The 59,631-nt window shown below is 41.4% G+C and overlaps 1 protein-coding gene across 4 annotated transcripts; it reads left to right on the top strand.

Moving 5' to 3' along the window:
- The first annotated feature begins 3,822 nt into the window (after positions 1–3,822).
- On the top strand, positions 3,823–55,753 carry LOC118834210 (acyl-coenzyme A synthetase ACSM1, mitochondrial-like). 4 transcript variants are annotated; one of them, XM_036741668.1, is made up of 14 exons: positions 3,823–3,979; positions 11,517–11,785; positions 13,598–13,808; positions 16,433–16,640; positions 18,559–18,699; positions 22,061–22,220; positions 33,202–33,281; positions 34,750–34,873; positions 38,042–38,122; positions 40,954–41,055; positions 46,320–46,447; positions 47,213–47,312; positions 50,886–51,005; positions 55,524–55,753. In XM_036741668.1, the coding sequence occupies exons 2-14, from the start codon at positions 11,585–11,587 to the stop codon at positions 55,611–55,613; spliced, it is 1,746 nt and encodes a 581-aa protein (XP_036597563.1). In that variant the 5' UTR covers positions 3,823–3,979; positions 11,517–11,584; the 3' UTR covers positions 55,614–55,753. The 4 variants fall into 4 exon arrangements, with proteins under 4 accessions (XP_036597563.1, XP_036597564.1, XP_036597561.1 ...); XM_036741669.1 differs by having other exon boundaries at positions 3,829–3,925; XM_036741666.1 differs by lacking the exon at positions 3,823–3,979 and adding an exon at positions 4,396–4,512.
- The last annotated feature ends 3,878 nt before the right edge of the window (positions 55,754–59,631 follow it).

The following is a 59,631-nucleotide window of genomic DNA, read 5'->3' as shown; positions in this document are numbered from 1 at the left end:
TGTATTTCCTTCTTTTTTAATTTTAATTTTTTTTTAATTTTTGGAGGCAAACAGGGTTAAGTGATTTTCTGAGGCTCATATGGCTAGTAAGTGTCTGAGGCCAGATTTGAACTCAGGAAGAAGAGTCTTCCTGATTCCTTGCCCAGTGCTCTATCCACTACGCCATCTGGCTGCCCATAAAGATGATTTATTTTTCCATCCAAGTTTACAGATCCCCAGAAATCTAACCATGGAACCCTTTCTTTGTATCCCCATTTGGAGCTTTCTTGGCAAAGGTACCAGGTTTGCATTTCCTTCTCCAGCTGATTTTACAGATGAGGAAACTGAGGTAAACAGGGTTAAGCAACTTGCCCAGGATCACAGAGCTAGTAAGTGCCTGAGGTTGGATTTGAACTCAGGAAGATGAGTCTGCTCTGTCCACTAAACCATCTAGCTGTCCTGGAGTTAGAGGACTTAGGTTCAAATCTTCTCGCTTTCCTTTAGTGACTGTGTGACTCTGGAGAAGTAGCTTTACCTTGCAAACCTCATTTTCCTCGTCTATAAAATGAAGAGGAGAGGTAGTTATGCTAGACGGCCTGTCCAGCTCTAAACATATGACTCTTCATCACTCTAATATAAATTCCTTTCGGAATTCACTGTTGAGGACAGCAGGACACTAGACATCTTCAGTTCTCACGGTCACTGCTGCACAAGGTCCTATGAGGCAAAGTGCAAAGAACCTAGGGAAGGCTGGGAGTGAAGGACAGAAATTAATGCTTCAGGGTCCGGAGAAGCCCCTGTTCCTGACCCCATTCCCATATTCTGATGCTGATCTGAAGGACTTCAACTTCAGGAAATCTAATGATGGATGCTCTTCTCAGGGGTACTCAGCGTTCAGATGCTCATCTTGCCCACACTTGAAACAAAATACTGCCTAAATCAGAGGTGGGGAACCTGCAGCCTTGAGGCCACATGTGGCCCTCTAAGTCCTCAAGTGCAACCCTCTGACTGAAGCCGAACTTCACAGAACAGATCCCCTTAATAAAAGGATTTGTTCTGTAAAACTTGGATTCAGTCAAAATGCTGCACCCGAGGACCTAGAAGGCCACATGTGGCCTCGAGGCCACAGACTCCCCACCCCTGGGCCCTAGACTCTCCTGCTATGCTCTTTTTGTGAAGCTCCAGAAGTATGAAGCCTTAACCCAAACTTCTTTCTCTCTAGGACTGGGGTTCTTAATCTGGAGTCCACTGATCCCTAAAGAACCTCTGGATAGATTTCAAAGGGTCCATGAACTTGAATGGGGGGAGGGGGAATTACATCTTTATCCCAATACAGCCAGTTTCCTTTCTAATTCTATGTGCTTTTGTGAGCTAGTGAAACCTAATCTGACTAAATTGGCCCCAAAACCCAGGATGTGTGTATTTTTGTCACGTAGTCATTTCAGTTGTGTCCAACTCTTCGTGACCCCATTTGGGGTTTTCTTGGCAGAGATACTGGAGTGGTTTGGTATTTCCTTCCCTGACTCATTTTATAGATGAGGAAATTGGGGCAGAGTCAAGTGACTTGCCCAGGGTCACACAGCTCGTAAGTGTCTGAGACTGGATTTGAACCCACAAAGATGAGTCTTCCTGACCCTGGACCTGGCACTCTATCCACTGTGCCACCTAGCTTGCCCAGATATATGTATGCTAAGACTTAACTGACCCAGAGGCTTGGCATCTCCGCCCCGCCCCAGCCACTTTTATACTAAAGCACAATTAGAATTAAGTTTCTTGGCTCCCAGACTTTCATTCCTCATTCCTCAGTAGGCAATTTAGAGAATACCCTCATTCCAGTGGTCCAGACTACCTCGCTGCCCTACCTCATTAGTCTTCTAAATCAGTCTTTTATTAGCACTATGTCAGTTCTTTGTCTAAAAGTTGTGTGTAAGATTGAGCCTTGAGTAGCTTTAGACCTGAGATCAGAGTGAACACCGTGCTGCAGTCTGAGCCATCAGCCTGCCCGTAGAGCTAGGAACAATGGGCTGCACCCCCATGATGCTCCTTTTTGGCATCCATTCTCCCATAACTGCCTTCCCTGCATGGCAGTGCTGCTCATTGGAAACAACTCCCTCCTCTTTTGCCCTGAAACTTTATCTTACTGTCAGTAAGGAGGATTTTGTTATCCTTTTAGAGTTCAGTTTCTCAGGTTCCATGGCCATGGGAATGTCTAGTTTCCAGGTGTTAGATAATAACTCCCAGAATAGCCCCAAGGATCCAGATAGTAATTCTTAGAATCATGGTGACAGACAGTCCTACCGAGGCTGTGCTGTGAGATATAGGGGTGACATAATTAATATTTACTATGCTTGCGCAGAACGACAACATTGCTAAAATTAATTTGTGAGCTTAATGTTGGCAAGATGCCTTCTTTGTCTGGTGCCCTATAAAACAGGTGGGCATTGGTCAGTGAGCTGGGGAAGCCATAGGCAGTACATAGAGGAATGCATGTACCTGCCTCAACCAGCCCCCATCGAGGCTTGAGAGGATTTAGGGGAGTGCACACAAGCTGTGCCTGTCTTGATTAATCCCATCAAGACATAGGGGTAGTTACCCCCCCTTCTTGCAGGGTGATTAGGGAATGCTGTAGGAGTTTGTGCTTGTTATCAACCATACCGTGTTAGAGAAACTAGACTAGAATAAAGCTTATTGTTTCCTGTCTGACCAGATCCAGAGTGAACCTGTTAGAAGCTGGAGTCCAGAAACCTCCAGCGCCTCTTGTGCATTATCAGTTTAACACTTATGCATTTAAAAACATTCTTCAGAAAAGGGATCCACCATCTTCCCTAGGCTGCCTAAGGACTTCGTGACACAGAAACAGTAATGGAGGCCTGTTCCAGGAGGAATGATTCAGCATGGAAGTCCCATCCCCCACCCCAACCTTGGAATACTTGGGCCAACCCCTATGTGCCCTATCAGTAACACTGATGATTGCTCACTATAATAGCCTCTCCAGGCTTAGAAAAAAAGTGAAAGACTTTCTCTCCCTGCCCTTGAGGGGTAGTTAAGAACTTTATATAGCTGTTAGTGCTACAGAATCATCTATTCTGCACCCCGGAACATTCAGGTATTACAATGTCAGTGCACTGGATCTCCCAAGTGTGTAGGTAGGCTTCTCTGGGAATGAACTGGTAGTTAACGTTTATGTGGCGTTTGAAGCGTCTTGTACAATATCTCATTGTATTCTCACAACAGCCCTAACAGAGACATGCTCTTGCTGCTTCCATTTTTATGTATGAGGAAACTGAGGTTCAAGATCACATAGCCAGTAAATGTCTGAGTCAGAATTTGAATTCAGGTCTTCATGACTCTAAATCCAGCACTACAGTCAGTAGCGCGATTCAAATAAATTAGCAACTGGTTCTCCAGGGAACCGAGCTGAGGTGCCGCCACTGACGAGACATATGGATACAACCCCCTGAAAATAAGCATTCGTTGTCCAGGGTAGGCATCCTCCGGCTGTACTGCTTGAATGACCATAGCCGATGCCATGGGCCAAGGCCATGCCAGCTGCTGGCTGAAAAGGATGGTTGTATCCATATGTCTCGATACTTGGGCTGGAATGTGCCACAGATGTGATACAGGAGTGGTAGGAGACAGGCAGATTAGGTATAGCAACTACAGTCAGTGGTGGGATTCCCACCGTTTCGACAGAGCCAGTACCTAATTTGAGGTTGAGTTTGGTGAACCAATTGTTAGCAGGGGCGGGGCCTGCCCCCACCACGTCAGATTCATACCTGGCTCTTCCTGCCTCCAAGTTTATCGATCTATTGACTACCCTCTGCTGCCACTAGCATTTATACACACTTTAAGTTCAACCTTGTGAGGTCCACTGTAAAGGAGGCAGGATGGACTGCGGAATATGCAAGCCGACTGCTGAAGAATTAGACACCATCCTTTTCATGCAGTAAGTTGGGGAGACAATGGAGAAAGAGTAATCATGGCTTTGGAGCCAAAGGAGGTGGGTTCAAATCCCCCCTCTTACACATCTCACCTGGGCTAATCATTTTAGTCTCTCAGGGCCCTAATCTCCTCAAACATAACATGAGGAGGTTGGATCTGCCCTGGAGTCCTTTCCAATTTTAAGTCTATGACCTGATAGCTTCTTTGGCCTAAAAGGAAACCAGAAGGGAAGAAGAAAAAGAAAAACGTGCAAGGAAATCAGGTTGAACTGTCAGACTAAATTATGCTGTTCTACTTCATCCGTATCCTTTCCTTGTGTTGGATTATTTTTTACCTAGGTTTTCTTTGACTTTCTGTACTTTGACACTCCTTTCTATTTAATAGTTAACTAACAATATGTGATCCAATTCTCCTATCCCTTCCTCCACCTTTTCTTTCCCAAATAAAAGGTCTATTTACCAAGTATTTCCACAGAGTCTTGCCAGCTGATAACCCTTTGCAGTCCCATCTACCTCTAGGGATTTCTTGCTCTGCTGGGTTTGCTAGGAACCTCCTGGAATCTTCTGAGACATTCTCCACTACTGACCAAAGGTATTTTTTTCTTTAGGGTCTTTGCAAGTGAGACAGCCAGGTGGGCATTATCAGCAAATTGGGAGCAGAGGAGCAAACTAACACCAATATCCCCATTTCTTGTCCTATCATCAAGAAATTTGAATCAACCAAAGTTTATGATGTGTAGGCTGAAATAGATTTGTTCCTGCTTATGGGTCTGTTAACAGATTTAGAGGGATCTTAGAGAACATCTAGTCCAATCCTCCTCCTCCAATGTTACATTTGAAGAAACTGAGGCCCAAGAACATACAGCCAATAAGTGTCAGGAGTAGGATTTGAACCAGGTTTTCCCAACTCAATATTCGAGAGTTAAATCACTATGCCAGACTGCCTCCTCCAAATCATTTTCTCTTTACTATAGCCTTTTCTACCTGTTTCTTTGTGCAGAAATCTGGTGTGGACATCAGACTGGAAGGGAGTAGTAGAAAATAGGAGACCTGGATCCCTAACTTCTGAGGCATTCCATTCATATGTATCTGTAGTAGGGATTTGGACCATACTTCTGTTACCTTAGAGCTGAGTCCAATTCAACTCAACAAATATTTATTGCCTACTAGATACAGCACACTGTGTAGCCCTGAGGGCATAAGACAAAAATTAGCAGTCCCTGACCTCTAGAGCATCCATTCCACAGGAAGGATACAGCACATACAAATAAGTATAGAAAAAGGAAAATTGAGGGGGGGGGGAGTACACCAACAGTAGCAGGAGAAGGAGACATCTAATCCGAGCTTTGCAAGGAAAATAACGATTTAGAAGGGCAAAGATGAGCACAGAGGCTTTTGTGAATGCCAAAAGGAGGGGGGGGGGGTGGAGTGTTGAATTCAGGAAACAGCTAATAGTCCAGGTTGCCTGGAATGTAGAGTAAGAGAAGGAGTATAGGGGTTTCTGCTTCTGGGAGACAAGATAGCAGAGTAAGAAGTAAGACACTCTCACCCTCCCTTATTGACCTATGAAAGCCCAGAAAATATCACCCCAGGAAAAACCCCAGAATAGCTGAGCCCGCAGAAAGATGGGGTGCCGCAGTCTTATAGCCCAGAAAGTTTGGGGGATTAATGGAAAAGGCCCCTCTCACTCTGGGAGCAGGGGAGCAGTACAGGATGGGAGGCAACCCAGCACTCCAGCAGCAAGCCCCACCTCAGCAAACCAAGGGGAGATCCTGAGCTCCAGGGTGGTAGAGTAGGCAAGTGCCAACACCAGGAAACCTAAGTGCCTCAGCACAGGCAGGAGAACTGGTAGACATCAGCTCAGAAAACCACCACGTGAGCCAGCTTTCTTCAGTAGCCAGATCTCCTAGTGCTTCAGCACAACTCTAAGAAGCAAAACTCCAGGAGGCACAGCTCCAGGCTGGCAGACATCCTCCAGCAGTTAAACATTAGAGTACAAGGCCCCAGGTGAGCAGGAGCCAAACATTCAAGTGCAAGACTAGGGTGAGCAGGTGTCCCTCAAGGGGCCAGACTCCCCACCCCAACCCTGAAAGCTCCGGTGTTGCTGACCCCAGATCAGCACCAAGCAAGCTATCAGATCTCCACAGCCTCCAGCTGCCAGCACCTGAGGCCCCAGCACACAAAGCCAATGACCAGGTTCCAAGCTCCTAGCACAAGAAGTTTGGGGCAGTGTCCCCTGCACTCTAACAAGAGAGCTCAACTCTAAAAGCCAGGAATTTGGCAAACACCATGAGCAAAAAGCAGAAATGGACAATGACCATAGATACCTATTATGGGGACAGGGAAGATCAAGGCACAAATTCAGAAGAAGACAACATTGTCAATATACCCACATCCAAAACCTCAAAGGGGAATACAAACTGGTCTCAAGCCCAAAAAGCCTTCTTGGACAAGCTCAAGAAGGATTTTAAAAGTCAAATAAGAGAGGTAGAAGAAAAATTGGGAAGAGAAATGAGAGATATGCAAGAGAGAGTCAATAGCTTGGAAAAGGAAGGACAAAAATTGACTTAGGAAACAAGTCCTTAAGAAGTAGAATTGGCCATTGGCCAAATGGAAAAGGAGGCACAAAAAGTGACTGAAGGGAAGAACTCCTTAAAAAGTAAAATGGGCCAAATGTTAAAGGACATACAAAATCTAACAGGAGAAAACAGTTTGTTAAAAATTAGAATTGGGCAAGTGGAAGCTAATGACTCTATGAGATATCAAGAATCAGTCAAACAGAAACAAAAGAATGAAAAAATAGTAGAAAAGTTAAAACACTTCATTGGTAAAACAACTGACCTGGAAAACAGATCAGGAGTGACAATTTAAAAATTATTGGTCTACCTGAAAGCCATGATAACGAAAAGAGCTTGGACAGCATCTTTCAGGAAATCATCAAGGAAAATTGCCCTGAGATCTTAGAACCGGAATGTAAAATAATCATTGAACGAATCCACCAATCACCTCCTGAAAGAGATCCCAAATTGAAAACACTGAGGAATATTGTAGCCAAATTCCAAAATTACCAGGTCAAAGAGAAAATACTGCAAGCAGCCAGAAAAAAAAAACTATTTAATATCATGGAAGCGCAGTCAGGATTATGCAGGACCTCACATCTCCTACATTAAAAGATTGGAGGGCATGGAATACAATATTCTATAAGGCAAAGGAGCTTGGATCACAACCAAGGATCAACTACCCAGTGAAATAGAGCATAATCTATCAGGGGAGGAGATGGACATTCAACAAAATAGGGGACTTCCAAACCTTCCTGAGGAAAAGACTAGAGCTCAACAGAAAATTTGATCTTCAAATACAAGACTCAAGAGAGCCATAAAAAGGCAGACAAGAAAGGAAAAAAATAACGTTATTAATAAGGGCAAACTGTTTACATCCTTACAAGGGAAGATGACACTTGTAACTCTTGAGAACCTTATCATTATTATGCCATTTAAAAGGGGTATACATAGACAGAGGGCATGAGTATAAGTTAACTTTGATAGCATGATAAAAAGTCAAATTAAATGGTGAAAAGGGATTGTACTGGGAGAAGAAAAAAGGAGAAGGCAAACAAGGGTAAATTATATCACATGAAAAGGCACAAAAGCTATTACAGAAAAGGAAAAGAAGGGAGGGAGATGAGCATTATTTGAACCATCAGATTTGGCTTAAAGAGGGAATAACATCATCATTTAGGTATAGAAATATAACTTACTTTATAGGAAATAGGAGGGAAAAAGGGAAAGAAAAGACAGGGGGTAGATAAAAGGGACGGAAGAAGTAGTAAGAGTAAAGGGGAAGAAAAGGGAGGGGGCTGATAGAAGGGAGGGCAGACTGAGAGAGGCAGTGGTCCAAAGCAAAATTCTAGTGAGGAAGGAAAGGGAGAAAGGAGAGAAAAAAGCATAAATGAGAGGTGGAAGGGAAATAGGATGGAGAGAAATTCACAGATCATAATCATAACTGTGAATGTGAATGGGATGAACTCTCCCATAAAATGGAAGCAGATAGCAGAGTGAATTAAGAACCATAACACTACAGTATGTTGTTTACAAGAAACATATTTGAAGCAAAGGGATACACACAGAGTGTAGAATATATTATGCTTCAGCTGAAGTAAAAAAAAAATCTCAGACAAAGCAAAAGTGAAAATAGATCTAATTAAAAAAGATAAGGAAGGAAACTACATCTTGTTAAAAAAAATACCATAGACAATGAAGCAATATCATTACTAAACATATATGCACCAAGTGGTGAATTCTTAGGAGTTACAGGAAGAAATAGATAACAAAACTATTAGTGGAGGACCTCAACTTCCCCCTTTCAGAACTACATAAATCTAGCCACAAAAGAAACAAGAAAGAGGTTAAGTTGATAAATAGAATTTTAGAAAAGTTAGAGATGGTTGACCTCTGGAGAAAACTGAATGGGGATAGAAAGGAATATACCCTTTTCTCAGTGGTATATGGCACCTACACAAAAATTGACCATGTATTAGGGCATACTAACCTCACAATCCAATACAGAAAGGCAGAAGTTTTAAATACATCCTTTTCATATCATGATGCAATAAAAATTACATGCAATAAAGGACCATGGAAAGACAGATCAAAAATTAATAATTGGGAACAAAATAATCTAATCCTAAAGAATGAATGGGTCAAACAACAAATTGTAGAAACAATCAATAATTTCATACAAGAGAAAAATAATGAGACAACATACCAAAACCTATGGCATGCTGTGAAAGTGGTTCTTAAGGGAAGCTTTATATCTCTAAATGTTTACATGAATAAAATAGAGAAAGAAGAGATAAATGAATTGGGCATTAAATTTAAAAAGCTAGAGAAAGAGCAAATTAAAGATCCCCAATTAAATCACAGATTAGAAATTCTGAAAACCAAAGGAGAGATTAATAAAGTTGAAATTGAGAAGGGGTATAAAATAATACTGGGAAAGTAGGTGGGAATTAGATAGAGGTAGGCCTTAAATGCAATGCTCATTAATTTATATTTCATTCTATCATTAATGAGAGCCCTGTGCATCTATTACAAACATCTATAGATGAAAGTATTGACTTAATCAGGAATTCTATCTGGCAAATTAAGACTTACCTGATAAAACCGCAGCACATTTTCTCTTTATAAGAGGCACAGATGGTTGGAATGGAAGAAAAAACTCATTTCATGCAAATGATTGAAGTTGACAACAGAAGTATAAGTTACACTGTCAAAATTTTGAAATCTTTATCAGAAGGTAATACAGTCTCTATGTGTAGGAAGATACCAGAATATTGATTAAATAGCAGTATGACTGTAGTTTTATAAATTGATGTCCTTTTGAGGCCTCCTAGTTTGGACATGGGGATAAAGTGCTCATAATTATATGCAAGAAGCAGTGGGTTATACCAGATAGGAAGTTGCCCTGAAGATTCAGAAAGAAGTAGGTTCAGGTCCTGCATCTGGCATAGACTGGCCATACGACTAAAACCAAAAAATAAATGGAAGTGTATGTACTGTGTTCTCTGGTGTCATAGTACAACTACTATTTTTATTAAATGGTAGTTAACAAGAAGTCATTCTACGTGGCCTAAGCTAACAAATAATCATAATTCACAACGGAAACCGTAAATAAGATGCTCATTAATTGGGGGTATCTAGACCAGGATCAATGAAATGTAGAAAGGGTACAGACTACAAGGGATTCCTCCAGCAATCTGAGATTCCATATGCCATCCTAAGAAACCAAAGCATTGTTAACAGTGTCTGACACTGTTTTCTAGACTCAAACTCTCCCAATCTACCTTAGACAAAATTGGGAAGTTAGTGAAATTTATAATGTGTCTCTGGTGACTTCCCCTCGAACTGTCACATAAAAGCTAAGCTCAGTGAGAAGGAAAGAGCATCTTGGTACTAGGATGGGTTTCTAAAGGAACTTGTTGAACTTCCTCTAGAGGCTTTGAAAAGATGGACAACCATTATTGGTTTGTCTAAGATAGATGAAGAATAGAGTAGGTCTGTCCAAATGTCAAGAGATAGTATAAATCAATTATCTCCAAAGTAGGGACCCAGGCTTTGCATCTAGAAGAGGTGGGAAGGGGATGTCAGGGCCTCATCTGAGGGGATGTGTGAGCAACCAATTGGAAGGTGGGAATACTGGTCACATCCCACCCCCTCTAAGCCAATTGTGGAACTTGTTTCCAATACAACCACACTTATCCCTATCTCCCAACACTCCCTTACTCCTGTTCATAAAATCCTAGGGTCCCCCAGCCCCTTTCTGAGCCCAGTGCCAGCTTCTCATTTTCAGCAACCATGCAGGTGCCATTGAGAAAATTCCCCTTCCAATGAGTGTATCAGGTCATCCTGTGGCTCTGGCCCTGGCATCTCATAGAGCTGGATCTGACTCTGGGCAGTGACCAGTGAAGAGGCCCACCTCCCTCCTTTTGGCTTTAAGTGGAACAACGAAAGACATAGGATGAACAGGCATAAGTGAGCATCAAGAGATGATTATATCTTATTATGTTATCTTTCCCCTCAAACACATCCCTCTTCTGAATTTCCCTTGTTTCTGTCAAGGGCACCATCCGCCTTCTCCTGTTCACCCATGTTTGCAATCTCAGTGTCATCCTTAACTCCTTACTCTGACTCAAACCATGTACCCAGTGTTCAAACCACATATCCAATGACTTGTTCAATCTTGTCTTACCTCAGTAGCACGCTTCACAACCGTGCCCTTCTCTCCTCTCACACAGACACCCCCCAAATTCATCTCTGTCTTCTGTATGATTGCAGTGGATTCCTAATTGGTCACATTGCTTCAACTCTGCCCCTACACCCAACCCATCCTCCAAAGAGCTGCCAAAATGATTTTCCAAAATCGTAAGTCACTCCCTGTCACTCCCCTATTCCATGAACTCCCAAGGGTCCAAATTGAGTCTAGGATGAAACATCATGTCATCTCTATCTCATCCTTTTTCATTTCTATTTTGGGTATTATCAGGTAGGTGATTATCAGTATAATAGTGCACATAATTTGTAGAAAAGAAACAGACCTATGATTACATTGAGAGAAGAACCTCCCAGATGAGGAAATTGGCTCTACCAATGCATGTCAGCATAATTCCCAGCAACTTGTAGTGAGAGAGTTTCTGAGTCACATGGCCAATATGTGTGAGAGATGGGGCTTGAACTTAGGTCATGCTCATTCCAAGGGGAGCTCTCCATCCATTGCACCAAGTCAGTTCATTATAATTTATAAATAAGTAATATACACATATTGGAGGTTCATCCTTAAAAAAATTTGTTTACAGATAAAGATGTGTGACCATGAAAGTTTGGGGACCACTGATCTAAAGAGCCTATTCAAGGGCTAAGGTCTTAAAATTCAATGAGAGTGGCATATGATAATGCCCTTGTCCTACAATGGGCTCCCCATTTGGGATACATAAGTCAAGGACTTATGTTTTATGGGTAACGCAGATTCACTGATGCTAGAACTAGTATTTCTATATTTCTAAGAAATAATTAGCCTGATGGTTGTTTCCTTCTGTGGCAGATACAGTGGTCCTGTCCTCAAGGAGTGAGCACTTCCTTTGACTCCTTATCTCTGGAGCCCTCCTGGTCATGCGGTTGCTGACAAGATCCCAGGTGCTCCGAGGCCTTTGGGTTCCTTGGCCAACCTATGGTTCCCGTCACCTTCATCCTAGGAACCTCCTCGCCCAGGCTTTCTCAAGGACAGAGATACCACAATGGGGAGACTATGACGTGCCCAAAGAATTTAATTTCGCCAGTGATGTGATGGATCACTGGGCACGTATGGAGAAGGTGATGGGGAACGTCTCTGGGGGGTGAAGGGAAGAAATTGGAGCTAAAGGGAAATCAGACTGAGCTTAGTCCTTACCACCCACCTGTAGAAGGATACACCCTAGCTTCTGGCCTAGGAAGACTGTGTCCAGTTTGGTGGTAAATGGGAGTTTTTTGCCTGGAAATGCCCTGCCCATGGTCTTGTGTCCTAAGACTAATGTAGGCCTCCTAGCCTATCCACAGACAGGTGGGTTGAACCAAGACAGGTCTCTAGAGATGCAGTTGGGACCAAAGTTTTCACATGCCCACTGTGTTCTTGAACAGAGAGTCTAGTTGGCATTCATTGTGTAACTTTTTCCATCCATTCCATTAAGCATCTCCTAGGTACTGATTGTAGTACTGGATGTACCTGAACAACAACACCACCAGGTACTGATTGTATTGAACAAATAGGACAGGAGTGGTAGGTAGCAGCCCACCCAGGTCCACCAGCCTAATGCAAAAAAGGCAGAGGACAGAAGTGGGCAATTTTTCACAGATGGAAAACCAATTCTCTAACATTTTTCCTGGTCTACAAAATATCTTATTATTAAAGGCCGATAAACTTAATAAATTGATTGTTCTTTCAATCAATCAAAAATCATTTGTTAAGCATTTACTATGTGCTAAGTATTCCTGGCACAATGAACGGAGAGCTGAGTCTAAAGTCAGGAAGACTCGTCTCCCTGAGCTCAGAACTGGCCTTAGCTACGTGACCCTGTTTGCCTCAGTTTTCTCAACTGTAAAATGAGCTGGAGAAGGAAATGGCCCACCATTGCAGTATCTCTGCCAAGAAAATCATCAATGGGCTCACGAAGAGTCAGACACGACCAAAGGAACTGAACACCAACAAAGCATGGCACTCGAGACTGGAAACACAGAGAAAAAGGTGAAAGCAGTCTCAGCCTTTGAGGAATTCGTATTCTTAAGTCAACAACAAGGAACATTCCAGAAATATAAAGAGTAGATAACAACAGTTGTATGGTACTAGTAACAGCTGGCATTTCTATGGTGCCCACTATATGCCAGGCATTGTGATAAGCACTTTCCAATTATTGCCTCATTTAATCGTCACAACAACCATGGGAGGTAGATGCTATTATGATTCCCGTTTTACAGACAAGGAAACTGAGGCAGACTGACCTTAAGCCCAGGGTCACACAGCTAGTAAGTGTCTGAGACCAAATTTTAACTTAGGTCTTCCTGACTCCAGGCCCAGTGTTCTATCCACTGTGCTACCTAGTTAAATTTACTGGAGCATTCTATAAAACTTTTAAAAAATAATTAATAACAATATTATGCAAATTATTCATAAAATTAAGAAATAAATCACTCTAGTAAAAGCCATTTGTGAGAGAAATATAGTCCTAATATCTAAACCAGGGATGGCTAAACCAAAGAAAGAAAGCTAAAGACCAATATAATTAATGACTATTGATTCAAAAATTCTAAATAAAATTCTGATAGAATAGATGAGAACTTATCTCAGAGGAGAAGGCACAAACAGCTTCAAGAGAAAAGCCTCCTACAAAAGGTGAGATTGGAGCAGGGACCAGAAGGAAGTTCTTTGAATACTAAAAGACCTAATACTTTATCTTGAAGTAATAGGGAGACACTGGCATTTTTGAGCAAGGGAGTAACACGGTCAGACCTATATATGCTTTAGGGCAGCTGAGTAGAGTCTGGATTGGAGGAAGGGAGACCAACTGGAAGGCTATTGCAATAGACCGGGTAAGCAGCAATGGGCATCTGGGTCTGTAAATGCCTATTTTAACCACTTGGGTTTGACCATAGGAGGGCAAAAGAGACCCAGTCCCTGCCCTGTGGTGGGTGAATGACAAAGGGGATGAAGTAAAATGGAACTTCCAGGAACTGGGTCACTTGACCCGTCAGGCAGCCAACGTTTTAACAGAGATCTGCGGCCTGCAGCGGGGAGACCGACTGGTTCTGATCCTGCCCCGGATTCCTGACTTGTGGCTGGTGAAAGTGGCCTGTATGCGGGCAGGTCAGTGACCAAGCTTAGTCCCCAGGAAACAAATCTTACCAGTTATTGGCAAGGGTTTCATGATGCTCTTTGGAGCGATTTGAACTCAGGTCTTCTTGACTCTCAGACTGGCACTCTATCCACTGCACCATCTAGGTGTCTGTACTAGTACAGACTTCAAAATAACTTAGAGAATTCAATCAATAAACTATATTGAAACCATATTTTCATAATCACTGAGATATAACATTAATACATAGAAATTTAAGTGCTACGTTTTGATAGATTATCATCATCGCAAATACTCATAATCAATCTACAAACTACATGGAACCAAAAGATTTTAAAGTATAGAGACCTAAGAAAATCAAAACATGCGGGAACAGGGTGAGATATGTATCATCCCCATCATTCTATGTGCTGCCAGAGGTGTACCAGGGATACTTTCAGTGTGCCTACAGAAGGGGAGCTCACATCCTAACACTTTTATTTAACTGTGAAAAGCAGTGATTTTGCCACCTGTGCAGCAGTCTGTGGAATATCAAATATAAGGGAATAAGAGCCAGATAGCAATTGTCAGAGACTTACTAGCTGCGTTATCTTGGGCAAGTCACTTAACCCTGTTTGCCACTCCAATATCTTGACCCCAAATTGGGTTATGAAGAGATAGATACAACTGAACAAGTTTACACAGGGCAGCTGGGTGGCACAGTGCATAGAGTGCTAGGCCTGGAGTCAGGAAGACTCCTCTTCCTGAGTTCCAATCTATATAATAGCTGGCATTTATTCAACACTTACTATGCACCAGGCAATGGTATTAAAAACCTTTCCAATTATTACCTCATTTCATCCTTACAACAATCCTGGGAGGTAGATGCCTTTATTACTTCCATTTACAGAAACTAAGGCAAACAGAGGTTAAGTGACTTGCCCAGGGTTACCCAGTTAAGTGTCTAAGGCCTTATTTGAACTCAGGTCTTCCTGACTCCGGGCCTGGCACTCTATCCACTGTGCCACCATCATCTATAAGGCAGGAAGAATGATACTTGGCATGGGATTGTTATAGGGATCAAATGAGAGAATAATTGGAAAATGCTTGACACTGTCACCTGGTACATAGTGTCATAGAAATGTTAGCTATTATTAATAGGGCATCTAGGTAGTGCAGTGGAGAGAGCGCTGGGCCTAAAATCTGGAAGACTCATCTTCCGAGTTCAAATCCAGCCTCAGACACTTACTAGCTGTGTGACCCTGGGCAAGTCACTTTAATCCTGCTTACCTCAGTTTCTTCATCTGTAATATGAGCTGGAGAAGGAAATGGCAAACTACTCCAGTATCTTTGCCAAGAAAACCCCAAATAGGGTCATGAAGAGTCAGATACAACCAAACACCAACAAATAAGTAATTATGAAGACACTGGAGCAGAGAAAAGAGAATGATTTGACCAAGTTCCCACAGTATGTGAACAATCAGGATTTGAACCAGGCCTCTGGCTCCAAATCCAGCAGTCTTTTCACCATACCTCAAACTCTTTGGCCTGGTATTCAAGGCTCCTCATGATTTATCTCAATCTACCTTTCCAAATTTATCTCTTACAATCTCCCGCACAATCTTTTTCTCCAAACAGACTGAGCTCCTCAGTATCCCTTAAACAAGTCCAGTTCACTCCCTTCTCTGCTAATCAGAATCCCATTCGTGCTTCAATGCCCGCTCATGGCTTCCCTCCTCTGAGAAGGTCTCCTTGGCTGCTCCGCATCACTGTGATTTCTCTCTCTCTTCCGAGTCTTATAGCCCTTCTTGCCTATAGCATTCGGTGGATATTTTGGGTCATTGAATCATAGGCTTTAGGGCTGGAAGGGACTGTTAAATTAAACTCCCTCCTTCAAAAGAAGAGGAAACAGATCTAGTGATGTGAGGTGACTTGTCCGAGGATATACAGGAAGTAAGGGGTACAGCCAAGATTCGAACCCAGGTCTTCAGACTCCAAATCCAGTATTTTTTTCATCATGCCTCCCTACGTCTCATGGATTATATCTTTTGATTTTGTTTTCAAAATGTTCCTGTTTTATAAAACAGGGCACAATCAAGCGCTCAATTAACAAACATTTTATTAAGCACCTGCTGTATGCCAAGCACTGTTCTGCATGCTCTGAAAATTAGTCCAGAAGACCCCAAAGTCTGGGAACCTTGCTAGCTAGTGAGCTATGACTTTTATCTACGAGCTTTCAGCCAAGAAGCACGGTCTGAGGGAAGCAGGATGTGAAAAATGTAGGAGAAAGTGTGCTGGCTAGACTGAATAGACCCAGGTTAATACCACCTGACCTGTCTATGGTACTTTACATACATCATCTCATTGGAAGCTCACAAAGAATCTCGTGAGGTAGGTGCCGCAAGCATTATCATCCCCATTTTGCTGTTGAGAAAAATAAGGCTTAGAGAGGTTAAGAAGTCACATGTTTCCACAAGTGTCAGAGATGATCCTGAAGCCGAGTCCAACGTTTCATCTACTATATTCTAATCTCTCCTCTTTTCACCGGGTGAAATTGAGTTTTTGCCATTTTTCTCCTCTGGGTCTACTAGAAAATGAGAGGGTTAGTGAAGGGCCTTTCCAGATCTAAAAATCCTATGACATTTATTTTGCTCAGGACTTGTCTTCATTCCTGGAACAACCCAGTTGACAGCCAGAGACATCCTCTACCGGTTGCAGTTATCAAAGGCCAAAGGCATCATGACCAATGAAACCTTGGCCCCAGCCGTGGACTCTGTGGCATCTGACTGCCCTCAGCTGAAAACCAAGCTTCTGGTATCCGAGAATAGCCGCGATGGATGGCTAGACTTTAGGACACTGCTGAAGTGAGTATGTGACCCTTCTAACCATGATCGTGGGAGGTCCCTTCCCAAGTACTAAGAAAAACAGTATGGTGTCATTGAAAAATCCTGGGCTGAGAGTCAAAAGGCCTGAATTAAAGTACCAAATTTTCTATGACTAACTGTGTGACACTAGGCACATCACTTCTTCTCTCAGAAACAGTTTCCTCATTTGTAGAATGAGGTCCAAGGTCCCTTTAAACTCTAACTTTCCTAACCCTCTAAACCACAGTGTCTAACAGTGCAGTTGTACCTAGGGCAGGGTCACTGGGGCTTTGCCTCTGGGCATGAAAATTTAAAGTGTGCCTGCAACACTTAGAGGATGCCTACAGTAGGTTGAAAAAACTGGGCTCAGCACCTAGTTAGCAAGAACACTTCTTCAGCACACAAAGCTGCCAGTTGGCAGGTTTTCCACCACCCCTCCAATGGGCGAGTAGAAGGTGGGCTCCAACCTGGACTGACCCCGCCCTTCCCTCTCTCCCTGCTTAAGGCCCCTCAGAAGCAGACTGTGTCCCAAGGATTCTATCTCCCAAACAGAAGGCAATGTGCCAGGGTCTCTCACTCCAGGGCCCCTTCCAAAGATCTGATGTTATTCTCTGTGGTCTCCCCCCACCAACTGAATTGTCTTAAGAAGTTTATTTGGGAGCCCTTTTTTGTTGCTTGCCCAGGCTGCCCTAGAATTGCTAATTACTGCATTGAACATTTTGGAGATTCTTAGCAAAAGAAGAAGAAAATGGTTGACTGAATTCACTAGCACTCACCAACTTGTAAGCTATTAGGACATGACCCCTGACCTGCATGACTTGCACATTGTGTGAGTGACTGTTACCAGGCATCATCTTAGAAGGTTTTCATTCGTCAGTCATTATAATTGAAGGTAAATGTAAGGAGGGGCAGCTAGGGGATGCAATGGCCTGGAGTCAGGGAGACTCATCTGCCTGAGTTCAAATCTGGTCTCAGACATTTACTCTCTGTGTGACCCTGAGCAATTTCCTCATCTATAAAGCGACTTGGAGTAGGAAATGTCAAACTACTGCAGTCTCTTTGCTAAGCAACCTCAAATGGGGTCACAAAGTTGTACATGACTAAAATGACTGCACAATGACAAAAATCGTAATGACTAAGCTGTGCAATTAAATTCACAGAGCCTGCATGCCTAGGAATTTCTATTCATGGGGCCTACCTTGGAAAAATGTGGTATCCATCCTCTAAATCACAGACTCAGAACTGAAAAATAGGTAGCAAAATCAAGATTTGAAACCAGGTCCTCTAACTGTAACCACAGCCTTCTTTCCACAATACCACGCTTCCCCTCCATCTTTTGGGATTTTTCCATTCACTCACTTGGTCAGGTACAGGACTCCCTAGCACAAGGGCCAGTTGACATTAAAAAAAAACATTTTGATAAGTATTTAATCATAATCAAACTCCTCTGTAATCCTATGTATTTTATTCCACGTATTTAAAAACATTATTTTTGAGAATTCTATTCAATAAACATTTATTAAGCACCTACTATGTTCCAGTAACTATGTTAAGCACACTGAGGATTTTGTTGGTGTTCCATCTTTTTCAGTCACGTCTCACTCTTTGGGACCCCATTGGGGTTTTCTTGGCAGAGACACTGGAATGGTTTGCCATGTCCTTCTCCAGCTCATTTTACAGATGAGGAAACTGAGGTAAACAGGGTTAAGTGACTTGCCCAGGGTCACACAGCTAGTGAGAGTCTGAGGCTCCATTTGAACTCAGGAAGATGAGTCTTCCTGACTCTAGGCTCAGGGCTCTGTGCTCTACGGCGCCACCTAGCGGCCCACATCCACGCCCTAGCGTCCATTTTATTCCCCTCAAGACGATGCAGAACAATGGAGCGAATGACTGTTGTCTCATCTCAAATGTCTTGCAGAGCTGCGTCTGTGGACCACGCTTGTGTAAAGACAGAATTACAAGAGCCCATGACTATCTTTTTCACCAGTGGAACTACAGGCCTACCCAAGATGGTCATGCACGACGGCGGGCTTGCGCTGAGATCATGTCTCCCATCCACGTAAGTGGAGGTTGGGGGACAGTGATGGGGAGAGCAAGGGGACCCTCTTAGAGCCTGGGCCACAGACCTTAGGCTAAAACTCAGGCAGGCCTGATGAAGATCAAATCTAAAGGAGCATGAACTAGTTACACTTCTCCCCAGTTCCCTTTGGCTGCACTTTTCCTAGTGTTTTTGAGCCTAGAATTGAATATTTAATGTTTGCTGAAGCTAGAACCTATAAGACTGAGACCATTTGGAGCCCAAGGTTAGGGCGAAAGGCCAGGAGGATAAAGTTGAGGCGTAGCAACATGGGTGAGGTTGGAAAGGATTTTGCAAACTAGATACAGTGTTTCAAATTGGATGATATTGATTAAAACAGTCTGTAAAACTTCATCTGTCCCCTGGCTAAAGGCCATTCCCTAGTATTTCGATGTATCATACGAGAAGTTCCAACGTCTGGCTTGGGATACTAACCACAGTCAGTATTTTTAAAGCCCTTTAAGGTTTGCCAAGCACCTTATATGTTACCTCATCATGCCCGTTTCATGGGTGAGGAAAGGGAAACTCTCTGAGAGAGACAAAGTCACTTGCCCAGAATCACACAGCTAGAAAGTATCTAAGATGGGATTTGAACTCAGATCTTCCTGACTCCAGGCCCAGCACGCTCGCTATCCACTGCACTACCTACAGCACCAACTGAACAAGAGGTTATTACTTCAATTGCCGTAGCGTCAGGTTGGACTCTGACTCACGCCTCTCAACCAAGGATTTAAACTGATCCAGCCTCCTCCTCTCCCAACCCAGAACCAAAACAAATAGTACAGAACCTGTTTGCTGAAACCTTTTTTTTTTGGTTGAATCATGAACCAGATAATTTTGATCCTGAGAGACCAGTTGAAAACAGAGCCAGACATGGTAGCCAGAGGAAAGAGCATTAGCCCTGAAATCAGATAGACCTAGGTTCAAATCTCAGTTCATCTGGCCTTGGGAAAATGACTTCCCACCCTGGCCCTCTATGACCTTATCTTTAAAAGGACGGGGTTAAGAGTACATAGGCAGCTAGGTGGTGCAGTGGTTGGAGCACTGGGCCTGGAGTCAGGGAGACTCATCTTCTGAGTTCAAATCTGGCCTTGGACACTTACTAGCTGTGTGACCCTGGGCAAGTCACTTAACCCTGTTTGTCTCAGTTTCCTGACCTGGAGATGCAAATGGCAAACTTTCCTAGTTTCTTTGCCCAAAAAAACCCAAAATGGGGTCATGAAGAGTTGGACACAACTGAAATGACTGGAAAGCAGCAGAGCACATAACTTGTGAAATCCTTTGAAGCTCTATTGTTCTATACTATTCTCTATGACTCTGAAAGGCACAGTCATATAATAAACAGAGAACCAGTTTCAGATCTACAAAGACCTGAATTCAAATCCTACCTGTGGACCATACAGAAAGCAAGACTGAGTGAAATAGTTGACCTTTCAATGTTCTAGGCAACTTTCTAAAACTATGATTTACAGAGCAGGTACAGACTTTCATTTGAAGGGGGATTTTCCTCATCTCAGAGTTCCCTAAATCACTGAAAATCATGGGTCCAATATCTACTAGTTTCTATGATTCAATAAAATTATTTTGATTTTCCAGAGATTGAACCAAAGCCTCAAAAAAAGTGTCAGAGCCGAATTTCCATTTCCTTCAAGTTCCTGCCCCACCTTGCACAGGCATTCCATAATTCCCACATTGTTTCACAAGAGGAACCAAAGAAAGACTTTTGACTATACCTCACAACTCCTATTATTGGGGCGAAAGCCTCATGTTCATGAGTCAAAGTCCACCCATTAGTGTAGAGCCAGATCCTCAGAACTGGTTTGACGATGGTACAGGTAAGGTAGGGAGAAGGTGAAAGTCTCGTTCTGGTTCTTCAACGCCCCCACCACTCCCCGCCCCACCCCCCTCAGCAATCTCTCTGTGTTCCTTGTCACTACTTTGGACAAACTCATCATACAGCACCATCTGCCCTGTCACCCAGGATCAGAATATCTGCCATCTTTGTCTCTTGCCTCTACCTACCATCCCCACATCCAGTCACCGTGTCCTAGTTGAGTTAGCCGCTGCAGTATCACTACCTCTTATTTCACCTTCTAGTATAATTTACCGTAATATTTCTGTGATACTTTGAGGTTTACGAAGCACTTCTACATATGTTACCACATTGATTCTCTCAACCACCCTAGGGGTTAGCACTAACTATCATTATCCCCAAATAACAGATGAATAAATTGGGGATTAGAAAGGTGAATTGACTTGCCCATGAGTGTCAGAGGCAGGATTCAAACCCAGGTCTTTGCTTACCCCAAATCTTGACCTCTTCCCACCATAGCACCCTCCCTCTATTTTTGTGTACATCTTATCTGTATTGTAAACTCTTTGAAGGCAGAGGCCCTATCTTACTCATCTTTTTATCTCAATACAGTAAATGTCTGCTAAAGAAATAAGTAAGTACTCCCATCCTCAAGAAGACCCCTTTCCTCACCATAAATCCAGTTCTCGCCAATGGGACCACTACGCGGGGCCTCTCTAAGAGCATCTATCTGTTCTGACTCCAGTAATACTTGTTTCCTCCATTCTACAGACTACGAATTTCCCACTTATTTTTATTTTCCACTTATTCTTTAGACCATGCCTGTGATTTATTCATGGAGGGAGCTCACCCTCCCAGGGGAGTTGTGAGGATTAAAAGATAATAATTAAGTGCTTAACACAGCGACTGGCATATAGTAAGCACAACTGTAAATGTTGGTGGTTGTTGTGGTTGTTGTGGTTGTGATGGTTAGTGTTCCCCATTATTACCAAATCAGATTAGCAATTGGTCTGCAACCTACAGTCTTAGAGTTTCACCTCTGCCTGTTAGAATTCTGAGTTTCCTTCAAGATTCAACTCAGGTACCACCTTCTGCCTCAGTTATTTCCCAGTCCCCCAGTTCCAAGTGCCTTCCCCTCTAGAGTTACCATGTTATCTGCTTTATATACATTTTGTAAGTTTCAGAGGAGGTGCCAACCTTCATTGGTGATGTCATTTCCTCACCTGAGAGTTCCCTATATCAGCAAGTTCAGTCCATAAGTGCGCATGCGCGCACACACACACACACACGTGTTTTCTCCCTCACGAGAATGTAAGCTAAGGTAGACTTTTTTTATATCCCCAGCCTAGCAAATAAAAAGAAGGCACTTAATACATGCTTAATTGATTGGTCAGAGTTGCCAGGGATGAGAGGCAGAGGAAGGATTTGAACCCAGGTCCTCCAGACTCAGAAGCCAGCTTTTTACCCACTGCATAGTTCTTTCTCTCTCATTCAATTCCTCAAATACTAATACTTGTATTTCGGAGTTAGCAGGCAAGTCATGAAACTTACAAGTTCTGATATCTCATGGTGCGCGGCAGACCCTGGCTGGATTTTATCGGTTGTAGCGTCTATGCTAGAACCCTGGAGCTCAGGAGCCTGCAGCTTCATCCACTACCTGCCTCAGTTCAACCCTGAGACCATTCTAAAGGTAAGAAGAACAAAGCTTCACCCTAACTGACCCACTACCACACACCAGAATAGCTACGACTATGTACTTCAGTGAACTAACACTACTCTTGGAGCCAGAGATAGTTACTCAGTCATTTTCAGTTGTGTCTGACTCTACATCACCCCTTTTGAGGTTGTCTTGGCAAAAATACTGGAGCAGTTTGTCAGTTCTTTCTCTAGCTCATTTTACAGATGAGGAAACTGAGACAAACAAGGTTAAGTGACTTGCCTAGGTTCACACAGCTAGTAAGTGTCTGAGGCCAGATTTGAATTCATGTTCATGAGTCTAAATCCAGTGCTCCATCCACGGCGCCACATAGCTGCACTGGGAGCCAAGGCAGAAGACATAGGTTCAAATCCCAGCTCTGCCACTGGGCCTCACTTCCTCATCTAGAAAATGAAGGCAGAAGAGTAGATGACCTCTAAGGTCCTTTCTAGCTTTTCCTCTACTACCCTGTTATCTCACCATTGCACACAGGGACCTGAGTTTGAATCTTTGTTGCCCTTATAACATTAAGCAAGTCATTTCCCCTATGTGTAACTCAGTAACCAAGGTGTATGGGTGTTCACAGAAGACTAGCACCTCTGGTGTGAGGTGCTAGGCCCTTTCAAGGCTCCTTTCCACCTTTGGTGTCCACCTGATTTACTCACTTCCCATGCGTGGCTCTAAGAAGCTATAGCATGGGCAGCTGCCTCACCCCAGTAAACCGTTTCAGCAGAAGGGCTAAATCAGGTTGAGGGTCATCAAAGGGTCTCAAGCCCATTGGTGAGTTAGGAGGATGTCTATCCCCAGCATGTGAAGACTTTGCCTGGAATACTGCGTAGATGAGAACAAGTTGTTCCCATGGCCTTGAAGGCAACTGAAACTGGTGCTATGGCCATACTTAAGCTTGGTCAAACATGGAAGACTCCAAGGTCATCTACTGCATCCCAAGCCATCACCAGTCATCTTGGCTATTGTCTTGCCACTGATTCAGGAAGAGAGAGTGAGGCCAACGACTTCACGGAACTGCCTCACTTAAATGCAATATATCCATGAGTCAAAAGATATCAGCCACACCATTTTACCATTTTTACCTACCTCAAAGTCCTGCAGCAACAGGCAAGTGATGAATACACTCGGAACTATATTCACAACTCTGCCCACAGGCATCTTAGGCCATAGGGTCGTCTCACTGGACTGAAAAAGCAGTGGGATTCAGCAGCCCCCTGAGTGTCTGAGCAGCCTTTTTAAGGCCCACACCACTCACCTCCTGGCATGAGGAAGGGGCTAGAAAAGGTGCCCTAAAAATTGTGATTCACTCAACCTTAGCCTGCTTACCATGGCAAGCAGGGGTCCCACCCAGCAGTCAAAACACAAAAATATGTACAAAAACTTTTGTGAAGATGATTCCACTCACCATCAGTACATGGAAGGTGCACATAATTATAGACAACATACATCCAGTAGACCCGAAAGACAAACATCCAAATAGCAGCCCTGAGTGAAGCGAGGCTGGCAAACGAAGGCCAGCTGACCAAAGTCAGAGCTAGATACATGTTCTTCAGGAGTGGCTACAGTGATGAGGAGTGCTGTAAAGCTGCAATAGGTTTTACAATCAAAACTAGTCACCAAGTTTGTGTGCCTCTTAAAAGGGGCAGATATGTACATATCATGACAATGCAATAAAGTGCCATGCCACCATCATTAGCATGTGTGTTCCCACTATGATGAGCCCTGATGAGGTATGTGAAGACCTGGAGACCCTCATCATCAATGTGCCAAAAGAGGACAAGCTTAACACCAGAGTAGGCACAGACAATCAGACTTGGGAGGAATGGGGCTAGAAACAGCAACAGCAACAATCCCTTACTACTGAAGACTTCCGTGTCTCACGACCTTCTCATCACCGATACTGTCTTCTGTTTATCCAAACACAATAAAACTTCATGGATGCACCCTCGCAGCAAACTGGCATTTAACAGACTATGTCATCATAAGGAGAAGAGACAGGATGTGAGAACGATGAAGGCAATGCATGGTGCAGAGTGCTGGACTGACCATAGACTAATCCTTTCCAAACTGAACATTCTCATTCAACAGAGGTAGTGGGCCCAGGGCAAAATGGCTACCAGAAGATTTAATGTCGACAGATTAGAACCCTTCTCTGGGCAGGAACAGTTCATTCCTAACTTGGAGGGAAAGCTGAGCCGACACACAGCTGGCAATAGTAGAGCAGAAAAGGAGTGGGCAGCTTTCAGAGATTTAGTGTACAGAATCATATTCACTCAACTGGGCTAGACCACTCAGAAAAATCAAGAATGGTTTGATGAAAATGATGGGGAAATTCAGAAGCTGCTAACTGAAACACAGAACTCCACAGGATTTACCAGCAGGATGATTGATTCATCTCTAAGAAGGAGAATTTAACTCCATCAAAAGTAAAGTGCAAGCAAAGCTTAGAGGGAGTGAGGATTTTTGGCTAAATAAAAAGGCAAATGGAATTCAGTTTTACACTGATAGTAACAATTCAAAGCTCTTTTATGATGCCCTGAAGCCTGTTTAGGGGTTAAAGACCCATGGTACATCTTAACTACACAGGGCTGATGGAGACACGTTGATTAATGATAAGGACGTGATCCTGGAGGAATGGACCAAACACTTCCATAGTGTTGTCAACAGACCATCATCAATCAGTGCTGAAGCCATTGACCTCAGACTGCAGTCAATCCCTCTCTAGCCAAACTTCCAGCCAAAGAAGAGCTTTTGTATGCCACTAGGCTTCTCTCATGTGGCAAAGCACCCAGTACTGATTCTATTCCAGCTAAGATTTATGAGGCAGGGGGTCCCCTGTTCATACAAAAGGTGACTGAAATTTTCCAGGTTATATGGCAAGAGGAGGTTATCCCCCAGGAGTTCAAGGATGGCTCCACTGCCTATCTCCATAAGAGTAAAGGAAATGGACTGTCCTGTGACAAACACAGGCAGGCTTCTCTCTTAGTCATTGCTGGCAAGATTCTGGCCAGAGTCCTCCTTAAGCTGATCCTTCACCTGGAAGATGGTCGCCTACCTGAGAGGCAGCATGTCGAGGAATGATTGATATGATGCTTACTGCCCAACAACTCTAGGAGGAATGCTAGGAGCAGAACAGAGGTCTGTATACAATGTTGATTGATAAGTCCTTTGACTCTGTCTGTCACTAGGGCTTACAGAAAATCACAGGAAAATTTGGTCACCCAGAGAAGTTCATCGGTATTGTATGTCAGTTTGCTGATGGGATGCTTGCAAGGGTTCTGGATAATGAATGATAGTCTCACACTTTCCCAATCACCAACAGAATGAAGCAGGGCTGTACATTTGCTCCCAGGTCTTGCAGCATGAAGTTTTCAGCCACGTCGTCAGATACCTTCAAGGAGGACAAAAGCAGTAGCAAGATCAACTACCACATGGATGGTAAATTGTTTAACTTGAAAAGGCTGCAAGCCAAGACTAAAATAGAAGGAGAGTTGGTCTGTGACTTTTTGTTTACAGATGCTTGTGCACTCGATGCAGCCTCTGAGGCTGAGATGCAACAAAGTGCAGATCAATTCTCTGCTGCTTATGCCAATTTTGCCCTAACAATTATCAATCACCAAGAAAATAGAGGTTCTTCACCAGCCAGTACTACATCTTCCAGGCACGGAATCATCAGTTACAACAAATGGAGAAGTTTTGAATGCTATGGATAAGTTCACTTACTTTGCAGGAAGGCAGACATAGATGATGAGGTTGACATGCTCATTGCCAGAGCTAGTTCAGACCTCATTGTTGTAAGCCTGTGAAACAGTCTACCAGCAACATGCCAGGAAACTGAATCGCTTCCATCTGAATTGTCTTAGGAAGATTCTGAAGATCACCTGGCAGGATAAGGTTCAGGACCTTGAAGTCCTTTCTCCAGTTAAACTCCCAAGCATTCAAACTCTATGGCAGAGAGCACAGCTCCAATGGGCTGAACACAATGTTCGAATGCCAGACATATTTTTGCCTAAACAACTATTTTGTGGCAAGCACCCACGTGGAGTTCAGAAGAAACAATACAAGGATACTCTTGAGATCCCTCTGAAGAATTTTGGATTCATTTGCATGACATGGGAGACACTAGCACAGGACCACCCAGAATGGAATGCCTACATCAAAGAAGGCACTGTGCTCCGTGAGCAAAGCAGAGTTGCAGTAACTTAAAGGGAATGGGAGAGGCACAAATTTAGAGACATCTCCACTCCAAATGTTTACAAGGACTGTTTGTGCCCCACCTGTGGTAGAGCCTTCCAGGCTAGTATTGGTTTGATCAACCACAGTCAGACACACTGGACCTTGACCCCAACATAGCGATATCATTTTGGTCCTCTTCAAGACAAAGGACAACTAGCCAACTACTCAATTTTACCATCACCCAGAACTGCTCCATCCCCTAGATCCTAAACTCTAACCTTCTCTCTAACTACAATCTCCCTCTCTCACTAGACCTGTTCTTTATTGTGGTAATAAATTGAAAAGCATTTATGAAGAGTCTACTATGTGCCAGGCACGGTGCTAAGTGTTTTTTTTTACAAATATTATCTCATTTGATCAACAACCCTATGAGGTAGATGCTATTTATCTCCCCATTTTAGTGTTAAAGAAACTGAAGCAGTCAGATGTTAGGTGACTTGTCCAGGATCACACAGCTATCAAGTGTCACAGTTCAGGCCCAACTCTCTATCCAGTACACCACCAGCTGCCTCTGTAGGAAAGGCCTCATATAGAAGAAACATCTGAGCTGAGCTTTGAAGGAAACTAGGGATTCTAAGAGCCAGTAGTAAGGAGCAAGTATGTTCCTGTAATGGGGGATACACGTAACATGTGCAAAGGCATAAAGATTGGAGGGGGGTACCATGAATGTATAAAGGTCCTAAAGGGGATGGGAGAGGATGGGAGGGGTTAAAAGTTTTGAATAAAAGGAAGATTACTTCTTCCTCTGAAATAAGAGGGAAGCAAGGGAGGATGAGTGAAGATGCTGAGAAATTTTGAGATGTAGAGGAAGGAGTTCATGTTGCATTAATACAGACATCTCAGTGGTAGGAGAGATGAACTCACTTGCTAAAAGTGAGTGGGAAAAGTGGTTGGAAAGAACGAATGAGGTTAGAAGCATGAAGAGACTAAAACTGAGGAACAGCTGCTGGGAGTGATGAGGTAAGGAGGCAACAAGAGATGAATAGAGAGATTGCTAGGCAGCAGTGGGTACCCAGATGAGCACAGTTCTACAGCTTCCTCTAGCAATGCTGTATTAGTAAGGCAAAAACAACAATGTAGATGATAACTGTCCAGATGCCTGTGTGGTTCTGTATCACAAAGCATACAAGACCCTCCACATGGAAGGCAGAAGAAGTAAACCATTTATTCAGACACCAGAGAACCAGATCCTATAAGCCATCTACCCAATCCATCAGATCAGTAAAGCATTCAATACACAATATCACAACCTGGAGCCTCGCCATCCCAAAACTTCTCTGACCCCCTGCCGGGGTCTTCCCCAAAACAAACTCCCAGTACAGCTAAGTCAGTCTGTTCAGTTCTAACCATCACGATGGCGGCCATTAGCAGCCATAACTGCTCGCTCTCTCTCTCTCTCTCTCTCTCTCTCCTTCTCTCTCTCTCTCTCTCTCTCTCTCTCTCTCTCTCTCTCTCTCTCCCCCTCTCTTTCTCTCCATTTCCTGTGACATAACTTCATTTTCCTCCCACCACATGTGGCCCATTAATGGATGTGAATGATCTTCAAATCTAAATTGCTACTATAAATGCATGGCCTGAAGAAGTGAGAATACCTGGGTGGTGAGGTAAATCAGTAAGGCCGGTTTGGCTAGAATAAAGAGTATGGAAGGAGAGTGGTGTATAATACAACTACTAGTTCATCACAACTTTCCTTATCACTCTACCCCATGGTAAGCCTTACCAATATATTTCCTCATGGTAAGCCTTATTAATATATTACTCCATCGTAAGCCTTATCAGTATATTACTCCATGGTATGCCTTACCAATATATTACCCCATGGTAAGCCTTACCAATATATTACCCCATGGTAAGCCTTACCAATATATTTCTCCCAATTTTCTGTAAATCCTGGCCTACTAAAAAAAACCCCAATTTGAAATTCACCTTTCTCCCCAGCCTCATCTTTATGCTCTCCTTCTGTTCTTGATCTTTCCTCCCTCCTCTCCTAAAAACAAATTCTAAGACCCTCTGAACTAAAGTGTCATCTTCTTCCTTCTCTTACCAGCCAAACTCTCCACTCCCTCATTAGCCACCCTTGTAATATGGCTTCCTTCCCAAACTCTTATTGAAACTAGTCTCTCAAAAGTCACTAATGACCTCCTAATCACGAAATCCAACCTGCTTTTCCTGGTCTCTTGATTTATCCATCTCACTGGACAGATAACTACCTTCTTATTGAAATTTTCCCTCACTTTGGCTTCCACAGAAGCTTTTCTATCATGCTTCCTACTTTCCTCATCTTTCCCCAGTCTCTTTCAATGGCCCTTATTTCTTTTCCTGCCCCCAAAAGTTGTCGTGTTTCAATATGCTATTCTATGCTTCCCTGAGAGCTATATCTTCCAGGAATAAGGAGGTGCTTGTCCCTCTGTTTTTTGCCCTTATCAGACTTTTTGGGAATATTGTATGTATTTCTGGACAGCAGGGTTTAAGGACACGGTTTAAGCTGGAGTGTGTCCAGAGGAAACACCAAGATGATAAAGGGCTTGAGTCCAGCTCATATGAAAATCAGTTGAAGAAACTATGGAGTTTTAGGAAAAAAAGAAGAAAATCCTCAGGGGGCATATAATACCTGTGATCAAGCATCTGAAGAATTGTCTGGTGGAAAGAGAATCAGACTTGTTCCATTTGGCCCCTGAAGGCAGAACCAAGAGCAATAGGTGAAAGAGACAATGAGACAAAAATAGACTTGATTTCAGAAAAAATTTACTCGTGATTAAAGCTGTCTCAAAGTGGAACAGACTGCCTCAAGAAGTGATGGCTTCCCCTTCCTTAGAGGTCTTCAAGTAAAGACTGCTTAACCACGTTTCAGATGCATTGGAATGGGGATTCCTTTTGTGTATGGATTGGGCTAGATGGTTACTAGGTTCCTTTCTAACTCCCCAGTGCCATGATTATATCACATGTCTGTAATATTTTTAGATCTCACCTCTTCCGCTACATTTCCATTACCACAACCCTTGTTATCTCTCAATCCAGGCTAACGAAAAAACCTCCTAATTGATTTCCCTGCCTCCAATCTCTTCTTCAACATTCTGCATGTTCAGCTGCCAGATGAACCTTTCTAAAGCCCAGTTACAGTATAGTTTCCCTGCTCAAAAACATTATTTCAGTAGTTCCTTACTGCCTAAAGTACAAGCATTGGCCCATGTTTTGGGTTTTTTTCTTCACATCTTTAAAGATTTTTAATATGGTTCCCTCTTTTACTGTAATCACTCATTTTACATGATTTGACATGATATCCACAAGATTTTTGTATATTCCTTACTTCTTGATCATGACATATATTTATACTTTGAACCAGTGGTGGGATTCAAATAAATCAACAACCAGTTCTCCGCAGAATGGAGTGCCCCCACCACTGCTGATGTGGCGGGTGCAGGCTCTGCCCCCGCTAACAACCGATTCACTGAACTCAACCTAAAATTGGGTACCTGTTCCACCGAACCAGTGCAAACTGGCTGGATCCCACCACTGCTTTGAACCTGCTTAGCGGTATAGTAGATACAGTGCTGAGTCTAGAGTCAGGAAGACCTGAGTTCAAATCTGTCCTCAGATACTCACTATATAATCTTGGGTAAATTTCAAAGGAAGAAGTAATCCTTCTTTCATTCATAACTTTTAACCACTCTCATCCTCTCCCATCTCCTCTAGGACCTTCATATATTCATGGCATTCCGCCTCCGATCTTTATGCCTTTGCACATACTGTATGTATCCCCCATTCTAGGAACATACTTCCTCCTTACCACTGTCTTTTAGAATTCCTAGTTTCCTTCAAAGCTCAGCTCAGATGTTGCCTCCTATATGAGGCCTTTCCTATAGCGGTGGTGCACAGGATAATTTACCTCTAGGTAAATTAACCCCGGTTTGATTCAGTTTTCTCAAATGTAAAATAGAGATAATTATAGCCCCTACCTCCCAGGGTTGTTGTGACAATCAAATGGAATTATATTTGCTTAACATGGTATATGGCACATATTGGCACCATATAAATGTTCTCTCCCTTTCTTTCCCCACTTATCACATTGAATATTAAGTTTACCTTAGAGCACCAGCCCTGGAGTCATGAGGACCTGAGTTCAAATCCTGTGTCAGACACTTGACACATGTATTAGCTGTGTGACCTTTGGCAAGTTACTTAACCCCAATTGCCCTGCCCCATCCCAAAAAAAAAGCAAAAAAAGAAAGTTTACCTTTATGAGTAGTCCATATTTCCAAGCCTAACCTTGATTACAGCACAGAGATTTTTCATGGAGTTTAAATCAGGTGAGTTCCCAGGTCATTGAAGCATGTTTATCCTCGTAACTTGAATAAATATGTTAACCTTTTCTGATGTGTGGCAAAGAAAACACTGTGTTGCAGTATTCCCTCTTATATTAGGGAATTTCTATAATTCTTGAATGCTTTTAAGTACATCAATATATTTATCCAATTTCACTATTCCCTTAATAGGGATTTGACTTCCAGGCACATTGGAAGTTAAAAAAAGTCCCCCAAACCCTTTTTTGGGTAGATGTTTTACAATCTAATGAAGATGCATAGATATTACAGGCTAATTTGGACTTTTGTCGGCAGTTCTGGTATAACCTTGTATGGAGAAGTGAGTTTTGTCAGTAAGTTCCCTTTCTCCAGTCTTCAGTACTCCCGTGTCTATATTGTCTTAGTCAGGGAAAATTGTTTTTTTCTCCTTCACAGCAACAACAGCAGTGGATTTTTTGTTTTCTATTTTCAACTTCAAGAAGTCTATCTCATGCCATACTCTAGAATTAGGATCCTTAATTTTTTTTTGGTTTCACAGTCCCCTTGTGGAGTCTGCTAAAGCCTATGGACCCCTTCTCAGAAGCATATTTTTAAATGCATAAGATTAAATACAAAGTATTACAAAGGAAACCAATTATATTGAAATGTATAGTGCATATATAAATGGCATATAGTATTTATAAAAATATAATAAATTATATTGTACTATAGTGTTTGTAATATCATTATATAATAATATAGAATGTAATATAATATATAAAAATAATATAGTATAATACAATATAATATAATATGTAAATATAATTATTTATTATTTATAATAAATTTATAATATTTATTTATTTATAATTATTTATTGGCATAATATTTTAGTAATATAATACATTGTACTATTATGTGAATATATAATATGTGTCATAAACATATTCTATATGATTTTTAAAGTCTATGTTTTTGTGTATGCATGTATGTACGTGTGTGTGTTTACAGATTCCCAGTTTAAGAACCCTTGTGTAAAATAATCAATAACAGCCCCTCTAGCTGGTTGACTAGTTTTCAAGATCTTCCTCAGTTAGACACCAGTCTTCTTTTCAAACTTTAACCAGTAAAACCAGAATACTCGCCATTCTCCAAATATCCCTTGTGCTTTTCCTCCTCAGAGTGTTTGCTTATGCCAGGTGCCTGTAAAATTCTTACCCATCCTTCAAGTTCCAGCTTTAATATTGCTGCATCTATAAAGCCTTTTGACCATAAGAGCTCTCTTCCTCCTGTGAAAACCCATGAGCTTTTTGTTTGTACCTTTCCTACAGCATTCTTCAGAGTGTGCCTGGTAATTTTTCTTTGTAAACACTAGCTCTTGGTACACTGTAAATGTCACTCTGTAAGTGAATTGCACTAAAATGTAAGCTTCTTGAGGGTGAGGACTGTCTGTTTTAGTTTTATACTCCCAGTATCTTAAGCTTAGTAGGTTCTTTTATTTTCACATAGCTTTTTGAGATGTCTAATGTCCTTTGTTTTTCATATCAGCATAATTTCCCCTAATATTCCTTCCCCTTCCCATTTCATATAACAAATAACATTTTTAAAGATTAAAAATGAGTATAATTCATCAATATATTTAAAAAGTCTGAAAATGTGTTCAATGTGCAGCACTTTGGACCTCCCATCTTAACAAATGGGTAGGGTAGAAGTGTCTTCTCCTGACTCTTCTTTTGAGCCAAGCTTGCTCTTTATAATTTTGCATTTTGATTTCTCTGTACGTTTTTTGATTTACATTGTCATGGTTATTGTGTACATTGTTTTATTGGCTATTTACCTCTCTCTGCATCAGTTCATGTAAATCTTCCCATGCTTATCTGTATTCATCATTTCTTAGAGCACAATAATATTCCATTATGCTCATATATCACAGTTTGTTTAGACATTCCCCAATCAATAAGCATCCACTTTGTTTGTAATTCTTTGCTATCACAAAAAAAAAATACTGCTATACATATAGCAGGACCTTTTTTTTAATCAATTGCCTTCTTGGGGTGTGCCTGGGTCAAATACTATGGACATCTTAGTCATGTTATTGACTTAATTTCAAATTGGTTTCTAAAATGATTATATGATTTACAATCCCACCAATAATATATCAGTATACCTCTGTTCCCATTATCCCTCCAACACTGACTATTCTCATCTTTTGTCATCTTTGCCAATTTGTAGGGTGTGAGGTGAAACCTGAGAGTTGTTTTGATTTTAATTTTTCTTATTAGTGATTAACTTTTTAGGTTATTAATAAGTATTTGAGTTGATATGGATGAATGAATTAATCGATTAATGAAGAATGAATAAATCTCATGGGAAAGAAATTGGGATTCTGGTAATTGAACAATGTTTCTGCCTTTGGGGGAAAAAAGTCATTTTCTTTTTTCATTTGCCAGACTCTCTCCAGATACCCCATCACTTGCATGGTAGCTGCCCCATCCATGTATCGAATGCTTCTACAACTCAACATTTCCAGGTATAATTGGAAGATCCAGTAGCCACACTCAACCAGTTGGTTCTTGTCTTTTTTTCCCTTGGCACTTGGAGTAGTTTTAACTCTAGAGCAATACCTAAAAAAGGGCAAGTTACCTGTGGTCTGATGTGGATGTTCAGTAAACTTAAGATTCTTTATTCAACAGCTGTTTCAAAAATCAGAACTAAAGTGACAACATAGTAAAATGTGCATCTGCTTCTCCCTCTTTACAAAAGCACTCTGAACTGCTACCTAATTTCAATCAACTTTTGTTATGATTTGATCCTTAGAACTTCTTTTAAAGATCATACTTCCTCTTTGCTATGAGAATCTTGCAATGGTCTTTGCCATTTTAAAGCAACAAAATCCTGGCCTTTCCTAAAATATTGGCTTTCTGTGGTCACAGAAGATGGGAACATAGTTAGTCAAAACCCACGGAAACACTGCTCCTCTCTCAACCTCACAATAACCAATAGCTCTTCTCCAATAAGTCTTTGTTCAGAGCAGCTCACAAGAAACACAATAAGCATCTCCAACCTCCTTATTTTTATAGGTGAGGGTTAGAGATGGTGAATGACTTATCAAAGTCTGTCGTAGGCCTCTGATTTCTTGTCCCTGTGCTTTTGTTCCAAGACCAAAAAGTGACAGGAGTTGATAGACTTTTTATTTTTGCTCCCTGTAGCTGGACTTTATTCAAATGACCAGTGAGAACTGAAGTGCTCAGATAATAAGCCAGTGGCATAGTGTAGTAAACAGAATGTTGGAATCAAACAACCCATTTTTGAATCCCAGCTCTGCTACCCATGTGACACTGGGCAAGTCACAGCCTCTCTGGGTTTCACTTTCTCATTCATAAAATGAGAAATTTGTACCAAACGATCTCTGAAGTCTTTTCCAAGTACCCGTCCAACTGATTAGAAGGATGAGAGGAAAAAATGTTCATAAATAGCCTGTTTACTGGCCCTTTGCAATCAAAATTCAACCACTAAACAAACTCTGAATGGTTGCAATGGCCAGTTCTGACCACAGAGAACAAATGAGGAAACACACCTTCATTCTACTCCACAAAGAGATGAGGGACTGGATCAAATGTTGTACACATCGTAAAATACAGTTACTACATCAGTTACTTGACCTTAACAGTTTTTCTTTGCTAAGGAAAAAGAGAGGTAAGAGAGGGAGGGCATGAAGAAAGAGAAAGTGAGAGGGAAAGAGAGAAAGAAAAATAAAGAGAAAAGAGTGAAAGAAGGTGAGAGAGAAAGAGTCAGAGATATAAAGACAGAGGAGGGACAGAGAGATAGACAGAGAGAAGGAGGGGGGGGGGGAAAGGGAGGGAGGCAGAGAAGAGAGACAGAGAGACAGAGAAATGAGAGTTTATTCATACAGCTAATTCCAGATGCTTCGAAATGAGATTTCAGAAGAATATTTATTGTGCTCATCTTGTTTTATGTTCATTTTCCTTCTGTATTAGTTACAAATTCCCAGCCCTGAAGCATATTGTTACTGGTGGTGAGACTCTGCTGCCTGAAGATTTTGAGAAGTGGCAAAAAGCAACAGGCCTGGCCATCCATGAAATATATGGACAGTCAGAAACGGTATGTGGGAAGATCTCTCCTCAGGTCAACGAATGAATCACCAACACCGTCAATGTATTCATTCATCCTTCCATCCATCCATCAATCCATTTACAGATTCATCCTATCATCCTTCTATTTATATATTCAATTAGATGTTTAATAAGTGCCTGTTTCATACTAGCAAAGAAACCTAAGATAACATCCCTGAACATAGGAAGCTTATAATCCAGGTTTTGTAAATAAGATAATTCTGGAAAGCTGAGACATGGGTCAAATCCCATTATTTATATGTACTTATAAAGACTTTTAAACTTTTCAAGGAGTTTTCACATCTGTTAGTTCATTTGAATCTCAACAACCAGTAGATGTAACAGTTTTAGTTATATAATAATATATAGTAATAGTTTTAGATAAATGAATGAGTGAGTGAAACACCAAGAGATCCAAAATCCTGCCCAATTTTACACAAATAGTAAGTGGCAAAATTGGACTCGAACCAAGGTCTTCTGATTTCAAGTCTAGGTCTTCCTAAATACCACAACCCTGACAATAAAACTATGCAGGCCTGGCCTAGTAGGGATTTTAAAACAAAATTGCCCTCTGTCATTATTATTGCTATGGTAATAAAATAACTGGAATATTAGAAATAAGTGTGAATTAAGCACCTAATATGTGTGCAGCATTCAGAGGTAACCTTATGAATAACAGGGCTCTCTTCTCTATGTTTTCCTTCTTAGTAATCTCATCAGTTCCCATTGAGTCATTTACCATTCCTATGCAGATGACTCTCATGTCTATATATTCGACCTACGTCTCTCCTGAGCACCAATTCTTCACCACCAACTCCCCTTTTCCATTCTAAGGCAAACCTCTCTACATGTTGAAGGGATCTCACTCCATCTCATCTCCAGTAGATTTCCCTCTCTATGGTCTCCACTCTCCCACTTATCTTCAATCTCTTGTTGTCTACTTGATGTTTCCCTAATGCCCACATACGTGCCCATGCCTCCATCCTCAAAACTCCTCATTTGATCTGTCCATCCCCATCATCACACATCTCTTCTTCCTTTGAGAAGACCATCTACATCGAGGACCTCCATTTCCTTTCCTCTAATTCTCTTCTTACCCTCTGCAGTCTGGCTTCCAACTGCTTCATTCATCTGAAACTGCTCTATTCAGAGCTACCAATGATCTCTTCGATGGCAAATCTAATGGGATTTTCTCAATCCTCATCCTTTTTATTTTCCTGCAGCCTTTGACACTGCCAGTCACCCTCTTCCTGATACACTCTTCTTTCTAGGCTTTTGAAATGCTGCTCTCTCCTAGATTTCCTCATACCTGTCTGACTGCTCTTTCTCTGTGTCCTTTGCTGGATTTTCATCCATGTCACATACGTTAACCCTGATTATCCCCTATGTCTCTGGCCTGCGTCTTCTTTTCCCTCTACATTATTTCACTTGATGATCTCATCTCCCATGGATTCAGTTATTAGCTCTTTGCAGATGGTTCTCAGACCTATTTGCCTAGTCTTACCCTCCAGTCTCATATCTCCAACTGCATATTGGACATTTCTAACTGAATGTCTCATGAATATCTTAAATTCAACGTGTCCAAAATGAATTGTATTATCTTTCCCGTAAAACCCTCCCTTTTTCCTAAATGCACTATGTCTGTTAAGGATACCACCATCCTCCCAGTCACACAGGCTCACAACCCAGGTGTTATCCTCGATTGTGTTGTCTCTCTCTGTCTCTCCCCCTCTCCCCGTCTCCCTCCCTACTTCTCTACCTCCCTCTCTCTCTCTCCTTCTCCCTCCCTCCTCTCTCTCTCTGTCTCTCTCTCTCTCTCTCTCTCTCTCTCTCTCTCTCTCTCTCTCTCTCTCTCTCCTTCCTCCTCCCTCCTTTCCCCCTCCCCATATCCAATATATATAGGACTTATAGTTTGAGACGTTCAACGTAAGCTCCTTGAATGCAGGGATTATTGCATTTTGTACCTCCAGCCTGGCACAGTGATGTGTAATAAATGCTTAACTTCCATTATATGATCTGATTAAAAAATACTAAGAAACCCACTATCCTGCCCCCCCCCAAAAAATTTCTTCACCAACCTATAATGATGTGTTTTATAGGATTTCAGATAGCTAGGTGACACTTAGGTTACTATGTAACCTAACTTGGTAACACAACAGAGTGTTGCACTTGGAACCAGGAAATCCTGAGTTCAAATCCTGCTTAGACGCCTTCTAGCTTTGTGACAGTTGTTTCACTTCTCTCAGTCTCAGTTTCCTTATCTTTAAAAGGAGAATGATAACAGCACCCACTTCCCAAGGTTGTTGTAAGGATGGAATGAGAGAAGGATAAGTAAAGTGCTTTGCAAATCTTAAAGCACTATCTCAGTGCTAGTTATTAGAGCCAGAGGGAACCTTAGAGATGAGATCATTACATACCCCCACCCCCAGGTTTACAGATGAGGAAGCAGAGGAAGATTCTGATGTTGGAGATTCATTACTTTGGATTTGGTTGGTCTCGTAAGAGAATGCCGATACATCTGGGAAGAGTTCTATTATTCGTACCTGAGGGTTATTTCGCTTATCTGATGCTTCCTAAGAAGAACCAACAACTAGTTAAAAGCCAAGGCTAGTGGAAAGGGGAGGCAGCTAAATGATGCAGTGGATAGAGCGCAGGGCCTGCAGTCAGAAAGTCTCATCTTCCTGAGTTCAAATCCAGGCTCAGACACTTACTAGCTATGTGAGCCTGGGCAAGTCACTCCACCCTGTTTGCCTCAGTTTCTTCATCTGTAAGATGAGCTGGAGAAGGAAACGACAAACCACTCCAGTATCTTTGCCAAGAAAAGTCCAAATGGGGTCATGAAGTCAAACAGGACTGAAACGACTGAACAATTAGAGAAGGGAACACAGGTTAGGAGCCAGAGGGAAGGTGGGAAGGAGGTTGGGGCAGGAGGAGAAGCATCCCACAAAGAAAAAAACCTGAAGGGCACCAAAAATAAAAATGGTGAGACATTTTGGAATGGTATATGTCATAGGATTCCATGCTGGGAATGATCTTTAAAAAATATCTTTTCTGGTGCGCCCTGATTTTGAAATGGAGGGAACTATTTAGGCCTTCAGTAGATATATCTGGACTCTTTCCATTAAATATGTTTATCTTGTTTCTTTATGGTAAACAGGGACTAACTTGTGCAGTGCCCAGGGGAATGAAGATCAAGAAAGGTTCCATGGGGAAGGTCATTCCACCCTTTGACATGCAGGTTTGTCATCCCCCCCCTCCCCATTTCATTCAATGAACATGTGTTGAGTGCCTACTATGTGTGAAGTTCTATTATCAGGCACTGATAACAAACAGATACATCCCTCCTCTAAAGAGTTTGCATTCTTCTTATCCTCACGCTAGGATAGCACTATGCTACAAAATCAGCTCCCAAATGTATAAGATGCTCACTTATTTTGATTAAACTAAGGAAATTGGCTTTAAAAGGTCTCACTGGGAAAATCCCCAACCACATTTTCTGATCCAGTCAGTCACTTACCTATCCAAATTTTAATTTGGACTTGGAGTGGGGGGTGGGAATCAAGAAATCAATTGTAGTAGCAGAGTTCTATGAGCTCCTGTAATCATTACAACAGACACTTACCACCTATGTGACCTAGATTTTGGAGAAGTTTTAATCCCCGTTTTGAAGATGAGAAAACTAAGCCTTAGAGGAGGAAGTATAATTGACAAATGACAAAGCCCAGAACTGAAACCTGATCTTCTGGTGCCAAGTCCAGTGTTATTCCGTAACTCAAGCAGCTAGGTGACATAGCACATGACTTGGTGTCGGGAAAATGTAAGTTCAAATCTAGCCTCAGTCACTGACTCGATTTGTGACCCTGACAAACCCATTTAACTTCTCCCTACCTCAGTTTCCTCAGCTGTAAAATGGGGATAATAAATCATGGGACCTACCTCACAGGGTTGTTATATGGATCATGGTAGGTATTATTATTTATTATTAATTATTATCCCTTTGCCTCCCTAATAAGAGCAAGTGGGGCTGAAGCAGTGTAGTAATCATTCAGATTGCCATGATAGGCTTATGCCCAGAGGCGATCAACCCAGTATAACAAAGATGTGAAGAGAAGGGAGCAAAAAGGTAGTACCGGCACCCTTCCACAGGGCCCTCCCTCCAGCATTTCTCCAACTCCTTCCCTGGTTTTTAAATGATTATTACTCTATTTGAGCAACAAATGGAGGGCCTCTGGTTCAGAGACAGCAACTCAGACACACATTTGGCTCACAGGGGCACTGAGGCAATCTCCTTGCATGTCTCTCTTAATAGTTTCTGGTTTGAATTTAACTTTGATAGTATCAGCAATGCTCCTGTTTTACTTGAATTAACTGTATGTGTTATGATAAATCTTGGTATAACCTTTTAATTTAAGTTCTCTAAGTCTTTCTGCATCAAATGTTTCCTATAAACAGAATAATGTTGAATTCTAGATGGCCTAGATTCTAGATGAGGAGGTGGGGGGTCACTTCAGGGGTTGGCTTTGTAAGAGGCAAGTATATCAAAGATGATTTTGAAGTATTTATTTTTTTATCTGAACTCTCCAAAGTATTTTATTTTATTTTATTTTATCTTATTTTCAGTTCCAAATTCTCTCCTTCCCTCCACCCGTGTCTCACCCATTAAGAAGTTAAAGTAGAGCAAGAAATAGTTTACCTATCAGATTTATGGAAAAGAAAAGAATTCATGACCCAACAAGAGATAGAGAGCATTACAAAATGCAAAATGGATAATTTTGATTATGTTAAATTGAAATGTTTTTGTACAAAAAAAGCCAATGCAACAAAAATTAGGAGGGAGGCAGAAAACTGAGAGAAAATCTTTACAACTAGCGTCACTGGTAAAGGCCTCATTTCCAAAATATACAGGGAACTGAACCAAATATACAGGAATACAAGTCATTCCCCAATTGAGAAGTGGTCAAAGGATATGAACAGACAATTTTCAGAGGAAGAAATTAAAGATATCTATAGACATATGAAAAAATGCTCAAAATCACTACTGATTAGAGAAATGCAAATCAAAACAACTCTTAGGTATCATCTCTCTCCTGTCAGATTGGCTAAAATAACAAAACAGGAAAACGATAAATGCTGGAGAGGATGTGGGAAAATTGGAACATTGTTACATTGCTGGTGGAGTTGTGAACTGATCCAGCCATTTTGGAGAGCAATTTGGAACTATGCCCAAAGGGCTATAAAAAATGTTCATACCCTTTGATCCAGCAATACCACTCCTAGGGTTGTATCCCAAAGAGATCACACAAGTGGGAAAAGGACCCATATGTACAAAAATATTTATAGCGGCTCTTTTTGTACTAGCTAAGAATTGGAAATCAAAGGGATGCCCATCAATTGGGGAATGGCTGAACAAGCTGTGGTATATGAAGGTAATGGAATACTATTGTGCTATAAGAAATGGGGATGATATGGACTTCATAACAACCTGGAAGAACATACACGACATAATGCTGAGTGAGCGGAGCAGAGCCAGGAGAACATTATACACAACCAGATATATGGATTCTGTGATGACTAACCCTGACAGACTTTGCTCTTCTCAGCAACACAATATGCAGAGACAGCTCCAAAGGACTCACGATGGAGAGTGCTATCTACATCCAGAGAAAGAACTATGAAGTATGAATGCAGATCGAGGCACACTTCATGCTCGCCTTTTTTCTCCCCCCTTTTTTTCTCTCTCTCTTTTGTATTTGTTGTTGGGTTGTGTTTTTTTTTTCCTTTGGTTCTGTTTCTTCCTTCTCATGATTCATTCCATTGGTCATAATTCTTCTCCACGACTTGACTAGTGTGTAAATTAATTCAATGCCAAGTTATACATGGAAGTTCTATGGGTTTCCATGCTGTCTTGGGGAGGGAGGGGGGGAGGGAGAGAAGAAAATCTGGAACTCAAAATTATGTAGAACCGTGTGTTGCAAACTAAAAATAAAAAAAAAAAGTTTCCTAAAAAAACAAAAGTTAGTTATTGTATTTATTAAATAATCATCTCTTGCCACTTTTCTCTTCTTCCAGATCATAGATGAGAAAGGCAACACACTTCCTCCAGGGACAGAAGGGGAAATGGCCGTCAGGATCAAACCTACTAGACCTGTTGGCGTGTTCTCTGGCTACTTGGTAAGACCATTCCCCTCCAATGGGAGAATAGCCCACAGGTACTTTAAAGGCTGTCATGTGGAAGAAGAATTAGATTTATCATATTTGGTCCCAGAGGACAAAATTGGGGGCAATGGGTAGAAACTGTAGAAAGGCAGAATTCAGGACAATTTAAAGAACTTCTTTACAATTAGTTCTGCCCAAAAGTGGAATAGGCTTCCTCAGGAGGTAGTAAGTAACCCCTAACTGGACATTTCCAAGCAGAAGTGGTTCAGCCACTATTAGTCAGGTATAGATCTGGTGTCATGACATCTGCAATAGATATATCTGCCTTCTGCTTTCATCTAAAGGTGTCATTAGTAAAAATACTGAACAGAATAGAGTTAAGGACAGAGACATGGAAAACTCCACTAGAGACCTTTTTCCGGGTTCAAATCAATCCATTTATCAGTACTCTCACCCTTTGGGTTCATCCAATCAATCAATCAAGGCCAACTCCACCCAACTTTGTCCAGTTTATTTAAGTTTATCCAGTCCACATCTTTTCATTTTGTCTACAAGAAGACAGTGGCGTGCATTGTTAAATGTCTTTGCTAAATTGAAAAAAGGGAAATGAGATTAGTCTGACACGAACTCATTCTGGCTCATTCCTTTATCATATTCCCACAGTGGAGCTGACTGGGGAAAGTTTCTATGATTATCCATTTTTTTATCTTTCTCTTCGAAACCCTGAACTTTTTGTTCATGAACCTCATTGCAAGATGACTAAGTGCATAGATACTTCAAACTGACATGTCGTCACTTTGAATAGTACCTTGGAATATAATATAATCTCCTTGCATAGCTTTCTTAATAGTTTCTGGTTTGAACTTCACTTTGTCTGATACCATCAGTGATGCTCCTGTTTTACTTGAGTTAACTACAGTATGGCAAATCTCAGACTAAATCTTTCATTAAACTCTCTAAGTCTTTCTGCATTAAATCAATACATATAAACAACATATTATTTGATTCTGGTTTTCATCTATGTTGTAACATGAGGTAACAAGGTAGTGCAATGGATAGAGCTTGGTCTAGACTCAATAAGACCTGAGTTCAAATCCAGCCTCAGATGCTTACGACCTATGTGACCTTAGGCAAGTCATTTAGCATCCATTTGCCTCAGTTTCCTCAACCTTAAAATGGAGGAAATAGCAGCATCTGCCTCACAGGGTTTTAGTGAGGATCAAATTAGATGATATTTGTAAAGAACTTAGCACAATTCTTGGAACATAGTAACTACTATATATATATATACATATACATATATATACATATATATGCATATACTTATTCTCTTTCCTTATAACCCCTTTTTCTACTTATTGGTAGATTTAGTCCATTTGCATCTAACATTGCTAAATTTGTCTTTTATTCCACCATTCTTTGATATTTGTCATAAAGGAACATAAACTTTCTTGTTTCACTACTTTTATTATTAAACAAAAATTGACAAAGAGATGCTAAATAAGATTCTAATCTCTTATACTATTAATTAGGTAAATCTCTTGACCTCTGGATTCCCCCTTTATCAAAGAAAAGAACTTAGTTTGGGGATCACCTCAACCCCTCTCCTTCTATCCTTTTTTCCCTTTGTAGACCTGAGCATGTTTCCAGGATGCTGAAAAAGAGCTAATAGAGCAAATAATTAAAAATGAAAGATAAAAAGTGATTGATAGTGGAGGAGACAGACAGGAGGGATAGAATCAAAGGCATAAGTAGCAGCTTCAGTCTGGGCAAAGAAAAGTAACAACTACCCTACTCAGAGATTGAAGTAAAGGAGAAAAGGGCTAGTAAAAATATAGGGGAAGTAGTAAGGTTTGAGATGCTGAGTAGAGAGATGAGGGAGCTCATGATGGATGGCCTTAATTTCGTCAGTAAGATAGGAGGTGAGGCTGTATGCTGAGAGGACAGAAATCAGAGGTGGGTGTTGGAGGCTTGAGAAGAGATTTAAAGAACCACTGAAAGGAGCAGAATAGAGGGTCAACCAAGAAAGCGTCAAAGTTTTGACTTTACAGTGATGATGGCCCAGTTGTGTAAGAGGGGACAAGAGATATTTTAATCAGAGAGGGAGATTTCAAAATTCAGCATGGTGGTGATTGCACTGCTTTACTCATTTTCTTTTGAAGTACAGTTTCATTTTCTTGAATGGATTTTTAGTGATTTTACTTCTGCCCAAAGGAGGCATTTATGAGTTGAATGTGAAGAGCCTCACTCTTTTGTAACCTCCCACAATATAGTTTTCTGCAAGTCTGCAAGTAATTCCTTTAATAAGAGATTTTAGGATTTTACAAGAATGCAAGTCAAGCTCAACAAACTTTAAAGAATTTACCTTCTTCCTCTTTTTTGTAAATCAGATTATTTTCCTTGCTCCGGTGCTATAGCAAGTCTCATATTCAGGTTTTCAAATCTCAGCATCTGTGACTCACATCTGCCAATTCTTTAACTACCCTGGAATGTCCTTAATCTGGGCCTAGTGATTTTGTAAACATTGAGACCTGGCAGGTCAAAGATTTAGAGCCAGAAAGGACCCTAGAGGCCATCAACTCAAACCTCTCCATTTTTGCAAATAAGGGAAATGAGACCTAAAGAGGTTCAGTAACTCACCCAGAATCACCCAGCTAGCAAGTCAAATGTGAACACAGCTCTTCCTGACAATGAATTCTGGTTCAATCTACTATCCTATATTACCTCTCCTTAAACATCTCTACATTCATTTGGAGTTTCTACTTCCTATTGACCAATTTGATTCTGAATTCCCAATCTGAAGTTTAGACTCCTTAGTAAACAAATCAGAAACAAAGTGAGTCTGCTCTCTAGAGGCCCATCCAGTGACTTACACACCGCATGTGCCTCCCTCAAATACAACAAGTCAAGAAAAAGGCTTTGGTCAGTTATTGTCTTTTGAATGTGCCCCCAGTTCTGGCTCAGCAGTCAATCAGAAGTTCCTCCCTTCACCACATGATAGATGACTAAAGCCAGTTATAAAATGAATGCATATGCTCCAAATAGGGGAGCGGTGTCCTTTCTTAACACATGGGAACTTTCTGGAACAGGCTCCCCAGTCTCTTCCAAGAAGAATGGCTTCATGCTCTGAGGATGGAGCTCCCCTTTACATTCTCATTCTGAGCTCTAGCTGGAGATAGAAGTGTCCTCAGAGGCCATCTAACCCAACTCCATTATTTTACAAATGAGGAAACTGAGGCCCATGGAGGTTTAATGACTTGACCAAGATCTCAGAAGTAGTAAGTACCAGAGGCAAGATTTGAACCCAGCACCTTGGACACCAGGGACCATGTTTGTTTCCACTCTACCTCACTGCACTGCAAGTCTCGCATCCATTTAGGATTTTGGTGATCTTGATATTATTGTCCCTCAAATCCTCATTTACCTGCCCCTATTTCAGCTGTCTATACACAGCTTTTTAAATTCTGAGGTAGTCAATGATTTCCCTTAGGATCGAATGAAAATCTCACAACAGCCCTTTCCGATAAGCAGGATAGGGCTTATCATCCTTATTGTATAGATGTGAGAATTGCCCAAGGTAGCACAGCTACTAAGCATCTAAGGCAAAAATTAAACATAGGACTTAGGACTCTCCAGGTCCAGACTACATCGCCAATGACAGGGGCTGATACAAAAGTCATTTTAGTGGACAGACCCAGGAAAGCATGATCTTTGAAGCCTCAGCCCAAGACTCCCAAAGGGAGAACAGGCGGCATGATCTAATCTAATCATCTTTGTACCCAAAGTTCTTAGTACAGTGTTTACAGAGTAACAGGTGCCAAAAACATTTGTTATCGATGATGAAGCACCAAGGCATTGCAGTCAATGATTAAAAGAAGCCCAAATTTTAATAATCAATCCAGGGAAAGAGTTGAACTGTTCTCCTAGAACGGTGCTGTCAAACTTGAAAAGAAATGGATCCCTACAGGTCACAGATCACCTTAGAAAACCAAAAATTCACATTGTCTAGGATGTACTGTATTTTTATTTATTTTGTTAAACATTTCACAATTCTATTTTAATCTGGCTCAGGCAGCAGAACTCCCTGACTTTCGGTTTAGTGCCTGTCCATCAAGATGATTAATATCCCATTCTGTTTTCAACTCTTCACCAAAGTATTACAGTACCCTGGTGGAGAAAGAGTTGTCCGACCAGTTCATACAAGTACGGGTTCTCCTTTTCCAATGCCAAATTAAGAGACAAGAAAAGACCAATGGGTTGAAAAACCAGCTGGCTAGAACACGGTGCCCATGAAAGCCAGGTTTGAGAGCCGGAGGGTATTTCAGAGGCCATCGAGTTCAGCCTCAATTTCTTCATTTTGCAAATGAAGAAACTTAGGAGAGGTTAAGTAACTTTCCCAAGATCACACAAGTAGTGAGTGTCTAAATCAGGATACAAACTCAGTTCTTATTGACTCCAGTTCTAGTGCCATTATGCCTTGCTGTTTCTCGAAAGGGACAGACTCTAGCTCCAAACGACTCAGTAGACTAACCCTAGGAAAATTTCAATCCACAGTCAGACTGCATCTCAGATGTGTCAGCCTTCCAGAAAATGTATCCTGCTGATCATTCAGAAGACTAGCTCAGTTCCACCCACACCTATTACTGTATGAAAAGCCCTATGAGCCAGACTACTGGCAAAGTGGTAGCACCTTCTTTCTATGCAAAGGACAGAATCCTTTGTGATTTAATTAGTGATTTTTAATTAGTGATTCCAGATGGCAAAAACATATAATGGAATGGGAAATACACTTAAGATACCCAGTCCTTGTATTAGAGGATCTTACAGGGAGAATAGGACCACTGAGGAGCTATCCACATAAATGAACATTTTAAGCTTTAAAACTGCACCAAGACTTTTGAAACATCTTGCATAATGCCCAAGGAGAGGCAGTTGGCCTTGGAGTCAAGAAGGCCTGGATTCAAGTCCTGCCTCAGATATCTCCTGCCTATGTGACCCTGGGTCAAACCTTTCTGCACTCCCCAAACAACTCTTTGAAATTATAAGTTGCAGAGAAATTGACAGTCTAAATCAAAGAAGGACATTTCTTTGTCAGGAGTTCCCTACTCAAATGAAGTCATGGGTCTAATTTTTTTTTTTAAGTGCCCAAGGTACTTACAGGAGAAAGGAGTGACTCGGGCCATTAGCAGACTGGCTGGAGAATGGTCTGTGTACCTTTACAATGAATTAATTCTGTCCCGGTGTTAAATCACTTTCCAAAAATGTTCTCTTCCACTCAGGATAATCCTAAGAAGACTTCCTTATCGGAACGCGGTGACTTTTACGTCACAGGTGACAGAGGCACCGTAGATGAAGACGGCTATTTCTGGTTCATTGGTCGTTCTGATGACATCATTAAGGCTTCTGGGTAAGCTGTTTGCTGGGGGTTTTCATGTTTCATGGTTACAGCCTTACCAATTCCTAATGGTGTGTGCTAGAGTCAAGGCCATATCTATGTGGTGTGAGACTTGGATTTACCCTTAAATGTTAAGGGGCATGGACCAAGGGCTGTTTCAGGAGAACTGTGGGCACACAGGGCTCTGTCTAGAGAACTACAGAGTTCTCTAGTACATAAAGTTCAAAGTACAAAGTTCTCTGGTACATATGGATCACCCTGCAAAGCCAGATTAAAATGGACATCACTTGCCCTTTTGAAAGGGGGGGGCGGAATTTCACATAATGAACACATAAGGGATTGCTAAGGTGACTTTATTTGTATAAATCTTAGGTTTGGGGGTTTTTAGCAACAACTGGTCCAAGTCAATCCTTTCCCCTCCCCGCCCCCACTAGATGCATCCCCAAGAAACCGCCCAACCACTGAAGCTTGAGACTCCACAAAGCGCAGAGCTTGAGACAACCTAGATAGGTTGTCTTTGCCCAAAGGAGGAAAGAGGTCCAGCACCATGGAGGGAGTCAGTCATTGTCTTAGGGCGAAGTGCTTCTCAGATTTAAAGGAAGAGGGGAATTTGAAGAGTGGCAAAGGGAAGGTTCTCAGCCAAGAGCTGATGTATGATCCCACTCTGTAGGTCCACACAATATTGTCCGGTGGGACAGCTGTGGGGATACTCCCTTTTCTGACATGGCTGTGGGGACAATAGTCTTAGAGTCTCCGAAAACCTATCTCCTCCTTCAGGTACCGGATCGGTCCCTCTGAAGTTGAAAATGCCCTGGCAGAACACCCAGCTGTGGCAGAATCAGCAGTCATTGGCAGCCCGGACCCAGTCCGAGGAGAGGTGAGGAAAGAGCCAAGAAAACTTATGTCTTAATCATTATTAACTTCGACGTCAGGATTTCCAAGCCAAATCATCCCTAGCAAAGTCCAAGAGCGATGGAAAATGTGGCCGTGAGTACGGTTCCCCCATGTGGCCAGAAAGCAATACTGCATCTTGAATGATTCATTTTTTCCCTTCTAGTCTAGCGCATCTGCGGTTATTTATTGAATACCTGCTATGCAACTCATGCTGGGCTAGGAGTTATAGAGGAGACATAATTTGAAAAAGACACAGCGTATGCCTTCACAGGACTACAGCTTAGATAGATTTAACCCATCTGTGACTTTCAGAAAACAACCGAGTGCTAGAAGGAGAGGGAGTTTAGAGAATTCTATTAGTAACAGTTATAATTCACATTTACATAACCCCTTATTAACTTCTCCTTCTTCAAAACAACTCTGGTCAAGGTCATACGAGTAATAATTGGAAATTCCTTTAACACATCCCCAAACCACTCAGCCAGGAAGAGCTAGAGCCAAGAGAAATCTTGAAACCAAAGCTGGGAAGGACCTTCCAGAATATTGTGGGTTGAAGCAGTCCAGAAAGGACTCAGAGAGGAGACAGGACTTTTGCTGAAACTTGAGGGTAGGAAGGATTTAACGACAGCTGATGTTTACTAAGTGCTTTGACATTTGCAAAGCTCTGTTACATGCATATGATCCTCAAAACAACCTTGCTCTGGTTTGGACAATGGTGTTTATTCAAAATTTGTATAATTATAAAGTACATATATCATTCATTTGCTTCTCACGACCCTGTAAGGTAGGCATTACAATTCCCATTTTACGGGTGGGGAAGCTGAGGAACAGAGAGATGAAATGAATGACCCAACATCAAATTCCTAGTAACTGGTTGAGCTAGAATTCAAATCAAGATCTCCCAAAACCTAGTCCAGGGCTGTTTCCATGCTGAATGTGTTCCAAGAATGAATGAATGAATAAATAAATAAATTCACTTTAATATCTGCCTAAGTGGAATATAGTGAAGGTAAATGCAATTTATTCTAAAGCTAAAAGGAAATACTTGGCAGGCTTGCCCACACCGCAGCACTCCCATCTGTTAGTATGGATACCAGATTTGCATCCAGCGCTTAATGTTTGTCCCCCTTAGGTGCTCAGAAAATCTTAAAAGTTGGGTGGACTTTAACAGACACCTCCTGTAGCTCCCCACCTTGGTAGAAATGTAGGTATAACACTCTCTCTAACACCCTTGACCAACTGTTATCCAACCTCCCCTCAAAGAAGGGAGGTAGCAGGACTTATATTGAAAGCTCAGCTTCTTCTGCCCCTGCTTATTGCTTTGTGAGCAAATTCTTTCACCTCTGGGCTTCGTTGTCTTCATGTTTAGAAATAAGACTTGATTAAATGATCTACAAAGTTCCTTCCAGCTCTTAATCTATGATCCTATAAACTCTCACAAATTCTGTTTTGGGGACTGGACTGTGTCAAGCACGGGGCTCTGAGGACCATCGCAGCGACAATGCTCTTAAGTACAGGGAAACCAATTAAAATGTAATCAGGAAATACTCAACTACATAAATAAAAATACAACAGAGCACAGATAATGTTAATATGTGGCTTTCAGATTCAGGGATCCTGATATACAGCTTAGTGTCCCTCCTTCTATTTGGATTTGACACCACTGATTTAGGGAACCCCCTTTCATGGTAATTCTGTTCAAGGATGTAAATTGACAACCAGTCTGCAACATAGTTTTTGAAAGTTACCTTGGTTATAGAGAGATTAAATGACTTATACATGGTGCCACAGCTGGGGCATATGAAAGGGAGGATTTGACCCATGGGCTTCCTGACTCTAATACCATCATTCCATTGTTAAAGAGTTTGAATTATTCACAAATTATTTCTTATGTTGAGCCATTCTCTGCCTCCATATACTATCCACCCATTGGTCCCAGTTCTGCTCTCTGAAGTCACAGAAAATAAGTCCAATCCTTCTTCACATGACAGCTCTCTAAATATTTGGAGACAGAGAACGCATCCTTCTAAGTCTTCTCTCCTTCAGGCTATACGTCCCAAGTTCCTTCAACTATTTTCTTATGACCTAGTTTCCAGGCCCGGCAACATCCCAGTCACCCTCTCCTGAACACATTCCATTAGAGTAAGGGCCTTCTTAAAATGTGGCAACCAGACCTGGGCTCAAGGTGAACTCCAGATGTGGTCCTAGAACAGAGGATCTATCCCCCTTGATCTGCACACTGTGCTTCTATTAATTTGGCCTAAGATTTTATTAATATTTTTGACAACTGAATTATACATTTGGCTCATTTTCAGCAAATGAATTAATGATTTGACTGTAGCTAAGAGCTAAAAATGGACTATGTTAACCAAACTTGACTGTACAGTTCCCAAGAGTGACCTAATAGCTGTCCATCTCTATTCTTTTCTCTGCCTACAACCATACTTATTGTCTCTACACTTTTAAGAGATACAGAAAGATTTAGAGGCACAGTGATGGGTTGTATAATAATAATCGCTCATATTTTTGATTTGAGGCAATTGGGGTTAAGTGACTTACCCAGGGTCATATAGCTAGTAAATGTAGGAAGCTAAATTATGAACTCAGATCCATCTCAGGCTGGAGCTCTATCCACTGAGCCACCTAGCTGCCCCCAGTCTCTTACACTGGTATGGCACTGTATAGTTTAAGTTTTCATAAGAGGTAACGTAGGAGAGTGGCTAGAGATCTGGCCTTGGTCAGGAAGGCCTGGGTTCAAGTCCAACCCCTGATATATCATAGGTATATAACCCACGGGCAAGTCTCAGCCTCAGGAATTTCTAATTTCAGATGACTTGCCAGTCTGCATTGGTAGAGGAAGTTCCCACTTTAGAAGTTTCCTCCCAGGAATCAAAACCTCCATTCCCCCTTTCCTGGGGGAAAAAAATATGTTCACATCTATTACATAACTCAGCTGAGCCTCAGAAAAACCATGAACTAAACAAAACACAGACCACCTCCATTTGTCAGGGGATGTGAGTCAGAGAATAAGGGTCCTAATTCTGCCTTTGATGTTTGCTACCTGTGGGGCCTTGGGCAAGTCACTTGACCTGTGGTTAGACTAGATGGTCTCTGAGGGTTTTCCTTGCTCTAATCTATGATCTTATAACACAGCAGGGTTCAGTTTAGAAATCACTTTACCCCACTCCCCGATGAAATAGGTGGTGCCAGTATCATTATGGGTATTTTACAGATTAGGAGACTGAGGTGCAGAGAAATGGCATGACCTACTAAGCTCACAAAAATAGTTAGCTAAGAGGAGGAGCCAGACTCTCTGATTCCTGGTGTCCCATCATTAGACTGTCAGCTTCTTGAAGGCAGATATTGTCCTCAGCCATTAATACAGTGTCTGGCACACAGTAAGAGCTTAACAAGTATTTATTGACTGACCAACTGACCTCTTTAGCAACTCTGCACACAGACCTTCCTTACTGTGGCCTCTAGCTGAGATGCATGTCCTATGTTAGACTTTTCCCATCTGTCTACAAGTCACCCCTAACTTGCTCCAATCCTGTAGGTGGTGAAGGCATTTGTGGTCCTGACTCCGGAGTTTAGGGACCATGACCGTGACCAACTGGTTCAGGAGCTGCAGCAGCACGTTAAGAATGTTACTGCCCCCTACAAGTACCCCAGGAAGGTAAGGTCAGAATGGGAGTGGGAGGTGGGGGAGGATATAGCCCTCTATCACCATCCAGTCTATCGGAAATCCAATTTAGTGACCCTCTGAAGAAGTTTGAACCTGCGCTGGCCTTCTGTTTTTGTCAAAGGAGGGAGCATGGGGTAGTTCATTCATCACAGAGGAGTTTTCCTTAATATAATTCTCCAGCATATCAGAATCCCATACTGGGCAATTCTACAAAGATACTTAGATATAGCAAAACTGGGCTTAGAATCTCAGAATGTGAGACTCAAAAGGGACCTAAAAAAGTATTTAATCCAAACCCCTCATTTTATATATGGGAAAACTGAGGACAAGAATGGCCATATGATTTGTCTAAGATCACACAGCAAGATCATAGTGGATCCAGATGTAGGAACACAGGACACTTAGAGCTATAGGAGACTTTAAGATAACCTGCTCCAACCCCTTCATTTTTAGTTTAAGAAACTGAGGCTGGAAAAGTGAAGTACTTTCTCCAGGATCCAATAAATAGTAATAGAGATTCCATAAGGAAAACTCATAGGAATATCATAGTCAAATTCCGAAACCCACAACTCAAGGATAAAATATTAAAAGCATCAAGATTAAAACAATTTAAATATGATAGTGCCGCAATTGGAATTACACAAGACCTAGCAGCAGAGACATTAAAGGACCACAGGTCTTGGATCACAACATATCGAAGAGCAAAAGACCTGGGGCTCTGGCCAAAAATACCATACCCTTCAAAATTCAGTATTATCTTGAATGAAAAAAATCGACATTTGACAAACCCTCAGACTTTCAAGACTTTGCTAAAAAAAATCTTCAACTTAATTGAAGATTCAACATATAAGAACCAAGAGAAACATAAGGTACATACTGAAGACTGACTATAAGGGATTCATAAGGACAAACTGTTTACCTTTTATATAACATAAAATGTATGTCTAAGATTCTTATTAATAATTGTTGAACTCATAAGAAAGAGGGGGATAAACCTGACTATGATATGAATTTAAAAAGTAAAACCATTTAGGAACAGCTAAAAAGAGTAGCTATTTTATACAAAAGAGGTGCAAGAGGAAGAAAGGATACAGAGGATTTAGATGGGGAAGAGAGCTGGTAGTTCTGGTAACCTACTTTCATCAGGAATGGGTTTAAGAGGGAACAATACATACATATTTAGAAGAGTATAAAAATGTTCTAAATTTAGAAGAAATAAAACAGTAGGGGTATAGTGAAGGGGGAGAGGACAAGGGATGGATTTTTAGAAGGGAGAATGACGGAATAGATAAAAGGGGGGTATAGAAAGGTGTTTAGATTTATGGGAATGGGAGGATAGGGGAGGGATCTTTGGAGGGGGGTAGGCAAGTAATAGGAGGGCAAGGTATTCAGTCAAGTAAAGTAGAGGAGTCAGGAGGGATAGGAAACAAGAGATATGCACAAATATAAAAACAAAGATCAGGAGTAGAGTATGTTTGGGAAAGTATATGTCTATAGATCTATGTATATATGCATATGTGCATGTATATATCTATAGAGAAACGTATCTAAACTTGATTGCAGCCTTTAGGGCTGGGGTGAGGGGAGGGAAAAAAAGAACAAAGTAAAAAAGTGCACAGCAGAGAACAAGAGAAAATTCACAAGGAAGCAAAAGATGGACAGTTCTCAACACAACATGTATTATTTATCATACAGGCTTTCTTGAAATGAAAATCTATTGTTATATATTTTGAATCCTCTCCTACATTCTGCTATGCACACGACATGCTTTTTTTTCTTTCTTACTTTGTATTTAAGTTTCAATATTTAAGTTTATGATGTTTTGTTTCTTTTCTCTATTCTGCATTTGTGTTTTGTCCCTTGAGTCTAAAATTAAATTAAATTTTAAAAAATAGTAATAGAGATGGAGTCCTAACTCCTGTGTTCTTTCCCATGCTGCCTCTAGCATCCAGGCTCCCCAATTTTCAGTCTTGTGTTCTGCTAGACAATATCAGTACAAGGCTACCACTCAAGTGTTTTGGTCAAAATGGCTGGATTAGATACATTCCTGCAATGCCAGTGTATAATCCCTTCCCTTATAAATGTCTCTCCAGGAATCCTATCACCTTTAGCCTGCCCAGGCAGCCCATTTTTTTTAAATCCCAGTGTCCATCCACCTAAGCCTTACCTAGCATATGCAACCACTTACTACCCTACCCCAGCCTAATCCGACATTTTATCATGGTGGATGGAGACCACCGGATCTTGCAACACCTACAAATGTCCAGGTTTATATAACCAACTGTCTCAGTACTAAGTAAGGAGGATCAAGCTTAAAGCACTACTGGCAGGTGCAGTGAGTAGAGCACCGGCCCTGAAATCAGGAAGACTGAGTTCAAATCCGGCCTCGGACACTTGACACATTTACTAGCTGTGTGACCTTGGGCAAGTCACTTGACTCCAACTGCCCTGCCTTCCCCTCTCCAAAAAAAAAAAAGTACTATTAGTCATCATAGCTCAAGTCAGGAGATCTGGTATATTCGAAAGACCACTGAGTTGGAAGTCATCAGGTGACCTGGGTTCTAGTCACCAACTCTTTTTCTTAATAATTCAATTTTGTTCTGTTTTCAGTTCCAAATTATCTCCCTTCTCTTCCTCCCTCCCTCATTCAGTGAGAAAGCAAGAACAACCAATTACAAATATGTGGTTAAGCAAAACAAATTATTATAAATTTATGATGAAATTATAAGAAATTACTTCAAAATGCAATAATAAATATAAATATATAGATAATAAACATAGACAATGTTAACATGTGGTTTTATAAGTTAAGATACAGACCACAGAAATCTTGGTAGTTCATTGACTCCAGTTTCTATTTGAGTTTGACACCACTGATGGAAGGAATTCCCAGTGAGGAAACCTTGCCTCCAATGAAGACCAGCACCTGCTCTACAATTTCAGAGAGTTGCCTGGAACAGGGATGTCAAATTCAAATAGAAGAAGATCCCTGTGAGCTGCAAATTGGCTTAGAAAACCACAAATTAACACCATTTATGTTGTACTGTATTTTTATTTATTTTGCTAAACATGTTCCAATTGCATTTTAATCTGGTTGGAATGTGGCCATTTTACAGGTCACTTCTTCTGGATACAGGTTTTGATACCTTTGGCCTGGGGCACCGAGAAATGATACATGACTTACCTAGGATCACACAACTAAAACATGCCAGAAATTGAACCTCAACCCCAGTCATCTCTTTCTGTTACACCACTGTGCCTCGTGGCCTAACCAGAAAAGATGCTTAATCAATGCTTGTTCATTCAAATGGATTGACAAGCCATCATTCAGGGATGCATGAACTTGGACTTGTGGGTTCCATCATTATACTAGTTTGCACCAAGTGATTAGTGCTCTATACAGGCCAGCTCTGTGGTATTACCTGGCTGGGTTACTGTGGTATTACCTGGCTGGGTTAGAGAGATCCTCTGAGACTGTGGAACAAAGCTGAGTTCCCACAGGTATCTTCACACATAAAAAAAATGTCACAAAAATAATCCTCGTGAAGCTTTATTTCTGCCGTGGCAGTTCAGGGCAGCTAGGTGCCACAATGTATAGAGTGCTGGGTCTAACTCATATTTCTGGGTTCAAATCTGGCCTCAGATACTTACTAGCTGTGCAACCCTAGGCAAGCCACTTACTGCTGCTCACCTGAGGTCCTCATCTGTAAAAATGAGCTGGAGAAGGAAATGGCAAACCACTTTAGTGTCTCTGCCAGGAAAACTCCAAAATGGGGTCATGGAGGGTCAGACAAGACTGAACAACCACATGGCAGTTTAGTTAATATGGCTTAAATGCTATATAAATTTTGCAATGATGATATTCCATCATCACCTTTTTTCCTTTTAATGACCTACTTAATAGAAGGATGGACATCCTCAGCTAATTCTGTTAGGTCTAGGATCAAAGTCACACTTGAAAGCTTGGGGGTGTTAGAGAGTTTGAGGTGTGGGGAACTGGAGAAGGGTTTAGAGAGAAAGAAAAGATCTAAAACTGCTCTCTTCCTTGTCTTCTCTTATCTTCTTGGCAGAGGAGAAGAGGGAAGAAGGAAGGGAAGGGAGAAATAGGGAGAAGGAAGAATCTGGAGTACTGTACTTAGGATCCAACATTCAGATCCTCTCTGACCCTAGCTGTGTGACTCTAGGCAACTCACATCACTGTAAGCTTCATCTGTACAAATGGTTTTATATACAGTTTAATTTCGAAAAGAGAACTAGAAGGGACCTCAGAAGCCTAGCCGGACATCTAGTCCAACCATGACATTTGATAGATGACGACGCTAGCCACTCATAAGGCTGTTGTGAGGAAAGTGCTTTGTAAACCTCAAAGTGCTATGCCAGGGGGAGATGGTGATATTTGCTATTACGCACATTCGTCATCAACTCTGTCCGTCTCTCTTCAGCTCACTGGAGGAGATTTGATGGCAAATTCAGATACTGACTCTGGAAGGATTTTGTCTTCCTAATCAGGTGGAGTTTGTCTCAGTCCTGCCCAAAACCATCACAGGGAAGATCAAGAGGAGCGAACTCCGGGAAAATGACCAGAGGCTTAATGGGTGATTTAATTCTGGGATCCATCTCACAATCCACTGAAGCCTGTATCTCTCTCAAGAGGAGTCTTTGTCAGCTACATGCAAGTGTTTAAGCAATATTGGGCTGGAATAAAAGAGACCAGGGCAATTGTTCTCTTCCAAGCTTTACAAGCGACCGTAAAAATTGATTTCCAGTTGTGGTTGTGAGTGTGCCACAGAATGAAACCCCCAAAGTTGTAGGATTTTGTCTTTAATGACAGTTGACCATAATAGCAGCTGGGCAGTACAATGGATAGAGTGCTGAGCCTGGAGTAAAGAAGACTCATCTTTCTGAGTTCAAATCTGGCCTCAGACACTATCTAGCTGTGTGACCCTGAGCAAGTCACTTAACCCTGTCTGCCTCAGTTTCCTCATCTGCAAAATGAGAAGAAAATGGCAAATCACTCCAGTATCTTTGCCAAGAAAACCAAATAGGTTTACAAAGAGTTGGACATGACTAAACAAGAACAACAGAAACAGTTAAGAAAGAAGGTTATTTGGATCTATGAAAGGGAGTTCATCATTAGGTCACAACTTAATCCCGTCAACAGATTTTAATTCTCTATTCCTGCCTCACTGACCAATTGGCCATTCCTCAAACTCCCTATTCCATCTCCTACCTTTCTTTCTGTCCACCCTACTGTCCCCATGCCTTGGATGCATGCCCTCCTTCTCTTTGCCTTAGAATCCTTAGCTCCCTTCAGAGCCCAGCTCGGGCATCATGCCTACTTACAGCCTTTCTTCCTATCCTGAGTCCTCTAGCCCTCCTCAAATAATCTTGCATTTGCTAAAGCGTTTTCATGCTGTATCCCCTAGATCCCTGTAAAATCCTTGAGGGCAAAGACCTTTTGGTTTTTGTAGACCCAGTGCCCAGTACTTAATAAATGTGTGTTGAATTGAATTGGGTTTTGGGCACCTGGTAGGGGTGCCCAGTGTAATGATGACACTGAGGATGCACAGTGTTCATAGGATTATGGGTACAGAGCTGGAAGAGACCCCAGATGCCATCTGGTTCAACCCTTTATTTTTTGCAGATTCAGAAACTGAGGCAGTTAAGCAGTTTCCCCAGGTCACAAAAGCAGTGTCAGAGGCAGAATTTGAATTCAGATCATCTGATTCCAGAGTCAGTGCACTTTCTACTCTGTTTCACTGCCTCTTAATTGCTGAATCATCAGGCCACAGCTCTCCTAAGTTCTAGTATAAATTTCTGTTGACAGGCATCTGCTTTTGCACATAAAATCAAAGTTACTTACTCTCTTGCCTTAGTGCCTAATTCCTGCCTTCCTGCTGGTCTGACCCTTTTCTCTATAGGACTCAAAAGCTTCTATTCCACTTCTTATTTCTGATAATGTTTGATGTACAATTTGGAAAATAAAACAGCCCAGGAAAGAGACTTTGTTCCTTTTGCCCACTTAGCTCCATCAACGTATTTGCTAGATTCGGATCATTCCCTTGACTCAGCCAAGCAAGGCCAAGGGTCTTGACAAGTAATTTTGTTAGGTTAATATTTTATTGATGCATTTTAATATATTTGCATCACTTAGAATCATACGTTTTGAGCTGAAAGGTATCTAGTTCAACACACCACTTATAGATGAGAAAACTGAAGCCCAAAGAGGATAAAGATTTGGCCTATTATCACACAGGTGGTAAATAGTAGAGAGAAGGTTAGGACTGGCAAGTACACACATATTGCACCACCAGAAGCCTCCCTTGTAACAAAGAATTACAGTTAAGAACTCGTCGACACACTTGCCATTCACAACAATGTATTCCTCAGTCTATGCCTGTAGTCCACCACCTCTCTGCCAAAAGGAGGGATATATGCTTCACCATCAGTCCCTTGAAGGCATGACTGGTCATTGTATGGATCAAAATTCTAATGTCTTTCAGTGTTTTTTTAATGTTATTGAAGGAATTATATGCAAGGTTATTTACATTACTAAGGTAATTGTATATGCTGTTGTCCTGGTGCTACTTAGTTCTGTGTTATATCGTGTCTTCCTAAGTTTCTCTGAATTCTTTATATTATTAATACATTAACATAACATGTTATCTCCCCCATTAGATTACCCCCAGGGGCAGGTACCATCTTTATCCTTCTTTGTGTACTCAGTACAGTGCTTGGCCTGTAGTAGGGGCTTGTTGAGTGACAACCAGATTTTAAAGTTCAGGCTGAATGTTGTCTCCTTGAATCTGCCTCAGTCAGAAGTCATCTTTCTCTTCTACCTCCTGTTGCCCTTTTTATCTCTTTTAGAATGCTATATAGATGTTAGTTCTTATGATGGTCATTGTTTTGTTGACCCTTTCAGAGAGAGCAAGTACATTTAAGTCTTAGGTCTGAACAATGCAATTCTTATAGTACAATAATCCATTGAGACTTACTCTCTCCAGAAACCTTCAGGTGTTCTGAGTGGGACTGTGCTAAAAAGAGGTGAATCAAACCCAATTTCTAGTAAACAGACCTGACACCAGCAGGATCTTGGCCTTGAATTACTGGAGCCACAAATGAGCATAGAGCCAGGTCCCAGTAGGTCATTGGGCACAGTGACCGGGCCAAACTGTGTGCACATGTTAAGGCCCTCAAAGAAGCCAAAAACCAGCATTCCTTTTGGAACCAAATCAGGAGACAGGGCTGGCTTAACTGAAGGGGAAGGGGGTGAATCAGGCCTAACACAAAGTTTCTATCTGTGAATAGAGAATAAAGATATACAATGAAGAAATCTTTGAATAGAATGACAAAATGCTATGGGTTAAGAAAAGTCCAAGAGACATCAGAGAAGATCAGAGTAACTATACATAAAGTACAAATATAGCTTTTTAAAAAAGAGTGGGGGGCAGCTAAGTGGCACAGTGAGTAGAGCACCAGTCCTGGAGTCAGGAGGACCTGAGTTCAAATGTGACCTCAGACATTTAACATACTTACTAGCTGTGTGACCTTGGGCAAGTCACTTCACCCCAATTGCCTTGCCTTCTCCCCTCCAAAAAAAGCAAACAAACAAACAAAAAGAATGTCTGGAACAAAAGGTAAAAAGTGAATGTAAAGCTCTTGAAGGGGGAAACTGGAAGGACAAGAAATGGTTTTGAACAAAATGTAGAAAATCTTGCCCAAGCAGCACACTCCCTGAAAATAGAATAAAACAAATAAGATTCAATAATACCACAAGAGAACAAATAATAATAGGACAAAGTCAGAAGAGTGAAGATTTAGATGTATATGTCAGGTATATTTCATTTTAAATAAAAACCTGACTGTGAAACAGGTTGAAAAGATACCCCTTAAGATTCATCAGACTCTGAAAACAATAACCCAACAAAAAAATGGATACCACATTTTAGGAAATCTTAAAAGAATCTGCCCAGATCTATTAGAACTAGAGGCAAAGTAAAAATAGAAAGAAGCCATTGGTCACCTCCTGAAAGAAACTGCAAGATGAGAACTCCCAGAAACGCCATAGCCAAAATCTTCCTGATCAAAGACAAAATGCTGCAAACATATAGAAAGAAACTAAGTATCAAGGAACTACAGTCAGGATCACAAAAACCTATGCAGCAATTAACATGGAAGTCTTGGAATCCAATATGGTCAAAAGCAAAAGAAAAAAGGTTTACAACCAAAATAACCTATTCTGTCACACTGTGTATTATGGAATGAAATGATGAATTAGCCAATTCCTCTGGACCTTTTAAGTCTTCAATCCTCAAAAAAAATGAATTAAGCAAATGTATAATAAAATAACTAAATCGAGACAGCTAGTTGGCATGGGGGATAGAACACTGGACCTGGATTCAGGAAGACCTGAATTCAAATCCAGCCTCAGATACTTACTTTTCTAAACTGTAAAGTGGAGATAATAGCCCCTAATAGAGCTGTCATAAGGATCAAATCAGATAATATGTGAAAGTACTTAACATAGTACTTTTAAAATGCTTGTTCATCTCCCCTCTCCCCAAACCCAGAGCATAAAGAAGACACAACCTAGGCAAAGTAAAAACTACTCCATTGA

This window comes from Trichosurus vulpecula, chromosome 1 (assembly GCF_011100635.1).
Source record: "Trichosurus vulpecula isolate mTriVul1 chromosome 1, mTriVul1.pri, whole genome shotgun sequence".
In the NCBI taxonomy this organism is placed as follows: domain Eukaryota; kingdom Metazoa; phylum Chordata; class Mammalia; order Diprotodontia; family Phalangeridae; genus Trichosurus; species Trichosurus vulpecula.
This window is presented reverse-complemented; position numbering and strand designations above follow the sequence as displayed.

Bases quoted from the DNA above. Each gene is read 5' to 3' on its own strand.
- LOC118834210 (XM_036741668.1), top strand. From the start codon at position 11,585: ATGCGGTTGCTGACAAGATCCCAGGTGCTCCGAGGCCTTTGGGTTCCT. The intron at 11,786-13,597 runs GTGATGGGGAAC...GTTTGACCATAG, and splicing joins ACTGGGCACGTATGGAGAAG to GAGGGCAAAAGAGACCCAGT. The intron at 18,700-22,060 runs GTAAGTGGAGGT...TTTCGGAGTTAG, and splicing joins AGATCATGTCTCCCATCCAC to CAGGCAAGTCATGAAACTTA.